The 72,089-nt window shown below is 33.8% G+C and overlaps 2 protein-coding genes and 1 non-coding gene across 3 annotated transcripts; 1 reads left to right on the forward strand and 2 right to left on the reverse strand.

Annotated features, from left to right (window-relative positions):
- Positions 1 to 15,770: 15,770 nt before the first annotated feature.
- LOC115695261 (uncharacterized) lies at positions 15,771 to 16,811 on the reverse strand. The gene has a single exon (XM_030622339.1). The coding sequence runs from the start codon at positions 16,809 to 16,811 to the stop codon at positions 15,771 to 15,773; it is 1,041 nt and encodes a 346-aa protein (XP_030478199.1).
- Positions 16,812 to 25,781: 8,970 nt separating this feature from the next.
- On the reverse strand, positions 25,782 to 25,888 carry LOC115696043 (small nucleolar RNA R71). Its single transcript, XR_004007644.1, has one exon. It is a non-coding gene; the product is annotated as a small nucleolar RNA R71 (small nucleolar RNA).
- A 2,974-nt stretch (positions 25,889 to 28,862) lies between these two features.
- LOC115695260 (uncharacterized) lies at positions 28,863 to 30,122 on the forward strand. The gene has a single exon (XM_030622338.1). The coding sequence runs from the start codon at positions 28,863 to 28,865 to the stop codon at positions 30,120 to 30,122; it is 1,260 nt and encodes a 419-aa protein (XP_030478198.1).
- Positions 30,123 to 72,089: the final 41,967 nt, after the last annotated feature.

The following is a 72,089-nucleotide window of genomic DNA, read 5'->3' on the forward strand; positions in this document are numbered from 1 at the left end:
TTCAATTCTCAAAGCTAATTCATCCTAATTGTGATCCCTTGTTGTGGTATGTGCTTCCTTGTTCATTTCTCTTTAAATTTCTTGGAAAAAAATGATGAAAAGTGTTGAAAATGCATGTGATTGTGAAGTGTTCTTGCTGCTGTAATTTTGTTGTTAGTTTATGGATTCAAGCTTGATTTTTGATGATAAATGAGTTATTTGAAGCATGAGTAGCTAGGTTGTTCAAGCTTTTAATTTATATGTGAAAATTGATGATTTTTGTGAGAAAATGCCATGTTTTGCTTCTGTATATTTGCTGGATGTTATTGTTGGTTTGCAGAGGTGTTTTAATGCTTAGTTAAGTAGAATTAACTAGGCTAGGGTGCATGCTAGTGGGTTTAACCAAGTTTGAGTTCTTGAACTCAAAGCTTGGTCTTCAATGGTGAAATTTGTTTGTGAGGTTTCTGGGTAGGTTTGAGGCCTTGGAATGGTCATTTGGGACCTATGTAGGAGGTCTGGAAAGTTTGGGACCATTTGGGTTCGAAATGGTCAAGATATGGGAATTTTTGGTTGCTGCCTGCGAGGAACCGAATTCGGTTGAGCATCCGGAATTCGGATGGGGGTTCGAATTTTCAGAACCGGAATTCCGGTTGGGCAACCGGACTTCCGGATGGGGGATTTTTCAGAACCCTAGTTTTCCTCGTTTTTGGGTTTTTAGGGGTATTGCCATGCTTTTTATCGATAGGGAAACTTTTAGTTTCGAGTTTTAGTCCCCGGGAAGTGATTTAGCGTGTCACTTATAGCGTTGTGGTTTTTATGGTTTAGGAGCCGCAATCCGCCGTTCGGCTTCGGTTCCGGTCGGAGTTGACCTAAGCACACCCGAAATCGAATCCGTAAGATTAGTATAACAAGATGCATATGTAGTTTACATGTTTAGCGTGCATGTAGGAAGCCTGTTAGTTTACATTAGATATGTATTTAGGCTTCGAACCACCCAACCCCGTCACGTCGGTACGAGTGCCGGAGTATGACCAACGGCGGAGTATGACCGGCTCGACCGATCAGCCGACACCGGTTGGTGGTTCGGTGCTATTGACCTATCCCGTCGGTACAGCTGGAGTATGACCGGCGGCGAGTATGACCGGTTCGACCGATCGGAGGATACTTGTCAATAGTGCCGTCCCCCGAACGTTCAAAACTCCGCACCATGTTGGACATGGCAAGAGTGCTCGGCACCATGTTGGACATGGCGATGGCGGGACTCGGCATCGTGTTGGACACGGCAGTCAGTTTTATGTATGATATTATTATGCTTTTCTTACTGAGTCTGTCGACTCACAATTTACGTTGCATGTGTAGGTAAAGGCAAGGCAGTTGCTGATGGACCGTGAGCGAGCTTATGGGATTGTACATGTCGGGGCGGTTAGGCCTGGAGCGTACGATCCTCGGGACAAAGACGGCCGAGATTTTGTAATTGTCGTTAGACGACTTTATTTTGATGTAAAAGTTGAACAGTGAAAACGTTTGTAAATATTTTTTATAAATCGGGATCCCGAGACTTTTTGCAAAATGGTTTATAAGTTTAATGAAAAAGCAAAATTTTAATTAATCACGTTTTTCCATAAACCTCGTTGATTAGCAACGAGCTGCACAGTATGTTTAAAAAACACGTAATACGCCTAAGTTAGTTAGGGTGTTACAATTTGGTATCGTAGCCGCTGTGTTGTCTTCCGAAGATCGTCACGACATGTACAATCATCATCGGCGAGCTAGCTCGGTTCACGGTTCAGTAAGCCTTTATTGCTTTAGTAGTTTATTTTATTCAGTTATGAAAAAAAAAAAAAGAAAAGCCTGTTAGGAAGCATGTTAGTAGCACGATAGTAGAATAGGCGCATGTTTCATTTCTAATTTCCAAATTAAGCGGCATTAGTAAGCTCGCCTTGAATACGACCCGATATGCCAACTCTTGGTTTCGCAGCGGTTCTAACTAGATGGACGCCGGGCGGACTACCGGGAGTCGAGGCAACTCGGTGGGGTCGAATCGGGGAGAGGGAGCTCGGTTTCCCCCACCTCGCTGTGGGCCGAGGTAGAGGTCCCCGAGGCGGGGCTCGTGGTCGGGGTGATGAGAACCCGCCACAGGCTGCCTGTGCTCCCCACCCGATCGGGGAGCCCCGACTGGGAGTTACGGTTTGCGGAGATGCAAGCCCGGATCGAAGAGCACGACCTCGAGATTCGCAGGTTGAGACAGCAGGTGCTTCTGCGGTTCCGGTCTTAGGTAGTTCCGGCGGCACCGCCCCTGCCGCCCGGTGCCGAGATGGTAGTGGCGGCCCACGGATTGGAACCTTTATATGAGCGGTTCCGAAGCAAGCACCTCCGGTATTCCTGGGAGGTCCAGATGTGTCGAAAGCCGAGCAGTGGCTTACGGTGATCACCAGAATCTTGAACTTTATGGGTGTCACCGGCAACGACAGAGTGGTGTGCGCCACATTTCAGTTCCAGGAGGATGCCCTGGTGTGGTGGGACATGGTGTCTCAGATTCACGATGTCACCACCATGACTTGGGAGAGGTTCCAGGAACTCTTCAATGCGAAGTACTACAACGAGGCGGTTAGAAGCGCCAAGAGAAAGGAATTCGTTCACCTGACCCAGCGGGAGAACATGAGTGTCACTGAGTATACTACTCGCCTTGACCGGTTGGCGAGGTTAGCCTCGGGAATTGTGCCGACCGACTTCAGCAGAAAGGAGAAGTATCTGGACGGATTGCATCCCAAGATCAGGCATGACCTGATGATTACCACAGACGACAGCACCACCTACGCTCAGATGGTGGAGAAGGCACTGCGAGCTGAGGGCGCAGTGGGGTGCATGTCAGAGTCAGCTAGTACTCCGGTTGGTGGCGGAGCTCCTACCCCTCCCCGCATCGGGCTTCGGCGGGGGAGTAGTGGTTCGGCCATTGATCAGAGGAAGAGGGCACCCACTGCTTCCGGCGGCTCGAGTCAGAACAAGAGGTTCCGGGGGAACCAGAACAGAGGGAGTCGTCCTGGTGGTAATGAGACTCGCTTCTCCTATCCCGAGTGCCCTATCTGCAAGAGGCATCATCGGGGAGAGTGCAAGGGGCAGGGATGCTTCCATTGTGGCATGCCCGGGCACTTCAAGAGGGAATGTCCCCAGCTCCGGCCAGAGGCACCGAGAGCTCCAGCGATGCCCACTCCGGCCCGTGGTATTCGCGATCACGCAGCCGATGCAGATGCCAGCCCATCAGTTGTTACAGGTCAGATTCTTATTAACGACTCGTTTTATTCAGTGCTGTTTGATTCTGGGGCTACACGTTCTTATGTGGCGGCCAGAGTCTTTAGTAAGTTGGGTAGACCCTTTGATAGATATGAGTCAGGGTTTGGAACCCCGTTACAGCGGAGAATTGGTTATCTCCAATAGGTGGATTAGGTCTATGCCGATCAGGATAGATGGTAGAGAGTTGAGCGCTGATCTGATAGAGATGAGCTTAGTCGAATTTGATATTATTTTAGGAATGGATTTCCTATCTAAATATTCGGCGAGCATTGATTGCAAGAGGAAGATGGTGGTCTTCCAACCAGAAAGTGAAGAACCGTTCGTATTTGTGGGTTCGGTTCAGGGATCTCGGATCCCGGTGATCTCGGCTATGTCAGCGAGAGAATTATTGCACGGTGGGTGCTTAGGGTTTCTGGCCGTGGTGGTGGACACCACTCGGCCAGACACCATTCGGCCAGAGGACATCAGTGTGGTTCGGGAATTTTTGGACGTTTTTCCCGAAGAACTTCCAGGGTTACCACCTCATCGGGAGATTGACTTTGTGATTGACTTGGCACCAGGGGTGGATCCGGTTTCTAAAGCCCCGTATAGGATGGCTCCAGCTGAACTTAAGGAATTGAAGATTCAGCTCCAAGGGTTGCTCGACATAGGGTTCATTCGGCCCAGTGTATCACCCTGGGGAGCCCCGGTTTTGTTCGTGAAGAAGAAGGATGGATCTATGAGGATGTGTATCGACTACAGAGAGTTGAACAAGCTGACGGTGAAGAATAAATATCCATTACCTAGGATCGATGACTTGTTCGATCAGCTTCAGGGGAAGACGGTCTTTTCTAAGATTGATCTCCGTTCGGGTTATCATCAGTTGAGGATCCGAGAGGAGGACATTCCAAAGACGGCTTTCCGCACTAGGTATGGACACTACGAGTTCCTGGTTATGTCATTCGGACTAACCAACGCTCCTGCAGCATTCATGGACCTGATGAATAGGGTATTCAAGGATTTCCTCGATATCTGTGTGATTGTGTTTATCGACGACATCCTCGTGTACTCTCAGTCAGAAGAGGAGCATGAGTTACATCTTCAGATGGTACTGCAACGACTTCGAGAACATAGACTCTACGCCAAGTTCAAGAAATGTGAGTTCTGGTTGTCTCAGGTGTCCTTCCTAGGGCACATAGTGAGTAAAGATGGGATCAAGGTGGATCCCGGGAAGATTGAATCCGTCAGGGATTGGCCGAGACCGAAGACAGTGACAGAGATCAGAAGCTTTTTGGGATTAGCTGGGTACTACCGTAGGTTCGTGGAGGGGTTCTCCAAAATTTCAATGCCCCTAACCGAGCTTACAAAGAAGAATCAGCGATTTATCTGGTCAGATAAATGCGAAGCTAGTTTCCAGGAGCTGAAACAGAGGTTGATTACTGCTCCGGTACTAGCTTTGCCTTCGGACAAGGAGAAGTTCGTGGTCTATTGTGACGCATCCAAACAGGGTTTGGGGTGCGTATTGATGCAAGCCGATCGGGTTATCGCTTATGCCTCCCGTCAGTTAAAGGATTATGAACAGCGATACCCGACTCATGATTTAGAATTGGCCGCAGTGGTTTTTGCACTGAAGATTTGGCGGCATTACTTGTATGGCGAGAAGTGCGAGATCTACACCGACCATAAGAGTCTCAAGTATTTCTTTACTCAGAAAGATTTGAACATGAGACAGAGGCGTTGGTTGGAACTAGTGAAGGATTATGATTGCGAGATCCTCTACCATCCCGGGAAAGCCAATGTGGTGGCCGATGCCCTGAGCAGAAAGGGTCCCGGGCAAGTGGCTAGCATGGTTCAGATCTCACCTCAGCTAGCAGAGGATATGGTTAGATCCAGCATTGAGTTTGTGGTAGGTCAGCTACACAACTTAACGCTGCAATCTGATCTGCTAGAAAGAATAAAGGTTGCTCAGACAACAGATCCGGAGTTAGTGAAGATCCGAGATGAGGTATTGGCTGGTCAAGCCAAAGACTTTTCAGTGTCAGATAGTGGAGTGCTTTTGTATAAAGCCAGGGTTTGTGTCCCGAACAGTGTGGACTTGAGGAACGAGATCTTTGAGGAGGCTCATTCTACTCCATATTCTCTACATCCCGGCACCACCAAGATGTACCAAGATTTGAAACCGTACTTCTGGTGGAGCGGTATGAAGAAGAATTTGGTAGAATTCGTTTCGAGATGCCTCACGTGTCAGCAGATCAAGGCTGAACATCAGAGACCCGGCGGGGTTGTTGCAGCCTCTAACCCTACCAGAATGGAAATGGGAGGATATTACGATGGATTTTGTGGTCGGGTTACCTAGGACCACGGGTATGTATGACTCCATCTGGGTAGTGGTGGATCGATTTACGAAATCTGCTCATTTTCTGCCGGTCAGGACAACGTTTACAGTGGATCAGTTGGCAGAGTTATATGTCAGGGAGATAGTGAGACTTCACGGGGTACCGAAGTCTATAGTTTCGGACAGGGATCCGAAATTCACCTCCAAATTTTGGCAGAGTTTGCAACGGGCAATGGGTACAAAGCTAAAATTCAGTACAGCATTTCATCCTCAGACAGATGGTCAGTCCGAAAGGACAATTCAGATATTGGAGGATATGCTGAGAGCCTGTGTTATGGACTTTGAGGGTTCATGGAGTAAATACCTACCGTTAATAGAGTTCTCTTACAACAACAGTTATCAGAGTACGATAGGGATGGCACCCTATGAACTGTTATACGGTAGGAAGTGCAGATCCCCTATCCACTGGGATGAGACAGGGGAGAGGAAATACCTAGGTGCGGAGTCAGTTCAGCGGACCAATGAGGCAATAGAGAAGATTAAAGCTAGAATGCTTGCCTCCCAGAGCAGACAGAAGAGTTACGCAGATCCGAAACGTCGAGATGTTGAGTTCCGAGTAGGGGACCATGTGTTTTTACGAGTATCTCCGATGAAGGGGATTAAACGTTTCGGGAAAAGAGGCAAGTTATGCCCTAGATTTACAGGACCTTTCGAGATTCTCGAGAAGATAGGTCAAGTGGCATATCGGTTAGCATTGCCTCCAGCTTTATCAGCAGTGCACAACGTATTTCATGTCTCAATGTTGAGAAAATACGTTTCAGACCCCTCTCATATAATCAGTTATGAGAGCCTTCAGCTTCAGTCAGATATGTCCTATGAGGAACAGCCAGTGCAGATCCTGGATAGAAAGGATAAAGTCCTTCGGAATAAGACCATAGCGTTGGTCAAGGTTCTCTGGAGAAACAGTAAGGTGGAAGAAGCCACCTGGGAGCTAGAAATCCAGAGTTATTCAGGTTAGATTTCGGGGACGAAATCCTTTTAAGGGGGGGATAGTTGTAAAGCCCGCTTAGTTAATTTGGAAATTAGCAGTTATTTATGTTAATCAGGAAATTATTTATAGCCATTTAAATAATTTATTATGGAATTCAGATATGCATGAGTATGTTATCAGCAGTTATTATATTTCGCATTTCCGGTGTCCGGTATTTGGAACGCGGCGTTTGGCTCAGTAGAAATCACAACCTAGTATGTTAGTATTTTGGGGACGGGTTTTAGACATTGGGAATGTCGGGAATGGCCGGGAATTTAGAATGTCCCAAAAATACCCCCTTTAGTGTTTTGTATGTGGTTTTAGTATGGAGGGGCAAAATGGTCTTTTTGCCCCAATGATATTTTGTCTTATATGATTTAATAAATGAAATAAATGTTTAAATTATGCATGTTATTTGGCTGAATGATTTAGTGTGTAAAGGCTCCTTTTTACTCATTTCTCATTTAACTTAGAAAAAAATAGAAAATTCAAGCAAAACTCTCTCTCTTTTTCTCTCTTTTCGGCTGGGAATTTGGGGTGCTAAAGCTGGGTTTTTTCCTTCAATTCTCAAAGCTAATTCATCCTAATTGTGATCCCTTGTTGTGGTATGTGCTTCCTTGTTCATTTCTCTTTAAATTTCTTTGAAAAAAATGATGAAAAGTGTTGAAAATGCATGTGATTGTGAAGTGTTCTTGCTGCTGTAATTTTGTTGTTAGTTTATGGATTCAAGCTTGATTTTTGATGATAAATGAGTTATTTGAAGCATGAGTAGCTAGGTTGTTCAAGCTTTTAATTTATATGTGAAAATTGATGATTTTTGTGAGAAAATGCCATGTTTTGCTTCTGTATATTTGCTGGATGTTATTGTTGGTTTGCAGAGGTGTTTTAATGCTTAGTTAAGTAGAATTAACTAGGCTAGGGTGCATGCTAGTGGGTTTAACCAAGTTTGAGTTCTTGAACTCAAAGCTTGGTCTTCAATGGTGAAATTTGTTTGTGAGGTTTCTGGGTAGGTTTGAGGCCTTGGAATGGTCATTTGGGACCTATGTAGGAGGTCTGGAAAGTTTGGGACCATTTGGGTTCGAAATGGTCAAGATATGGGAATTTTTGGTTGCTGCCTGCGAGGAACCGGAATTCCGGTTGAGCATCCGGAATTCCGGATGGGGGTTCAGATTTTCCCAGAACCGGAATTCCGGTTGGGCAACCGGACTTCCGGATGGGGGATTTTTCAGAACCCTAGTTTTCCTCGTTTTTGGGTTTTTAGGGGTATTGCCATGCTTTTTATCGATAGGGAAACTTTTAGTTTCGAGTTTTAGTCCCCGGGAAGTGATTTAGCGTGTCACTTATAGCGTTGTGGTTTTTATGGTTTAGGAGCCGATCCGCCGTTCGGCTTCGGTTCCGGTCGGGTTGACCGCACACACGAAATCGGAATCCAGGTAAGATTAGTATAACAGTATGCATATGTAGTTTACATGTTTAGCGTGCATGTAGGAAGCCTGTTAGTTTACATTAGATATGTATTTAGGCTTCGAACCACCCAACCCTGTCACGTCGGTACGAGCCGGAGTATGACCAAGCGGCGGAGTATGACCGCTTCGACCGATCAGGCTGACACTGGTTGGTGGTTCAGTGCTATTGACCTATCCCGTCGGTACAGGCTGGAGTATGACCAGCAGCCGGAGTATGACCGGTTCGACCGATCAGGAGGATACTTGTCAATAGTGCCGTCCCCTGAACGTTCAAAACTCAGTACCATGTTGGACATGGCAGTAGTGCTCAGTACCATGTTGGACATGGCAGTAGCGGGACTCAGTATCGTGTTGGACACGGCAGTCAGTTTTATGTATGATATTATTATGCTTTTCTTACTGAGTCTGTCGACTCACAGTTTACGTTGCATGTGTAGGTAAAGGCAAGGCAGTTGCTGATGGACCGTGAGCGAGCTTATGGGATTGTACATGTCGGGGCGGTTAGGCCTGGAGCGTACGATCCTCGGGACAGCACGGCTGAGATTTTGTAATTGTCGTTAGACGACTTTATTTTGATGTAAAAGTTGAACAGTGAAAACGTTTGTAAATATTTTTTATAAATCGGGATCCCGAGACTTTTTGCAAAATGGTTTATAAGTTTAATGAAAAAGCAAAATTTTAATTAATCACGTTTTTCCATAAACCTCGTTGATTAGCAACGAGCTGCACAGTATGTTTAAAAATCACGTAATACGCCTAAGTTAGTTAGGGTGTTACACAGTTTGTACATTGATTCCTTGCCTAAGACCTTACAGCCAGCGGGTTATAAATATACTCTGATACTTACGTAATTAATGAGTTATTCCATAAAAAGCGATTGCATCGATTCACATTCCCTTTATCTTAACACGTGTCCTCCATTGAGATGGCAGCTGAATTTTGGGTATAACAATTGCCCCTTAAAAAGTTCTTTTTTGGTAAAAAGAGCTTTTGGATAATTACAGAGGGCATTTTTGTCAAGATCCCTTCTTGGAAAAAACACATCCTTTGATTCTGGCAGTTGTGCGATTTTGAGGGTCATTATGAATCGTCATTTCATATTCTGTCCGACTCCCAACCGTTAGATTTCCCATTCTTTAGCTTTCTTGTCACTGGACTTTGTGTATAAAAGGGCAGCTTAAGCTTGTCATTTTTCTCATACCTCTGGCTATTAGTGAGATCCATTTTCAGAATGGATCATCTCTTTCTTGATAGAATGTCCCTTCTGAGTTCAGAAGTTCACTCTCCCAAACTCATAATACCAGGATGCACCAACCATTTTCCATTCGTTCCCAAGAACTTTAAGTCTCAATTGGAACCGGAAACGATAGATTCCAAAGCTGAGGAGCTTCCGACCAATCCAAACTAGGGGAACCCCGTAGCTTGCTATGGGTAATCCTCACAAGTGATCTTTGGAGGCCCACCTCTGGTTGACAAGGAATCCTGGAAGAAGGTTGGCATGGTTTCAGATGAATCCAGGAGAGAAGTTGGTGTCCAAAGATCAAAGAATCCAGCCAACCCATGGTCTGCACCAGAGGACTTTTGCGCCAGCCTCTTTCTGGTATAGAGGAGTTTCTTGAGGCTGGGAAAGATATATCTGCTTCAGGAAATGGGATCAATTGATGATGAGGAGAATGAGGTCTGTACAGAGATCAAGGCTCTCTACGTGCAGACGGTCTTTCTCGAGCTACATATAGCCGGTCTTTCTCCAAGCTATGTGTAGTCGGTCTTTCTCGAGTTATATGAAGACGGTCTTTCTCGAGTTTATCGACTTCTCCTCTCATCTTTTATTTAGGAAGATGACTTAATGGTTTGCCCCTAGTGGTATTTTTGTAAAGACAAGTTTGTAACCCAACATGGATTTTTTCCTTATCTTAATGCTTTGTACTATTTTCATTTGAGCTTACTACAATTGTGTTTGCTTGCATATTTATTCACAATATAAACAACTATATTTTGATCAAATGTACAGTACTTTTGGATTTTTTGATTGCTCGTAATCTTCCTGTTTAAGTAGTTAGTAATCTACTAAATTTTTTGATTTTCGAGCAGTTGTCAATTCTGCCTCGCTATAGCAGTTATAATCTGCCTTAAGAAAACTTAAATATACTTTAATGATTCTATCACTTTGTATATTTTTAATTTGCTCGTATGAATAGTTATATTATCTATCCATATTCTAGGTTTAAGTACTTTTATCAAGGCATTGTGATGCCTCGTTTAGTACTTTCTTAGGTCACGAGAACTGTTGTTATTCAGTTTTATACGCGAGTTATAACTTTTGATTTTTCTTTCCCGTCAAATAGGTTTTAAATAAAAAATTATAGTTGTTTGATTCATTCTTCGTCAAAAAGGTTTGATCAAGATGTTATAACGATTCGACCCCTCTCTCGTCAAAAAGGTTTAGTCAGGGAGTTATAACAGTTCGAATCCACTTTCATGAAAGAGGTTTAGTCGAAAACCTTTGAATTTCAAAAACAAAATTGAAATGGCGGGTTTGCATTATATAATGTATTTCTAGATGAATTGCAGTTAATCATACATAAATGCCCCTTAAGTAATTTTTAAAGAATAACACTTTGTAATTACTTAATATAAATGATTCTCTTTATTCATAATTGAAGTTGAATTTTACATCAGTAATGTGAGTTACATCATTTATTTATTAGTAGTAAGGTCGTAAATGTTCCACGTTCCAGTAGTAGTTTATTAGCGAGTCGTTGAGTCGAGCCAATTTATAAACTCCAACTCCAACTACTGCTTCGATGACATATGGACCCTCCCAAATCGGGTTGAACACTCCTATAGATGCATCTCTCGTCTTAAAACCAAGTCTCTGACATTGAATAGTCTTGTCTTGTCTTTTTTGTTGAAGTATCTTGTAACTTGGTGTTAGTATGCTGCGTTGGTGATTTGCGACTCACTTCATTTTTCCTCAAGTAGATCCAAGGACAATTTCAAAAGTTCTTGGTTTTCTTCTTGATTATAAAACTCTCTTCTGTGAGTCGATCTGTTCACTTCAACAGACAGCATTGCTTTTGAGCCAAATGCTAATGAGAAAGGAGTGTGTCCCGTCGCTGTCTTCTCGGTAGTTCAGTGGGCGTAGAGTACTTGAGATAGCTCGTCAATCCATCTCCCTTTTGCAGTGTCTAACTTCTTCTTGATAGTATCCTTTAAGGTTTTATTTACAGCTTCTACGTGTCCATTTGTCTAAGGCCTGGATACTGACGAGAAGCTTTTGGTAATTTTGTTCCTTTCGCAGAATTCAGTGACCAAGTTGCCATCAAATTGGGTTCCATCAAGTTGCCATCAAGTTGCCATCATTCCAAACCTACAGATAATGTTTTTGACGACAAAGTCAAGAACTTTCTTGCTGGTTATAGAAACGAGGGGCTCAGCCTCCGTCCATTTAGTGAAGAAGTCGACCGCTACTACCGCATACTTAGCTCCTCCTCGCCCAGTGGGTAATGCCCCAATTAGGTCAATTTCCCATATAGTAAATGGATAGGGCGAGGTCATCATTCTAAGTTCTATTGGCAGTACGCGAGGTATATGTGAAAACCTTTGACACTTATCACATTTCTTGACAAACTCGTGTGTGTCCTTATTGATCGTTGGCCAATAATATCCTTGTCTAATGATCTTTTTAGACAGACATTGCCAATACGCATGATCCCCACAGAAGCCTTCATGAATCTCTTTGATGATTTCATTTACTTTTGCAGGGAGCACACCGAAGTAGGGGCATCGAGTGCCCTCTTCTATACAGTTTGCCTTCAATCATTGTGTAGCGAGGCACTAAATACAATAGTTTTTGTGCCTCATTTTATCATTTGAAAGTTGTCCGTCGAGTAACTAATTGATAATAGGGGCCATCCATGTAGGAGAGCTGTCTATCATCTCGACGTCTTCAGTTTCACATATACTTGGCTCGCTCAGCATCTCTACCGGAACTAAGTTCAGTTCATCCAAGTCATTCTGGGAGGCCAGTTTTGCTAGGGCGTCGGCATTGGAGTTTTATTCTCTGAGAATTTGTTCAGTTTTAAAATAATCGAATCTTTCCAAGTTCTTCTGAACTTTCTCTAAATACCTCGCCATTTTAAGCCTTTAGCCTGGTATTCCCCGAGGACATGGTTCACAATCAGCTGCAAATCACTAAGACGGATGAGGGTTTTGACTTTCAACGCCTCAGCTATCTTTAAGATGGCGATCAAGGCTTCGTACTTAGCCTCGTTATTTGATGCGTCAAATTGGAACCTCAAAGCATAGTGAAACTTTACGCCTTCTGGCGATATGAATATTACCCCTGCACCTGAACCCTGTTCATTAGATGCACCATCCACGATAACTTCTAGGTTTCCGCATCTCGCTGAATAGGTAGAATTTCCTCTAGAATTATTCCTTCTATCAAGAAGTCAGCCAAAGCTTGACCATTGATGGATGTTTGAGGATGGTATGTTATGTCGAACTGCCCCAGTTCAATCGACCATTTTATCAATCTTTCAAAAGCATCTGGTTTTGATAAAACTTGTCTCAAGGGCTGATCGGTTAACACCTTTATCGGGTGAGCCTGGAAGTATGGCTGTAGTTTACGAGACGCATGGACTAGGCACAACGTCAGTTTTTCTAGAGGGGTTTATTTGGATTCTGCCCTTAGTAACCTTTTACATACATAGTAAATAGGTTGCTAGTGTTTGCCCTCTTCTCGCACTATAGCGGCACTAATCGCATCTTCCAAGATGGCTAAATAGAGAAACAATGTCTCTCCAGTTATTGGTTTCGCCGAAACTGGAGGCGTTGCTAGATGCCTTTTTATGTTCTTAAAGGCTTGTTCGCACTCTTTTTTCCACTCAAACTTTTTTGTTGCCTCATAATATGTTGAAGAACAGCACACACTTATCAGTTGACTTCGAAATGAATCTGTTAAGTGCAGCCATTCTTCCTATCAGGGCTTGTACTTCCTTAGGCTTTGTCGGTGATGGCATGTCTATTAATGCCTTAATTTTTTCAGGATTTGCTTCAATACCCCTCGAGTTAACTATGAATCCCAAAAACTTTCATGAGGAAACTCCAAAGGAACATTTTTTCGGGTTTAGCTTCATGTTATACTTCTTTAATATCTTAAAGCATTCCTCGAGGTCTGTGATATGTGTTGGGTTTTATGCCCTAAATAAAACTCATTTCAATATAATCAGATTTACTTATTAATATAGATCAGAAATAACATTTAATGTTGCATGGTTCACATGATTTATTTCATGATTATATGTATGAATTCATCTAAAACCCTTTTCACATACTTGATCCTGTTTATTGTGTCGTCAACACATTGGAAAGTAAACATGACTATGTGAATAAAGTTTCCTAGATTTATCAGACACAAGGTTTTACTGATATGATATTCTACAATAGAGTTTACTTGCATTTGGAGAAGTAATATGTTCTTTCCACAGCATTGGTTAAAGTAAAGCTCAGGTTGGATGCATGGAGTATGCATCGGAAGGGATCGATATTGAACTTTGACTTAATTTATTAAACTTACCGTCATATCTATTCAAGTCAATATCGCCTAGTTGATCCTAGATCAAATGTTCTTAATCCTGTTATGATTATGCTGAATCTTGAAAGGCTATTCGTGTTCTTTGATTTGTTAGTTAAGCCTGCTTTTAGGTCAGGGTGATACGTACATTTTGGGAAAACGGTAGTGCAATTGAGTGGGAGCGCTAGCATAAACATGGAATCTATAGCTTCTATCTGGCGAATAGTAAGCAAAGGATGATCTCCTTCGAGCTTGACCAAACGAACATAAATGGTGGAGTACTCATTTCACATAAGCTGAAATATCATTTATACGGGGTCAAGTGTTTTAAGGATAAAATACATAGTAGGGTTTTACGGTAATCTAATCCCTTTACAGTGTAGATCATTCATATAGAGGATCATTGATCACATTAGGATTATAACGATGGATAACTAATGATGCATCTATATGGTGGAACATATAGAGCATTCTATATACTGAGAGTGCAAATCTAAGTTCTATGCGTAGATTCAACGAAGAATTAATAAGTTAGTGAATTTTAGTAATAAATTCTTGATCTGCTTATTGGAAGCTTAGTTATATAGACCCATGATCCCCGCACTAGTTGAGATAATATTTCTTGTAAGACTCATGTAATTGGTTTTGATTAATTAATTATAATTCTCAATTTAGACTATGTCTATTTGTGAAATTTTCACTAAGTAAGGGCGAAATTGTAAAGAAAGAGTTTTAGGGGCATATTTGTTAATTATGATACTTTATATGGTTCAATTAATAAATATGATAAATGACAATATTATTTAATAATTATTTATAGTTATTAAATAGTTAGAATTTGTATTTAAATGGTTGAATTAGAAAATTGGCGTTTTTGAGAAAATCAGATGCAGAAAAGGTAAAACGGCAAAATTGCAAAAAGTGAGGCCCAAATCCACTAAGCATGGCCGGCCACTTTTGTAGGCACTTTAAACTGATATTTTCATTATTTTAATGCCAAATAATTCAAACCTAACCCTAGTGGAATGCTATAAATAGATAGTGAAGGCTTCAGGAAAAACACACTTTTCTTCTGACACTTCTGAATCAGAAAAACCTGAGCCTTCTCTCTCATCCTTGGCCGCCACCCTCTCTCTTCTTCCTCTGAATTTCAAAATTACCTTAGTGATTAGAGTAGTGCCCACACACAGCAAGCAATACCTCAATCATAGTGCGGAAGATCGTGAAGAAAGATCATTAACAGAGGAGTTTCAGCATCAAGGATTCAGAGAAAGAGATCCAGGTTCTGATCTTGATAATACTCTGCGACAGAAAGGATACAACGGTTAGAGATCTGAACGGAAGGAGTCATTTAATTCCGCTGCACCCAATGTAAGGTTTCTTAACTTTATATGTGTTTAATTTCATCGTTTTAGAAAGTTCTTATTTAGGATGTTAATAAACATACTTGTGAGTAGATCTAAGATCCTGGTAAAATAATTTCCAACAATATGATCCTTACTTTTTATTGATTTTACCAACATATCATCGACGTAAACCTCAATGTTTCGCCCTATTTGGTTTGCAAACATCTCGTTTACCAATCGCTGATACATTGCCTCAGCGTTCTTCAGTCCGAACGACATGAATTTATAACAATAGAGTCCCATGTTGGTTACGAAGCTTGTGGGTTCTTGATCTGGGACATACATTTTTTATCTAGTTATATCAAGAATATGCGTCCATAAATGACATAAGCTCGTGCCCAGCAGTTGCATCCACTAATTGATCGATCTTGGGAAGTGAGAAACAGTCTTTTGGGCACACCTTATATAGATCAGAGAAATCAATATAAGTTCTCCAAGTTCCGTTAGGCTTTGGGACGAGAACATGATTGGCTATCCACGAGGGATAAAACACCTTGCTTGTAAAATCGTTAACTAACAACTTGTCAACTTCCTGTTTTAGTGCCCCTTGCCTCTCGGAATCCAAGGGCCTCCTTTTCTGTCTTTTCGCTGGGTAGTTTGGATCAACATTTAGATGATGGAAGATAATATTAGGGTCGATCCCTATCATATCTCCATGACTCCAGGAGAACTGATCCTGGTTCGCCTTCAAAAAACTTAGTAGTTGCTATTTGAGATGCTCATCCAGGTTCTTCCCAATGTATACACACTTTATGGGACTTCTTGGGTCTAGAATAACCTCTTCCAATTCCTCAATTGATTTCAATAGGTTTTTCTCATCTTGAACTCGGGGGTCGAGATCTTCATTTTTCTTTTCATTTTCTTTTGCCAAGATCGCCATCAACTGATGACCGGCTTTCCTATGCTGCAACTCTATGCGAAAACAATCGTGAGCCAACATCTGGTGGCCACGCACCACTCCCACACCTTCTAGTGTTTGGAATTTCATGGATAGGTGTTTGATCGAACTGACTGCCCCTAGTCTGATCAGTGCTGGACGACCCAACAATATGTTATAAGCTAATGGCTGGTTGACAACTAAGAAGTCTTGCATAACTGTAGCAGATAGGGGTGCCTCGCCTAAGGTTAATGCGAACTTGATTATGCCAAGATTGGAAATGCTGTCTCCGATGAATCCGCAAAGATTCAACATACAAGGCCTTAATTTGGCCTTTTTGAGCCCCATTTTCCATAGAGTCTCCTTATAAAGAATATTTACCGAGCTCCCATTGTCTGTTAACACCCTCTTGATCCTTTTATTGGAGAGTGGAACGGTAATCACTAATGGATCGACATGGGGATACCTCACGTTTTTCTCGTCTTCCATCGTGAAAATAATGGGAGGTTCTTCGGTTTTCACCTTCTTGAAAGGTTCTAGGGAAAATGTCAACTGCTCGTTCTTTATCTCTTTCACATATCTTTTCTGGGCGTTATTTCTTTCCCTTGCGATATGTGGCCCTCCCAAAATAACCAAGATGTCCTCTCCTTCAACAGGAAGAGGTTGTAACCCTTGGTTGTTTGGGTTATTGGGCATACTGGGCTGGTTGTATCCATGGCCCTGTCTTTTCACGTATTGTTTAAAATGGCCTCGAGTGATGAGACTTTCTATCTCATCATTCAATTGGCGACATTCATCGGTCGTATGCCTAATATCCTTATGGAATTTCCAATACTTGTTAGGATCTCTTTTGCTCCTCGAATTCCTCATGGGCTCGGGGTTGCCGAAGGCAACCTTCTTCTCATGTGCAAGGTAAATATTCTCCCGAGTTTCATTAAGCTCGGTATAAATAGTATACACTGGCACGTACTTCTCATGCTTCTTCTGTTTCTTTTTATCCTTCGACAGATCCTTAGTACCGTCCTTCTTTTCGAACTAGAAGCCCCCAAGTTATAATTTCTCTTGGAAATAGTGCTTGCTGAAACATTGCTGAGTTTGCTTCCTGAGCTTGTTTTTAACAAGTTCATTTTTTTATGGGCTTCTTCATTTCGAACGAATACCTAAGACGTTTCGTTGAACTCAATGATGCTTCTTACTTGATGACCTTGTAAGTCATCCCACAACTCACCCCCTATGGTCAATAGATCAGTAGAGATCCCCGCCTGAAGGGCTGTAAGTTGTATGCTGTCATCCAATTTCCTAACCCTAGCCGCAGCCGTGCTAAAAAGACTTAAGTACGTCTTAAGTGTCTCACCGTGCTACTGCTTTATATTGGTTAGCGAGGCCGCTTCGGGTCATTGATCAAGGCTCAAATTGATACATTTTAAGCCTTTATTTGTGTACATATAATTAATATAAATTAAATATTCTTTATTTTTAAAGGTCATATTTAATTTAATTTAATTTTGTGTTATTTTTCAGATTTTAGTAAAGTGTTACAAATAAAAATTGGATTTCAAAGCCAATTGAAAGTTGAATGGCCAACGTATTACATATATATGTATATATTAGAAATTACGTGCAGTTTGACTTTTTTAAATGTTTTATGATAAATATGGCATAGTTTAGTTTGGACACTCTTTATGGCTTTTTTAAACTTTGGGCATGTTTTATGGGTTTTTAAAGCACATACATTTGGAATGTATGTTTAAAGAGCCCATATTTTATTGTGTGTAGTTTCTGTAGGTTATTTTAGTCATTTTATGTTTTCAAATTTTTGTATCAGTTTTTTTTTTTTTTACATAATCGTTTTTTTTTTGGGTTTTGCATGTAATCATTACGATTTGATAGTTGCTTCCCCCTCTACACTTACATTTTCAGTTTTCATTTCATACTAAACCATCTAATATACTTCTCTCTCCCTCTTTATTTTCATTTCATTGTTTTTTCTTTTTTTCCCTTTCTTCCTCCATTCTTTGTTCTTGCTCTGTTTTTTGTTCTACTCTCGGTTTTTGGACGACAATGGTGGCATTGTGCTTCGAGTAAGAGTGAGCATTTCTCTTGTGTTCTTCAAGGTATTTATGCTTTCTTTATATTCACTGATTTTAGGGTTTTATTTTTCATCTTCATTTTTTTGTTTGTTGAAGTTTTCATTGTTGTTATACAAGTTTTCCTAGTTCATTTTTGTATGTCTTTTAAGTGATTAGCATTTCCATGTGTTTAGTTTGTTGTTGTTGTTTTTTTTTAAATCCGAAGTGAGTTATGTGTTGTTGTATTTGTTCATAATGGATTTTTTGAGTACTTTTGTTTTGTGTTTGGTTTTATGTTTTAGTATTTTGTTGTTTAGTTTTAATTTTTTAATTTTTGTTAAGCATCGGGTTGTTGTCGTTGTCGTCTTTTTTTAACTTTTTTTTTTTGTTTTGGGTATGATTTGTGTTGGTATTAGATATAAACTTTAAGTAAGTACTAGAAACTGGTTTTAAATTTGTGTTTTATTTGTTGATTTAGGTAGTTTCGATTTTTAGAATTTTTATGTGTTCATTGTTTGTTTATTTTTGGGCAATTTCATTATGTGTTGTTATTTGAATTTTTCATTCAAGTTTCATTTGTAGACTTTATTATTAGTATCCCTCTTTAGCCCATATTTACGATTTTAATTTTTTAGGTTGTTTTTTAAATTGGTTTTAATGTTTGTTATTTTATTATTTTGTTTTTTGCCCAAATCATGTGTTATTTTCGGTTTTGTTGGTTTGATTTGTTTCGGTTTTTTGTGAAACTGGTTTTTCTGTTTATTATCATGATTGATAAGTTCTTTGTGTCTAATAATTTTTTTGTACTTTGATTCTTTATCAAATGGAAAGTAAATCAGAATCCAAAGTTTCCTTTGTACTTCTATCAAGGCTAAAGGTCGATCAAGAAAATCTTCAAGGCAAGCTAAAGTATGTTTTATGTTTTTAATAAAATTGGTTTTTAATCTTAAGTTTTATTTTGATTTCTTTTTATTGATTTTCATGAAACCTGGTTTTATTTTTTTTTTATTAGGATGCTTCTGATGAAGAAGAAAACACTGTTAAAGTTCAAACGAGGAAATCTCCCTGTAAATCTAAAGTATGTTCTATGTTTTTATTGAATCTAGTTTTTGTTGTTTATTCATTTTTTCCTTTATGAATTTTTTTGGATGAAACTGATTTTTTCTTGTTTTGTTTAAGGGTGCTACTGTTGAAGAAGAAATTTCCATTAAAGCAGCAACAAATAATTCTCCATGGAAACTTAATGTATGTTTTAAATTTTTACTGAAACCGGTTTTGCATTTTTTTTTTATGTTTCATTATTGTTTCCTAATTGTATTTTGTTTAAATTTTCCAAGTCTTTGTTCCACCAAAATTGGTTTTTATCTTTTATATGTTAGTTCCTGTTTTTGAGTATGTTATGTGAAACCAGTTTTTTGTGTTTTGTAATTTGTTATTCTTTTTCTTTGTGTTTGTTTATGATTTATTAATTTGTTTTATTTTGTTTTTGTTTATTTTTTCAGGATGATAAACAAGAAGTTAAAATTGATGATCCAGATTTTGTTACTGAGAAACACCATAGTAAGAAGGCTTCTAATGTCCATCAAGCGGACGGTGATGATAATTTTTAAACTGAGAAGGTAGTCTCGGAAGTTGTTGCAACCAAATAAGGAAGTCTGTTAGAGATGATGCTAGTGCGTCAAAGAAGAGTAAAACTAAGGTCGTTGTGAATGATTCTAATTCGGTATGTCTTATTGTTTTCTTATATTTTTTAGTTGATATGTGTATTGTATTGTTTAAATAAATTTTATTTTTTAGTTGTATGAATTTTGATCTCATTGTTTGTTTTAATAGTTTTTTTTTTTTTTTTTTGCATTTTCCTTTAATTGAATTGTGTTTTATATTTGTTAGGAAAAAGTGTGTGAATCTAATGTTGCTGATGATGAGAAACTGGTTAATGTCATTAAGAAAGATAAAAAAATTCCAGTTTCTAAATCTCATGGCAAGAAGAAGAGTGAGACTGATGTTGACGCTGCTCCCTTGGTAATTTTTCTTAGGGGAATTTACATCTACAAACGTAAATTGCATCTTATTACTAAGAATAACGTAGCAATCTTATTTTATATGTTTTATACCCTTATTAATATTATTGTACCGTTTTTTATTGACAAATTTACGGTTACTTTCTATTTCTTTTGTTTTTTCTTTTCCATTTGAAGGTGGGTCTTATAATTATATTAAACAATTATATAGAGATAGTTAAAATAAAATAAAATATTTTTTTCTCTCTCTTATTTCTAATTTTAAAATAAAATTTTAACCACACTGCTAGTTGTTTGGCTTCAAAAATAATATCATTGTGACCTACTTTTCAATGTGATCATTTCAAGATATGGGAAGCACATATTTTTTCACCTTTTCAAAATCAAAGTAATTATTTAGTTATTTACCATATTAATTATATACTTATTAGTTACATTTCAACCATATATAATTATTAAAATATAAATATTTTAAACAATTAACTCATTGGTATTGCTTTAGTTTACTAATTATAAGATCACTAATCGCCACAAAAAATCCAACATTACAACGCTTTTTATTGGCATCGTAAACAATTATGATTATTTTTTTTCCTGATAAAGAAGTGCATATTTATAAATAAATGAATCATTTTTGTGTTGTGTGTGAAAAAGTAACTTCCTAGTTACTTTACATTTTAAGTATCATAATTAACTAAATAGTTACTTTTTACTATGTAACAATAGAAAAATTTCTATAATTACGTATTCAAATAATAACCACAATAAAAAAATAGTTTCTTTTTCTATTTAATTAACCAAATTTTATAAATAAACAAAATTTAATATGCAAACTAAATTCGTAGGTTACTAAAATATACTTTGTTATTCATATTTAAAATTATTATATGATAACTAATTAGTTTCTACAATAAATTAAAGTTATCAAAATATATTTTGAATAATATTAGGATACCATGACATAACCTTAAAATAACTAATTAGTTATTAATTTAGATGTCTAAACATTTTACTAATAAATTATGTGATTTATTTTACTTTATTTTAACGCGTTAGTTCAATATGATTATAGGTAACATAAATGTTACAAAAAAAAAATAATATATATCTTAAATAATATAATATAAACTAATAATAACACATAGTTTTAAAAGTAACTAATCTAAAAATCAAAAGTTATCCATATGAGATATTTTTATTTTAAAATAAATCATTTTATAAAAAGTAACCAATTGGTATCTTATCGAAATAATAACTAATTGGTCCAAAAAATGTGTCTCGTTTTGTAATATTTTAAAAATTATGTGTAACTTCATTCTTTAATTAATTAATTAATCAAAATGCATATATAATTTACATTTAAAAAATATGGGTGGCTTAAACATGTATGGTATATTTTTTTTAAAATACAGTTTACTAAAATGGTAGCTTACTGCATGACAACTCATTATTTTCGAAACTAAACTTGAAGGTTACTCAAATATATTAATATAACCTAATTAATTAATTAATTAATTATTAAGGTGTATACATATACGTTTTAGAGCTAGCTAAAATGTATCTCAAATTATATAATCTAAAAGTAATATTTTTTTTATGAAAAAGTAATTTATTGGTTTCTTATCAACATCATAAGTAACCAAAAGGTTACTTTTTAAATGCAGGAAAACAAAAAAATAGAATTTCGGGATTAGTTTCATTTCAGGTATATTAGTTTGGAATTAAGGTATTTTTTTATGATGTAGCAAGGCATTATTGTAATTGAGATTTGTTAAGTTATTTTTGTAATTAGATTACATTTTATGTATATTTTTGAAAAAAATCCCTTTTTCTTATCAAAAGAAACTGGTTTCTTCCTTTATGATTTTTCTTGTTTTTAGGTTTTCTGTTTATAGTTTTATCGTTTGTAAGTTTTTTTTTGTTTTGTGTAATCATTTTGAGCTTCTGTATTTTCTATTGTTTATTTGTTTTATTAGCGTATTTTTAAGTAACTGGTTTCTATATTTAATTTTGATTTTAGTTATTTAGGTAATTGGTTTATGTGAATTAATTTTTAATTTAATTATTTTACGTAACCGGTTTCTCTATATTAGATTTTTGCTAACTTATTTATTGTAACAGATTTTTGTTATTTAGTTTATAAGTTTCGTTAAAAATTATTTTATGGTATGTATTTTTTCTTTTTTAAGTAATTGATTTTTATAATTGATATATTTTTTTTATTACTTTAGGCTTCATATATTTGTTCACTTTTTATTTAATTGCAATATGAAATTGGTTTCTGTATTAAATTATTATTTTTGTTATAATACATAACTGGTTCTAAGGTTTAGTTTTTAATTTGGTTAGTCTACATAACTAGTTTTTCGGTGTCATATTTTTAATTAGCTGATAAATATTACTGATTTTTCATTGTCAAATTCAAAGGTCCAACTCCGATGACAACTCAAACGTCCAACATTGGTGACAACTTCGATGTCTAACTACCATGACTTTTTGGTAGCGATGACTTTTCCGTTGATGATAGCAATTTTGTCGAATGTTCTCATTTTATTTTCTACTTTTATTGTGGCAGATATTTTGTTTTAGTAGACAGTGATGGTGTTGTGTAGTGGGTTGATGGTCGAGTCTTAGAGTTTCTCGAAAACTTGTAATTGGTTTTAAATTTGGTCTTGTATTGATTTTAGTTTTGGTAGTGGCTTGGAGGTCAAGTCTTAGAGCTTCTAAGAAACATGTAAAATTTATATATGACTTTTGGTATTTGTAACTAGTTTTTTTCGTTCAAAAATTAATTTTTAATTATATAGAATTAATTAGTTAATTAATTTAATGTCTTAATAAAATTATTTTAATATTATTTGAGTTTCTATAAAAAAAATTTCAAGTGAGATAATTTTTTTCTTTATTACAGTGTTTTATTTTATTTTTTGAAAGAAAAGAAAAAAAATAAATAAAAAAAAGAGTAACACAATTTAAAGTTTTTGTATGGCATTCCTCCTTGTTTTTTCCCCATATTTTAAAGTTTTATTTTAGAAGAATGCCATATTTAGTATAATTAAGTTTTTATGCCATATATATATCAAATTTGCATAGTATACTAACTTTTGCTAATTTTTTACAAAAATAGTGCCAGACGGTATTTTTTACTTTTTTACTGTATTTTTTATAAGTTTCATACTGCAGTATACTGTGTTAAGTTTTCACTGGTGTTCTACTGGTGTTGTACTGATGTTTTATTGTTGTTTTGAGTTGTTCTGCTTTGTATTTTACTGGTATTTTATAAAAACACAGTATATTTGAAAAGATTTCTCTGTAACAGTATTTTTGTAAAAAGTTAACCTAAATTCCAGTATTTTTGTAAGTTTATCTTTTTTTCCCATATTTTTTTAAATAGCCCATATATATATATGATATGTGTATGTTTATATGTTGGGTCATGGGTCTCCACCTAAATATTTTAAAAAGCCCATTAATTTAAAGCATTTGAAGATAGATGTTTTGAAGGCTCATTAAAAGAAATCCATCATTCAAGTACAAGCAAAGCCTACATTTCACATTGTTCTCCAACAACTACCCACTGTACGTGGAACCACACGCCTGCCAACAAACATGGACCGAGCCACTTGACAAGCAGAAGACATTATTCCACTTCAGCATTTGTTTAGCCATTTTCACCACTAAGTATAACACGAGAATATTAGTTTTGGAGTAATTTTGGCTCTATAAATATGACAATTTAAAATGCAAGAACATCAGTTTTTTATAATAGTGTTATTATACTAAAATTTTATCTTTTTCTTTCTTTCTTCTTTATTTTATTTTATTAGTTTTGGTGCAAAGACAATATATTTTCTAGGCTAATTTTTTTGGCAAGACTCAAGTGTAAGTTCATGCAATTTTTTTTTTCTAATATATTGATTCTCTTTGTTCTTCATTTTCAAATTTGTTATATTAAAATTCTCTTCTTCTAAATTACACTTTAAATTTAATAGTACCTTTTATATAGGTTCAGTCATACTTTTTTTTTATGTAAGTTAGGCTATTCATTATTAGCGTGTTTATTATATTATATGATTTTTATTACATTCTGTCAGTAGTATTTTTTTGATTTAAATTATATAATATGATAAGATTTTTAGAAGTAATATTAATTTAATTAGAGAACATATTTTTCTAGTGAGCTTAATTATACACATTTTCCAACTATAATTAATGGTGTAGAATTATAGTTGAGTTTAAAGAATCAATTTTATTAGGAAAATATAATTGCATGTACGAACCTTGTATCTTCCATAATCATATTATTATCACTTCTCATTTTAATTACTTGTTTAATTTTCAAAAATCATCTTTTTTAATATTATCATCACATTCAAGGTTCTTATTTTATTCTTGTAAAATTACTAACTGTCCTTTTGAGTGTAATTTTCCTCCCTGTGGATACGACATATAGTCCGTTTACTACTATGACCGCAGTGTAACTAATTGGACGACATCAATTTTTGACGCCGTTATTGGGGAGGTTTCTGCCCTACAAGAGGTTAGTATAGTAGTTTATTTATTTATTATTTTTTTTAGTATCTATTTTTTTTTGTCTCTCTTTATTTGTTTATATATATATATATAAAAAAAAAACTTTTTAGTTAATATAGTATAATTTAGTTTTTTTAGTTATGTATATAGATTCAAGAAAAATCACTATATATTATTATCATTATTATTATTTTTACTTTTCTTTTCTCTTTTAGAAAAAAAAAATTGGCAAGTATTTTAATTTTTTTTTTAGTTATATTTATTATTTTGCTACTGTATTAGGGTGTTAGTTTTTTTTTTTTTTTTACATTATTTTATGTTGTATACTTTTTTTTAGGATTAGCCATTTTTTATTTATTTATTTTAGGTTAGTTATAGACTTTTATCCTTTAGGCTAAAAAAAAGTTGTGCATAAAATATTTTTATAAACTTTTTAGTGTAAATCCAATTGTGTAATTGTAAAAGTGGTACAAACTGAGATTATTCTGTCTAAGAAAGATTGACTTTAAAAGTTTGTGGTAGAGTACCGTCTACATTTTCTAGCAATCCCGGGGAGTTCTAGAAAAAGTGTGGGACGAAGCGGTACCTTGGCAACCTTCCCAATCGACCTGGGAATATCTTGTGTGAATACCCTTGCATTATTACATAGTTGTCATTTACATTATTTAACAAGTGAAAATACCCAAAAAAAACTACAAAAAAAAAAGTGAATGTCACGAAATAGAGACAGATTAGGGAGATTTGTAAAACAACAAATTGAAATTTCAGAAAACTCTCCTAAATCGTCTTCTTCCACTCGTTCTCATTCACCACCATCACCCATACTTCCTACACTGCCAATGATGGCTCAACAATAGGAAGTCCAACCAAGAACGCTAGAGGATTATCTACATCCTACGGCCACACCTTCATGCATAATGTATCCCATGAATATGCCAAACTTTGATTTCAAACTTGGCATGATTCAACTTTTACCAACCTTTCATGGTATGGAAACCGAAAGTCCATATGTGCATATTCAGGCATTTGAAGAGGTGGTGGCCACATTTAACAACCGAGCTGACATCATTAACTTGGTGAGATTGAAGTTCTTTCCTTTCTCACTCAAGGACAAAGCCAAAAGCTGGTTGTATTCCTTAAGGCCTAGGTCTATTGGGACGTGGGATGAAATGACAAAAGTATTTTTCTCTAAAATTTTTCCACCCCATAAGACTAGTAGCCTTAAGAGGAAAATCTCTACCTTCACCTAAAAGGACCACGAAATGTTTTATCAGGTCTGGGAGAGGTTTAAAGATTTGATGGGTCAGTGCCCGCATCATGGATATGAAAGTTGGCATCTTGTCAGCTATTTCTACTACGATCTTACAGTCGACAAAAGACAATTCGTACAAATGATGTGCAATGGCGACTTCTTTCAGAAAGATCTCGAAGAAGCTTTGGAATATCTTGAAGAAATCTCTGAAAAATCCTACACATGGAGTGAGCGAAGTCTTACGGACAAGCCACAAACAGCCGGTGTCTACCAATTGAAGGAGGAGGACAGTGTGAAAGCTCAACTGAAAGCTTTCAAAAAACAATTTGAGGCTTTCAAAACTCAAGAAGGTAAAGCACTCCAGATGGCTGCAAAAGCAGAAAAGAGAGAACCAGACTTCATTTGTGGATGGACAGATCATCAACTACAAGAGTGCCCTACTCTTAGTATGTTGAGGGGAGGAGATGAGGAACAATGTAATGCCTTAAGGGATTACAAGAAGCCTTGTAATGCCTACTCCAACTGTAAAGACCGCTTAGTTTAATTTGGAAATTAGCAGTTAATCATGTTTAATTATGAAATTATTTATAGCTATTTAAATAATTATTTATACTGTTATTATTGAATTCTGAGATGCATTTTATGTCATTTAGTAGTTTTCATAATTTTGCATTTTCGGTGCCCGGTAACATGGAACTCGGTGTTTGGCTCAGTAAACGCACAACTTAGTATGTTAGTAGATTGAGACGGTTTATTAGACATTGGGAATATCGGGAATGGCTGGGAATTTAGAATTTCCCAAAATACCCCTTTAGTGTCATTTATGTGATTTTAGTGTGAAGGGGCAAAATGGTCATTTTGCCCCATTTATGTTTTGTCCTTTAGTGGACTTTATTTGGTAAAAATATGTGAGTAATGGCTTTTTCTTTGGCTGATATTAAGATTTAAATTAAACATTTCATTTTCCTCATTATTCAAAATTTCAAACTTAGAAAAAATAGAAATTTTCAAAGCTCTCTCTCTCTCTCTCTCTCTCTCTCTCTCTCTCTCTCTCTCTCTCTCTCTCTCTCTCTTTTCGGCCAAGCTTGGGAGCTGCTAGGGCTGGGTTTTCTTGTTTGATTCAAGTGGTTTTTAGCAAGATCAAAGTAATTCTAGTGGAGGTAAACCTTGCTCTAGCTCCTTTTCTTGTTTCTTGGAAATTTTGGAAGAATTTTATGATGATGCATGCTTGATTTTGATATGTTCTTGCTGCTGTGATTTGTTGTTATTTTTAGAGGATTAGTCTTGTTATTTTAAGTAGGTTAGAGCTAGTTAATGCATGGTATTTGCTTTGATTCAAGATTTGAAGTTTTTAGCTCAAAAATATGGTTTTTCAAAGAAATGTCTTGAATCTGTTGTTTACTTGCTGTAGATGTTTGCTGCTATTTTCAGAGGTTATTTTATGCATGATTAAGTAGATCTGGGATGAATTGAATGCATGTTAGTGGGGTTTGATCAAGTTTGAGTTTAGAACTCAAAGCTTCATGCTTTAATGGTGGTTTTGGTTTGGTTGCATGAAGCTTGGTTTTTATGCTTTAGAATTGTTCCTTAGGGTCTAAATAGCAGGTCTGGAAGTTTTGGTATTGTTTGGATTGGATTTGTGCAATATGTGAATTTTTGAAAAGTTCCTGCGAGGAACCGGAATTCCGGTTGTGCAACTGGAATTCCGGATGAGGGTTCAGGAATTCCAAGAACCGGAATTCCGGTTGCAGAACCGGTCTACCGGTTGGGGAATTTTCAAGAACCCTAGATTTCCTCGTTTTTATGTTTTTTGGGGTATTGCCATGCTTTTTATCGATAGGGAAACTTTTAGTTCCTAGTTTAAGTCCCCGGGAAGTGATTTAGTGTATCACTTATAGTGCTGTGATTTTTATGGTTTAGGAGCCTGTAATCCGACGCGCAGATAGTTCCAGTCAGGTTGACCGGCACACCTGAATTCGGAATTGAGGTAAGATTAGTATAACAGTATGCATATGTAGATTACATGTTTAGCGTGCATGTTAGGAAGCCTATTAGATTACATTAGATATGTATGTTGGCTTCAAACCATCCGACTGTGTCACATCGGTATAGGCTAGAGTATGACCAGCAGCTGGAGTATGATTAGTATGACCGAGTATAGGCTGACACTGTATCACATCGGCACAGGCTAGAGTATGACTAGCAGCTGGAGTATGACCAGTGTGCCGAGTATAGGCTGATACTTAGGTTGGTGGTTCCATACTATTTGACGTATCACATAGGTACAGGCTAGAGTATGACTAGCAGCTGGAGTATGACCAGTTCGACCGAGTATAGGTTGATACTGTAACACATCGGTACAGGCTAAAGTATGACCAGCAGCTGGAGTATGACCAGTTCGACCGAGTATAGGCTGTTACTTGTCAATAGTACCTTCCCTATGAACGTTCAGGACTCAGTATCGTGTTGGACACGACAGTTAGGGTTATGGTCAGGGGTATGGGCGTCTGATCATGACTGGGATTTATGTATGAGTATTATTATGCTTTTCTTACTGAGTCTATCGACTCACAGTGCTATGTTTATGTGTAGGTAAGGGCAAGGCTAGAGCTGATGGACCGTGAGCGAGCCGGTGAAGATTGTACATGTCGGGGCGGTTAGGCCTGGAGCGTACGATCATCGGGACAGCGAGGCTATTTTTTTGTAATTAGTCGCTAGGCGACAAGTATTTTGTATAGATAGTAAACTTTTGTAAATGGTTTTGTAATCGGGATCCCGAGTATTTTGTATAAATATTTTACAAGTTTAATTAAAAAGCAAAAATTTTAATTAATCACGTTTTCCATAAACCTCGTTGATTAGCAACGAGTTGCACAGTATGTTTAAAAATTACGTAATACGCCTATGCTAGTAAGGGTGTTACACCAACACATATAATCTTGGTTGGCGTAACCATCCCAATTTCAGTTGGAATGATACAAGTCAAAATCAAGCATCTGGGAGCCAATGGAAGCCTGATCAATAAAATAATTCTCTTGAAAACTCCATGAAAATTCTCGCAGACTCTCAACTAGAGTTCAGGACTTATTTTGCTCAGGTGATAGAGGAATTGAAGGACATAAAGATTCAATTAACAAAGTTAAATGATTCTTCAGCCATTCAAGAGCGTGGTAAGCTTCCCGCTCAACCTCTAATCACCCCTAAAGGGCAACATATGACTCAAACCTCCAATTCTTCAGAGTCTAATCTAAAGGGGGTTAATGCCATTACTACTCGAAGTTGTCAAAGTACAGTATCACCCTCACCTAAGACCACTAGTGTACCAATGCCCACTCCAGATGCTGATGTGCCACAAAACCTTCCAGTGAAGGTGCCCTTCCCTCAGGCTTTAAAATCTACTAGGAAGGTACTAGAAAATAAAGGTGAAATCCTAGAAAATTTAAAAGAAGTGAAGATCAACTTGCCTCTCTTGCATGTGATCAAACAAGTACCAGCATATACCGAGGTCATCAAGGATTTATGCTCCATGAAAAGGAAGAACCATGTTAAGAAAACTGCATTCTTGACAGAACAAGTAAGTGCGGTGATCGAACAAAAGATACCAATTAAATATAAAGATCCAGGTTGTCTTACAATCGCTTGTCGAATTAGGACACAAGAATTTGGTCAAGCCCTCCTAGACTTAGGTGCAAGTGTTAATCTTATGCCTTATTCAATTTACTTGCAACTAGGCCTAGGAGAAATCAAGCCCACATCTGTGGTGCTACAATTGGCTGACGGCTCAATCAGAAAGCCACGAGGAATAGTTGAAGATGTCTTGATTAAGGTTGGAAAATTCTATTTCCCTGCTGACTTTTTGATTTTGGACACTCAATTTGAGGTTAATACTGAGTCAAAAATTCCCATCATTCTTGGTAGACCTTTCCTTGCAACGGCCAATGCTCTCATTAACTGTAGGAATGGTCTTATGAAATTATCTTTCGGGAATATGACTATGGAGGTCAACGTTTTTCATGTTGTGAAACAACCACCAGACGAGGAGGAAGATTGCTATCATACTGACGTGATAGACACAATTGTTGAGGTAGAAGTTCTTATTCATGATGATTCTGATTCTTTAAATGATATCCTCTATGACTTTGATACTAAAAATATACTTTATCCATATGAGGAAGCCAATGTTTCTTCTATTCTTGAGATGTCCCAGGATGAAGCATCACCGTCACAATATGAGAATTTGCGATTTCTTACCCGATCTATGAAACACTTCTTCGGGTCCATGTGCAATATTGAGAAATTTTGGTAAGAGGGTAGGCTTACACGAGGAGATTGTTGGGTTTTGTGCCCTAAATAAAACCCATTTTAATATAATCAGATTTACTAATAAAGATCAGAAATAACATTTTATGTTGCATGGTTCACATGATTTATTTCATGATTATATTAAATGTATAAATTCTATTAAGTCCAGAGCATATGTATTTCTTAATGATTATAGTGTTGTCTGCACAATGGAATATAATCTTGATTATATGTTCGAAAGTTTATTCCCTGATTTATCAGTTCACTGGATTTAAACTGGGATGATAATCAACGATAGGTATTCTTACACCTTGGATAAGTGGTATGTCCTTTCCAGGGCATTGGCAAAGTTTACCAGTATCGGATGTATGGAGTATACATTGGAAGGGACCGATATTGAACTTTGATTAGATATGTGAAAATTTACCGTAATATCTATTCAATTCAATATCACCTAGTTGATCCTATATCAAATGATCTTAATCCTGATATGATTAGGTTTGATCTCAAGAGTATTATACATGTTCTTTGATTTGTTAGTTAAGTCTACTTTCGGGTCAGGGTGATACGTACATTTTGGGAACATGATAGTATAATTGAGTGGGAGCGCTAAACATAGATATGGAACCTATAACTTCTATAGGTATTTAGAAGTGAAACGATGGTTTCCTTCGAGCTTGGCTAAACAGAGATAAATAGTTGAGTACTCATTTCACTTCGCTGAAATATCATTTATACGGAGCTAAGTGTTTTAAGGATAAAATATATTGTAGGGTGTAACGGTAATTTAGTCCCTATACAATGTAAAATCATCTATTCGAGGATCATTGATCAAATTAGGATTATAACAATGGATAATTAATAGCGTATCTATATCGTGGAACATATAGAGCGTTCTATATGACTGAGAGTGCAATTCTAAGTTCTATTCTTGGATTCAATAAGGAATTAATAAGTTAGTGGATTTACTTGGTAAATTCTTGATTTGCTTATTGGAAGCTCTGTTATATAGGCCCATGGTCCCCATACTAGTTGAGACCATACTGCTTGTAAGACTCAGATAATTGATTTTAATTAATCAATTATAATTCTAAAGTTAGACTATGTCTAGTTTATGAATTTTCACTAAGCAAGGACAAAATTGTGAAGAAAAGAAATTCTAGGTTTTATTTGTTAATTAAGGGATTTTATATGTCTAATTAATAAATATATTAAATGACAATATTATTTAATAATTAAATTTTAGTTATTAAATAATTAGAATTGGCATCTAAATGGTTGAATTTGAAAATTGGCGTTTTTGAGAAAATGGGACGGAAAAATGACAAAATGGCAAAATTGCAAAGTGGGCCGAATAACTATCCTATGGCCGGCCACACTTGTAGAATTTTACTATTTATTTTAATGCCAAATAATTTTAACCTAAACCTAGGTGGTTACCTAGAAATTTGTAGTGATGGCTTCAGGAAAAAGATGATGCATCTCATTCCTTCAGAGAAAATTCTAAGCCTTCCTCCCTAGCCGCCACCTTCTCCCTCTCTTTTCTTCTTCAACAATTTCAAACCTTGAGTGAATGAGTGAGTTCCCACACACATCAAGTGGTATCTCAATCATAGTGTGAAAGATTGTGAAGAATCCAATCAACAAGAAGGAGAATCAACATCAAGGAAGGAGAGAAAGAGATCCAGGTTTAGATCTTGATAATTCTCTGCTACAGAAAGGAATCAGGGCTAGAGATCTGAACGGAAGGAGTCATTTTATTCCGCTGCACCCAATGTAAGATTTCCTAAACTTTATATCTGTTTATTTCATTGTTTTAGAATTCATATTAGGTTGTTAATGAAACATACTTGTTAATAAATCTACATCCTGGTAAAATATTTCCAACAACTCGCCTCAGAGCCATGGTAATGATTTACTTTCATGAAATATGAATTAAAACGATGTTATGTGTTGATTTGGATGGTTTCATGTGTGGTTTATGTGCTTATGTGATGAATGTATGTGTTGTATGAAATTTTTCCATGAAAAATATTTTTTCTGTTTTTGAAAATATTTTATTTGGATTCTTTATGAAAAATTAAGCAATTTTCTTTTTTACGGAACTCGATTTTGATAAAAATTGAGAAAGTTATGAATTTTGGAAGATTGGGTGTCATGGCTGTCAAGAGGGGTGCATCAATCGTACCAGGCACTTGGAAAACCAAGGGATCCGCGCGCGTGCACTCGGACACAACCCGTGTCTTCAGACACGGGACACTCCTTCGGACACGCCTAGGAGCCTGCACTTCCGCCCGAGGGACCCTGCACACGCTGAGTTTTCTCGGCGTCACTCTCTCCTGCGCGCGCTTCCTAGGCCATTTGCAGCCTCCGAAGGCTGCACTTTCAGCCTACCTGCCAGTCGCACCTCTTAATCCGAATTTTGTGGGATTTTTCCCCAAAATTCGATTTTTCCAATTTTCAAACCCAAACTTAAAATAAAATATTAATTTTAAATATATTTGAACTTAAATATCATATTTTAAGTTAATAATATTTATTTTTCAATAGAATATTATTAATTTTGATATTTTGAGGTTTAAATTTAAAAATTGATTATTTATTTTTTAAATTATGGTGATATTTAAAAATTTGTTAATTTCTTTAATATTTATATTTATTTAATTATAAGATTAGATATTTTGATATTTAACATATTTTAAATTAAAAGATATCTTTATCTTTTTTATTTGAATTATTATGTTTAAATTATCTTATATGACAAATTAAATAATTAATAAATTCGAAATTAACCTAGATATTTTTATAGATATTCTAACCATAATATTTTTAAATTCAAAAGTTTGTTATTTTGTTAAATATTTAATTATTTATAAATTATAAGTTTAAAAATAATATTTTACTATTTTATATCATTTTACTTATTGGCAATTTATAAATTATATTTTAAATATTTAAATAACTTAGATATTTTTTTGTAGAAATTTGAATATTGCTTAATTTGAGATATTTTGACATATGATTAGGATAATTATTATTTATTTATTATTTTATTCTTAAAATAATAATTATCTAACCATATCTATTTCAAAATTTGTTTATTTTGTTATTTTAATTTTATTAAATTATAAGATTTGAAAATGATATTGAAGAAATGTTTTTTTTTCAAATCATTGATCTTATTTGATATTTAATTTAATTTGATAAAAACAATTCAAATAAACCTAGATAATTTAAATTAGTTTTCCTTTTTGAATTTTAAATTTTGAGATTTTTAAGGTTGGTTTTGACAAACCTTAAATTTTTAAAATTTAGTTGGTTAGTTTAAGAATAATAATTTAATTATATTAATAACTTATTTAACATTTGTTACATGGACATTGTTTGTTTATTTATTTTTGTTTATTCAAAACTTTTTTTTAACAAACCTATTATTTATTTGATCTAAATTGCTATGATTAACTTGTTGACAGATCCAATGATTTGATTTTAATCATAGTCTAATTGTCAATAGATCTTATAAATAATTTGTAACAGGTAAATTTTGTACTTCTTTCATCTATGTAAACCTAGTAACATGATAGGGCGCATCCAAATCATTTGACATCTGTGAGCCTATATGTTTGCTATTGGGCTTAGATGCATATAGGAAGCCCATTTAAGTTTTACTAAGTAAATGGACTAGGTTGCTGACATAAATTTTGACATAAGTAAATTATTTACGCCCAATTAGATTTGGGCTTATTCAATGAATAACAATTTTTATTTAATGGTTAAATTTCTCTCTTTTGGGCCTTGTGTGAGAGTTAGGGGGCTAATAGCAGTGGGTATGACATACTGAACCCAGCTCTCCCTTACATGAACTACCCCAATTGTGAAGGCCCATTTGCCTTATTTAAATAATTGTATTAGGTTAATTATATTAGTCTAACTTAATTAAAATTAAATTAGCAACATAATTAGCTTTAAAATATATGAAATTTATTTTTCATTTAATATTTTAAAGTTAATTTTAGAAATACACTTAGTTAATGATATATATACTAGATAGTTATTTATTGTACTAGTTACATTTTCTAATAATTAATTAGGAAAAATTTTAAGTTGTAAATTAATTATTTATTTTAATTAATTTTGTACCAACTTAAATAAAGTTTTTTTTTGGTATTAAATTAAAATTAATAATTAAGTTTCTTTTATACTTGATTATTTAATTCTTGTATTTAATACATTTAATTAAATTGAAAATTAAATATTTAAGTTGATTTGATTCTTGATACTTATATATTATTATTTTCATGATATTTAATCAAATAGAAAATTATTTTAAGTTTGAAATGTTATTTAAAAATAACTTAAATTTGAATAATTTTCAAAATATATTTTATTTTATTTTATTAATCATTTTTTTTATTTCGAAATTGCATTTCTTAAATGCAGAAAAATTTCGAATTTTATTTGAAAAATAGATTAAAGTTGAAAATTATTTATTTTAATTTTGGACCAACTTAAATCAATGATTTTTTCATTTAATTATTAATTAAAATAAATGAACTAAAATGTATTATAATTAGAAAATAAATTAATTAGTCAATGAAAGTCTAGATAGATATTATCTGTTTTGCTTGAAGTATTTTTCTATTGATATTTAATTAAATAGAAAATTAATATTTAAGTTGATTTTCATCATGATACTCAAATATTTGAAATTTTTCTTAATATTTAATTAAATAGGAAAATTATATTTTTGTTGAAAATTAATTTTGTGCCAACATAAAATTAGAATAATTTTTTCAGGATTTATTTTTATTTTATTTTAAAGTTTTTTTTTTCGAAAATTGTATTCTTAAATACTTTAATTTTTCGAAAGGCAATATATATTTATAAAAAATTAAATTTGAGTTGTAAATTAATTTAAATTAATTTTTAAACAACTTAAATTAAATAATTTTCTTAATATTTATTGAAAAATTATTACTAAGATGAAAATAATTCATTTTATTTTCATATCCATCTAAGTATAATTTTATAAATATTAAATTAAATTTTATTTAGAATTTTATTCTAAATTAGAAGTTTTAATTAAATAGATATATATTTAAACTAAATAGATTAAAATAAATATTAGAAGAAAATACATTTTAAATAATGAGTTTTATTAGTATTAGGATATTCGATCTCCATTGTTGGTTCTACATAGTTCTTGTTTTAGTGAGTAATCCTCCTTAATGGAGTAACGTTCATTAGCAATTTAACGCTGTAGAATCTCGAAAGATAAGTACTATTTGTAAGTGTTTATTTTAGTAAATAGATCACCCTAATGGTGGTGACTTTAATAGACTTACAAAATTATGAAACAATGGTGGAAGCTCATAAGATAGAATGGCCTTGACTCTCGCCTAAACGGGACAACGCTGGTTCTGATCTTGATCGAATAAAAGGTTGCTAGAATGTTTATCATTTTAGATGAGCTGACAACTCTATTCAATGGACGGTATCTTTGACTCTCGCCTAAATGGGACACTGATATCAGTTTGTTGAAGACCTTGGAAATGATTAGGATTGTATCTTTTAGTATTTTCGCTTGTCATTCCTACTTGTTATATGTTTAATAATTTCTGAATTGTGTGTGAATTTATATTGAACCATGTTATTTTCTGTTATTAATGGTAGTTTAATTTCGAATCTTCATTGTTGGTCTAACTTGGCTTGTTGTTCTAATGAGAAAAATCCCTAATGGATTGTCATCCATTAGACAAACATAATAGTGTTAGATCTCGATTGATAAATATTGTAAATGCAACATCTAGCTGTTCATCAATTGATGACACCATAGACTAGTATTTACAATATGAAACAAGAAGATTATATAAATAAGAATAACTTTGACTCTCGCTAATCGGAGCATAGTTGGATTCTTATTTAAATTCGAAATTATCCTTATTCCTCTTAGCTTATTCTTTTTCGAATTAGCTTAAATAATATATCATTGGATGAATGGTTTATAAATCATACAATGTCATTCTATTTTCTCTTAAGAAATTGAATGGCGCATATAGTTATATTCCCGACATTTTATCCTAAAATGAAATAAATCCTCAATCTTAGAATCTCCTACTTGTATGGGCAAATCACACTTAGAGTTAAATTAGTAGTGGTGGTCCAAGAAAGAAGAATTACTCATTATATTTGGTATAAATTTAAGTTTTTGACTTTAAATTTCAGATTCCAAATAGAAATTTCTTATATTTCTATTTCCAGAATACAATACAGTTATACTTTCACAAGTGATTAATAACCATTTTCTATCAATGGATTCAAACTGTATGTTAGTATGGAATATGAGTTTAGTATTCTGTGACCAAGATCCACTTGTACTATTCTAAGAACTCTTTGATGTAACTAAACCTAAGTCATAAAAGACCATAACCACATATTTTATGTATATATGGCATTTGTATCTTGTTCATAGTGGTTTTGACAAGATCAATCTCTGCAAAGAGTCAATATGCCTATATCCATTGAAAGTAAGTTCATCTCATTCGCAGATGGATGTACATTCAGGGGTAGATATGAGTTTTTTGTTATATTCTTAAGACAATCACTCTAGATTTTACCTTAAGCACAGAAATTTGAAATGTTTGAAAAATTTCATGAATTTCTAGCAATGGTGAAAACCATTAAGGTAAGTGGTTAAAGATCTTGCGAACTGATAGGGGTGGAGAAATAGTTAATAGATATGCAGTTCAAAGATCATTAAGTTGATTTTTAAATTATATCCAAACTTACCTTCCCAGAAATTCGATTTTCATATTGATGATTAGTTACTAGTAGTTGCTTAATTTCTTCTAGGGATATACCCTAGTTTTAGGAAAAATTTATGAATGATGAAATGGTTGGGTACTTAGTGTAAACCATTACTAGATTCATGGATGACCTAATTGAAATCTTAAGAAAATCTAGAACTGTTAACCAAGGTTTGCATGTTTGTTAGCTATTCCAAGTGATTAGGGGTGGACCATCCCATAGTCATTAGATAAGAAAGTGTTTGTTTAAACAAATACAACTTTTCTAAGAAAATGGCTAAGTCTGAAAACAAAGTAGCAAATAGAGGAGATAATTTTCTTGATTCCAAAAGTGTTCTATCATCTTATTCTTTATAAGATGATCCCACTGCCTCTGTTGTCTTAACACAACCGAAGAGGTCAATACCGTTTAGTTTTCTTAGACATAATTCACGGTAACTTGTTGTAGTGGGAGGGTTTCAAGGAACTCACCCTATTATAACTTGGAAGACACTAGTGATTTAAATCCATTGTGAGTTTAAACAAGTAATGAATTGTCAAAATAAGAAACTCAGAAGTAAAGCCAAGAGAACTATGGTTAAAACCATTCATGTGGAATAACCAAAAGCTTTCTATTACAAGGACATGAAAGGAAATTTTCGTTAATAAGTCTATTCAGTGGACTTAACAAAACTTCCTATTCCTAGTATTATAGGTTTGAGTTTATCTAAACCTATGGCGTGTGGTATACCTGGTAATTTACTTACTCTAGTGCAAGCAACTTCCTTTAGTAAGATGCTGAAGCATTTTATTTTCTAATGGCAATCTATAGAAGCTTCTCGACTTCTAGACATAGATTTTATTTATCTAAGGAAAAGTCTCAACTATTCCAGAAAAAGATAAAGCCATGAAAGAATTCCTTAAATCAACAGTAAGAGGTCTCAGATATGCTTTAGTATGCCTTAGACAAGACACCTACTGTTGAGTGGGAGTAATGAGTAGGTATCAGATTAATCCAGGAAAAGGAATATTGGAAGACAATCAAGTATATACTAAGATCAAGAAGAGGAACTATATGTTAGTCGATAAGGGTGTATTTAATACTCTTAGACTAGACCAAATCAGATTTTTAGACTTGCCTTAGTGCTAGAAGGTCTGCTGATGAGATGGTGATTACTCTAGGGGTGGAGTAGTGATTTTGGAGAAGTGTAAAAACCTATCTGAAGTCTCTAAGTCTACCAGAGAGAGACTGAATGTTAAAGTTGCAGGAAAGGTACTTATTCAGTTTAAGGAAAGTTCTATACATTTTTGGCACTGTTCCAACATTTCTTAATTACTAGTGTTACTTCCTGACTAACACAAAAAGTAATTGCCAATAGTAAAGAATCCAGTATCCCAAGAGAATAGACATATAGAGAGGAATTTCACAATATCAAAGTTTTTGTGATTAAGGAAATGTAATGGTGGAGGAAATGTTGTGCTGAGTACACTTGGTTTGTATATCAAGGTGTTGAGATTATTTGAAATGCACTTTTTGTTTTATATTAGTGCAAGTGGGAGTTTGTTGGGTTTTGTGCCCTAAATAAAACCCATTTCAATATAATCAGATTTACTAATAAAGATCAGAAATAACATTTTATGTTGCATGGTTCACATGATTATAGTGTTGTCAGCACAGTGGAATATAATCTTGATTATATGTTCGAAAGTTTATTCCTTGATTTGTCAGTTCACTGGATTTAGACTGGCATGATAATCAACGAAAGGTATTCTTACAACTTGGATAAGTGGTATGTCCTTTCCAGGGTATTGGCAAAGTTTACCAGTATCGGATGTATGGAGTATACATTAGAAGGGACCGATATTGAACTTTCATTAGATATGCTAAAATTTACCGTAATATCTATTCAATTCAATATCACCTAGTTGATCCTAGATCAAATGATCTTAATCCTAATATGATTAGGTTCGATCTCAAGAGTATTATACATGTTCTTTGATTTGTTAGTTAAGCCTACTTTTGGGTTAGGGTGATACGTACATTTTGGGAACATGATAGTATAATTGAGTGGGAGCGCTAAACATAGATATGGAATCTATAACTTCTATAGGTATTTAGAAGTGAAATGATGGTTTCCTTCGAGCTTGGCTAAACAGAGATAAATGGTTGAGTACTCATTTCACTTCGCTGGAATATCATTTATACGGAGCTAAGTGTTTTAAGGATAAAATATATTGTAGGGTGTAACTGTAATTTAGTCCCTATACAATGTAAAATCATCTATTCGAGGATCATTAGTCAAATTAGGATTATAACAATGGATAATTAATAGCGTATCTATATCGTCGAATATATAGAGCGTTCTATATGACTGAGAGTGCAATTCTAAGTTCTATGCGTGGATTCAACAAGGAATTAATAAGTTAGTGGAATTACTTGGTAAATTCTTGATCTGCTTATTGGAAGCTCGGTTATATAGGCCCATGGTCCCCATACTAGTTGAGACCATACTGCTTGTAAGACTCAGATAATTGATTTAAATTAATCAATTATAATTCTAAAGTTAGACTATGTCTAGTTTATGAATTTTCACTAAGGAAGGGCAAAATTGTGAAGAAAAGAGATTCTAGGTTTTATTTGTTAATTAAGAGATTTTATATGTCTAATTAATAAATATATTAAATTAAAATATTATTTAATAATTAATTTTTAGTTATTAAATAATTAGAATTGGCATTGAAATGGTTGAATTTGAAAATTGGCGTTTTTGAGAAAATGGGATGGAAAAATGACAAAATGGCAAAATTACAAAGTGGGCCCAATATCTATCTTATGGCCGGCCACACTTGTAGAATTTTACTATTTATTTTTTATTATTTTAATGCCAAATAATTCTAACCTAAACCTATGTGGTTACCTATAAATAGGTAGCGATGGCGTCAGGAAAAAGATGATGCATCTCATTCCTTCAGAGAAAATTCTAAGCCTTCTTCCCTAGCCGACACCTTCTCCCTCTCTTTTCTTCTTCAACAATTTCAAGCCTTAAGTGAATGAGTGAGTGCCTACACATATCAAGTGTTATCTCAATCATAGTGTGGAAGATTGTGAAGAATCCAATCAATAAGAAGGAGAATCAACATCAAGGAAGTAAAGAAAGAGATCCAGGTTCAGAGCTTGATAATGCTCTGCTACAGAAAGGAATCAAGGGCTAGAGATCTGAACGGAATTAGTCATTATATTCTGCTGCACCCAATGTAAGGTTTCCTAAACTTTATATGTGTTTGTTTCATTGTTTTAGAATCATATTAGGATGTTAATGAAACATACTTGTCAGTAAATCTAGATCCTGGTAAAATATTTTCAACAGAGATCACCTTTGTGACTCTGGCCTACCCAAAATGATCAGGTTATTTCTATTTCTGTTTATGTTTATATTTTCTTCGCTATTTATTTCCTTTGTTATCATTTTTTTTTGTTTTTATGTTTTTAGAGGGTCAATATCGCTGCTATCCATGGTTGCTTGCTCTGTAGGTGTTCTTTTTCCATATTCTGTTAATTTTAATGTGTTTAGACATTGAGGACACTATCTGATTTTAGTTGGAGGTGGTGAGCATATTCAAGCATGTTTCTTAATTTTTGTCATATTAATATTTTCATGGTCAAATTTTTCAAAAATTACTCATTTATTCTTGTAAAATGTTATTTTTAAGCCAATTTTTGCTATCTTTGTTACTTGGAATTTTTTTAGAGGTATAAAATGCACATGCCAAACTTTATGGTAAGATGGTTGTTAGCACAAACTTGCTTAGAAAATTTGTCAAGTTTAAGTATTCATGTTTTTGTGAGTGGCGAGATTTGAGAAAATAACTTTTGAATTTTTATTGATTCTTAGAAATGGTTATAATTATTTTTGACATGGAACTAAGGTTTGACAAGAGAAATATTTCCATCATTATATGTTGCCTCTTAATCAAAAAAAAAAAAAAAAAAAAGAATTGCAAGAGCAACATTTGTATCAATTTGTCTAATATATGGCCTCTTGTTCAAAAAAAAAAAAAATTGTAGTATTTATTTATTTATTTTTGTGGCTCCTAGAATAAATGTAAAAGATTGTCAATTTTCTTTCAAAAATCCCGAAAAGCTAGTTTGTGGTACTCTTATGGTGGTTTGTCCAAATAATTTACAACCTATCTTCGTTTCAATATTTATTCAAATGTTTGTCCTAAATTGATCTATCCATTTCGAGTGCTCACTTTTTAATTTCCAACTCCATGAGTAAAATTCTTAGCCGTGAATAAATATTTTCAAACATCTCTGAGGCTAGTGGTGTTGAGACTGCTACTTGGTACATTTTTTAAAAGCATTTATGTGCTATGGTTTGTGGTAAGAAGGTTTAAGTTTGGAGAACACACTCACAACTTTAGATTTATTAAAAGTAATATTGTATAGTTCTTATTGGCTTGTTAGTAACGTTTATTTGAATATTTGTGTCATTTTTAAAAATATTGACGTGAAAATATCATCTTCACATTCTTTTCGTTTGCTTGAATTGCTAGAGACTAGCAATAAGCTAGTTGGGGGTTAAATGCTCTAATTAATACATTTTAAGCCTTTATTTGTGCACATAAAATTAATATAAATTAAATATTCCTTATTTTTAATGGTGAATTTATTTTAATTGGAAATATTTAATTTAATTTAATTTTGTGTTATTTTTTCAGATTTGAGTAAAGTGTTACAAATAAAAATTGGGTTTCAAAGCCAATTGAAAGTTGAATGGCCAGCGTATTACATATATATATATATGATATGTGTATTGTAATACCCTAAAGTTATTAATGGATTAGCAAAACCCTAACTAGTTAATTATGTAGTATTGTGGAATTATATTATTATATAATTTAATATATGAGAATTTATATGATTTATGACATGTTAAGACCGCGTTGGTGAGCTAGGGGTGTTTTAGTAGTTTTGACACGAGAAGGGTAATATCGTGAAATTAAATTATTTACGTGCTTATAGAACTATATTATTATATAGTATGCCTGTGTTGTCTTTTTCAGGTGTGTTCTAACAAGTTGGCGCGGTATAGTCACAACCGGGTATTCTGGGCCGAATTAGATTCGGGCCCGAAATGCAATTTTGGATTGAATTATTGGCATTATATTTATGTGTGATAATATAATTTTATTTGAGTGTATTGGTGTTATGTGGAATTGACCTTTTTACCCTTGAATGTGTATGAGTGTGCTTTATGGCCCTACGGGCAAATTAATCATTTTGACCTTTAGATTATATTTAATAAAAGAAAGGAATTTTAAGGAAATGGAATTTATTTTCTGGTTTCTTCCCCCTCAAACCCGACCCTCTCTCTCTCTCTCTCTTAGCCTCATTGTTTTCAATTTCTTATTTTGGAAGAATTGCTTTGGAAGCTTCAATTTTTGGTACATTCTTGGTGCTTGTGTGTGCAAGGGATTTGAGGTAGTTCTTTTACCATTTCTAATGTTTAATTTGTTACTGAAATTGAAGTGATTCAAGTAGGTTATATGTGTTTATGTTCTTGAGATGCATGTTGGCGTTTGTTGGGATGTTCTTATTAATTTGAGCATGATTGATCTTGGATCCTTTGAGTTTGTGTTGGGTTAGGTTTGGACAGATTTTTAAAAGGATTTCACTAGTGTTTTTGAGCTCTAGAATTAGTTGTTTGAGGCTTGAGTTTAAGTTCTTGTAAAAATTGATTTTTGATGAGTTATGCTCAAGTTTTGAGCTCTTCTTGAATCTGAGTTTTGAGAGTGTTATAGCTGGATTTTAATGCATGAAATAGTATTCTAAACTCTCTGTATAATTAGTAGAAAATCTATTTGCTGGTTTTAGGTTTTGGTTGTAAATTGGGTTTAATTGGATGAGTTTAGGGGCTGAAATTTGAAGTTCTTGCTGCTATTTTTTGGATTTTGAACCAAGGTGCCGTGGCACTAATTTTGCATGCTGCGACCCGCCCCCATTTTGAAACCTGGAAATTGGCCCCAGGTACCACATAATAGCTTTTGAGTGCCGCGACCCGCCCTCGTGTTTCTGGGCAGATTCGAATGCAAACTTAGAAAATGCATAAATTTATGATTCGAACTTCGTTTTGGGAGTTCTACATATCATTGGAAAGCTCGTTCCGAGCTCTATGTGATTATCTATATTTTGTATGCCATGTCTATACTTTATAAATGTGGAATCAAGGGTTAATCCTATTTGTGTAAATCCCAAAATTGTGACTAGGATTACCGACATTTGGTCAGGAGCACCTGGGGATTTGGAATCTCTATAATTGCGGGACATCAAGTAAGACAGTAGTTAGCATGTAGAGTTATGTGCAGTGGCGCTTATACTGGAAATGATATATGTGAGTAATTGGTAACCGAGATTAGGGTTATTACACTAACATGAGTGGTTTGATAGACTAGGGTTATTACCCTAGTGATATATGTCGTGTAAATGTTATTCCATGTTAGATATATGAGTATATTGAGATTCAGGGTTATGTGTTCAATGCATAACCAGGTTGGACTCGGTAACCAGAACCGAGATGAGCCGTTTTATGGCCTTATTGTATTTAGACGTGTGAGCGCAACACGTAGGTCTATGTTACATAAACATAAATAGGCATGTGAGCGTAACATGCAGGTCTGTGTCACACAAGCATATGAGAACGACATTAATGTTTATATAGTGTGATAATTATGTTTATTGATATTTTATACTGTCTTGCTGGGCTTGGCTCACGGGTGCTCTACTGTGCAGGAAAGGGTAAATCTATTTCTGATCAGCCATGAGTATGGGAGCTAGACGCTGCATGTACATGTTCGGGCCACACTAGACCAAGCAGGTTGGGGTCTACCAATGATGAATTTTGTGACTCTATTTTATCACTTAAGTCGGCTAGTGGAAACAGACTTGTAATAGAATTTTGTAAAATATTTTTAATATCCCAATGCATGTAACTTTTGGTTTGTAAAGTTAAAATTATTACAAGTTGATTTTCATTCAGATTGTATTTAAAGTTTAATTTCCGCACTAATTTTATTAGTAATCTCGTTTAGGGGATTAGGGTTTCTTAATTATCTTGGGTAACGTGCCTAATAGTTAGGGCATTACAATTTGGTATCAGAGCGCCAAGGTTTTTAAACTTCCTGTAGACCAGCCGAACATGTACATTCATCGTCAGAGACAAGCTTGACTCATGTTGCAGTAAGTGTTGAGAGTAAATACTTTACTGCTTATGTGATCATTTATTTACCGCTTTTTATTTTAGACAATACGTGAGCATCTAGAGTATTTATGTCTTATGTGATGCCATGCTTAAAATGCTATATGATTAAGTGTTTATTTATATGGAGTAAATAGTTGAGTTAGGGTTTAAGGCAATAAGTGCTTAAGTGTGGTATTAATGATTAACTCGCTGGGGTTGTTAATTACAGGGTTACTAGTAAATGGACCCATCGCAATCATCTAGACCATAGGGCGAGCAAGTAGAGCCTGTGGTTGACCAAACCAATCCACCAGCACCGCTTGCACCTCCGTAGAATCCGGGGGATAATGCGGGGGTTGGTAATGCTAATCCTCATGCTGATTGGCAGCAGATGTTCAAAGAAATGCGAGGTATTATACTTTGTGAAGAAGAAGAGTTGTGTCGATTAAGGCAACCGGCATCGGTTGCCCATGTTGAACAAGTGTTACCATTAGCACCTGTGCCAGTGGTGGGTAACCAGGGGTTTATAATGCCGCATAGAGACTCTATGTTAGAGCGGTTTGTGAAGCTCCAACCTTTGAATTTTCTGGGAGGTACTGATATAATCAAGGCCGAGCAGTGGATGAGCACAATCACCCGTATCCTTGATAATATGGGGGTGACAGAAACTGAGAGAGTGAATTGTGCAGCTTTTATGTTGCAAGATCATGCCCACATTTGGTGGGATTTGTGGGGCAGACTCGAGACATTAGTATAATGACCTGGGAGGAATTCAAGAGTCTGTTTGAGGAAAAATTTTATAACATCGCTGTGAGGACTTCACACATGGAAGACTTTGTGAATATGACTTAGGGGAAAATGTCTGTGACCGAATACACTATAGAGTTTGATCGACTGTCTAAGTTTGCTGGTGATCTAGTGCCCACAAATTTCACCAAGAAACAGAAATATGTGAGAGGACTGAATGCCATGATCAGTCGGGACTTGAAAATTACCACTTCACATGACACTTTGTACAAGAAAGTGGTAGAGCTAGCCTTAATTGTTGAGGAGGAGGAACCTAAGAAGAATATCGCTCAGAACCCAGGACGAATTTTTACCATGACTCAGGCTGACGCTGATTCTAGTCCGTCAGTGGTGACAGGTTCGTTGTCTATAAATGGTTGTTCTTATACTGTATTGTTTGGCTCGGGAGCTACTCATTCCTATGTGCTGAGTAGAGTAATTGAAAGTTTTCATAAACCATGTGATATTTATGCTTCGGGGTTCGATACCCTACTATCTTCGGGAGACCTTATAGTATCCATTAAGTGGATTTGGTCCTTGTCTTTCTGGATTGATGGTTGTGAATTAACTGCCAATCTAATAGAATTGCAACTGTCTGATTTTGATATAATCCTGGGAATGGATTTTTTTTTATCTAAGTATGGGGCAACGATCGACTGCAAGCAAAAGATGGTGGTGTTTGAGCCTGATAGTGCTAACCTAACGGTGTTCGTGGGTAAAGTTCAGGGGGCACGCATACCAAGGATATCACTTTTGAAAGCTAAGGACCTGATGAGCAGAGGTTGTCAGGGTTTCATAGTCACAACAACGGATACCAGCCTACCTGTGACATCTGGACCTGGGAGTACAAGATTGGTGTGCGAGTTCCTTGACGTCTTTCCTGAAGATTTACCGGGATTGCCTCCTACACGGGAGATTGAATTTGTTATTGAATTCATTCCGGGAGTGGACCCAGTATCAAAAGCACCGTATCGAATGGCTCCAACGGAATTGAAAGAATTAAAGATACAATTGCAAGAGTTATTGAATCTGGGATTCATTAGACTGAGCTACTCACCTTGGGGTGCTCCGATATTTTTTGTGAAAAAGAAAAACGGGTCCTTGCAAATGTGTATTGATTACTGGGAGTTGAACAAGCTTACCATTGAGAACAAGTATCCTTTACCTCGAATTGATAATCTGTTTGATCAACTGAAGGGGAAGACGGTCTTTTCCAAGATCGATCATCGCTCAAGCTATCATCATCTGAGAATTCGAGAAGAAGATATCCCAAAAACTTGTTCCGTACTCGGTATGGACATTATGAATTCCTTGTAATGTCTTTTGGACTCACCAATGCCTCGACGACATTTATGGATCTTATGAATTGAGTGTTCAAGGACTACTTGGATAGATGTGTGATCGTGATTATCGATGACATCTTGGTGTATTCTGAATCGAATGAGGAGCATGAGTTTCATCTTAGATTAGTTTTGCAATAGCTACGAGATCATTAGCTATATGCTAAATTCAAAAAGTGTGAATTCTGGTTATCTCGTGTCTCTTTCTTAGGGCACATAGGAGATGAAGATGGAATTATTGTTGGGTTTTGTGCCCTAAATAAAACCCATTTCAATATAATTATATTTACTTAATAATAAAGATCAGAAGTAACATTTTTTTTATGTTGCATGGTTCACATGATTTATTTCCTGATTATATGCATATAATGTATGACTTCTATTTAAATCTAGAACATATGAATTTGTTAATGATTATAGTGTTGTCAGCACAATCGAATATAATCTTAATTATATGTTCGAAAGTTTATTCCCTGATTTGTCAGTTCACTGGATTTAGACTGACATGATAATCAGCGATATGTATTCTTACACCTTGGATAAGTGTTATGTCATTTCCAGGGCATTGGCAAAGTTTACCAGTATCGGATGTATGGAGTATACATCGGAAGGGACTGATATTGAACTTTGATTAGATATTAAAAATTACCGTAATATCTATTCAATTCAATATCACCTATTGATCCTATATCAAATGATCTTAATCCTGATATGATTATGTTCGATCTCAAGAGTATTATACATGTTCTTTGATTTATTAGCTAAGCCTACTTTTGGGTCAGGGTGATACGTACATTTTGGGAACATGATAGTATAATTGAGTGGGATCGCTAACATAAATATGGAGTCTATAACTTCTATAGGAATTTAAAAGTGAAACGATGATATCCTTGGAGCTTGGCTAAATAGAGATAAATGGTGGAGATCTCATTTCACTTCGCTGAAATAACATTTATACGGAGCTAAGTGTTTTAAGGATAAAATACATTGAAGGTGTAATAGTAATTTAGTTCATATTCAATGTAGATCATCTATTAGAGGGTCATTGATCAAATTAGGATTATAACAATGGCTGAATAATAGCGTATCTATATCGTGGAACATATAGAGCGTTCTATATGACTGAGAGTGCAATTCCAAGTTCTAAGTGTGGATTCAATAAGGAGTTAATAAGTTAGGGAATTTACTTGGTAAATTCGGTTCGACTTATTGGAAGCTCGGTTATATAGGCCCATGGTCCCCATACTAGTTGAGACCATACTGCTTGTAAGACTCAGTTAATTGATTTTAATTAATCAATTATAATTCTAAAGTTAGACTATGTCTACTTTAGGAGTTTTCACTAAGTAAGGGCGAAATTGTAAAGAATAGAGATTCTAGGTTTTATTTATTAATTAAGAGACTTTATATGTCTAATTAATAAATATATTAATTGACAATATTATTTAATAATTAATTTTTAGTTATTAAATAATTGGAATTGACATTTAAATGGTTAAATTGGAAAATTTGCATTTTTGAGAAAATGGGATTGAAAAATGACAAAATGGGAAAGTTGCAAAGTGAGGCCTATTTCCCTTATATGGTCGGCCACCATGCAAAGGGTTTACCATTTATATTTTTTATTATTTTAATGCCAAGTAATTCAACCCTAACCCTAGGTGGTATTCTATAAATAGAAAGTGATGGCTTCAGGAAACTATGACTTGTACATTGTTTCTTTCAGAGAAAAACCTAGCCTTCTATTCTATTCATTGCCGCCCCTCTCTTCTTCTTTTTCTCTTGAATTTCGAAATACCTTGCGTGATAGAGTAGTGCCCAAACACATCAAGTGGTATCTCAATCATAGTGTGTAAGACTATGAAGAATCCAAACAACAAAAAAGAGAATCCGCATCAAAGGAAGGAGAGAAAGAAATCCAGATTCAGAGCTTGATAATGCTCTGCTACAGAAAGGAATCAAGGGCTAGAGATCTGAATGGAAGGAGTCATTATATTCCGCTGCACCCAATGTAAGGTTTAGTAAACTTTATATGTGTTTATTTCATAGTTTTAAAATTCATATTAGGTTGTTAATGAAACATACATGGTAGCAAATCTAGATCCTGGTAAAATATTTCCAACAACTAGTATCAGAGCCATGGTAATTATTTACTTTCATGAAATTTTAATTAAAACGAGGTTTTGTGTTGATTTGGATAGTTTCATGTGGTTTATGTGTTATTTGATGAATGTATGTATTGTACAGAATTTTTTTTCCATGAAAATTATTTTTTCTATTTTTAAAAAATTTTATTTGGATTCCTTGTAAAAAAATTAAGCAATTTTTGTTTTTACGGAACTTAATTCCGAAAAAAAACGAAGGAGTTATGAATTTTGGAAAATTGGACTTCATGGCTGTCGAGTGGGTGCATCGTTGTGCACCAGGCACTCGGACCACCTGGGATCCACGCCCGTGCGTCTCGCCCAGGACCCTGCAGCACGCCCATGGGAACCCTGCAGCCCGCCGAGATTTCTCAGCAGATAGGGCTGCAATCTCCCCTGTCTGCGCGCGTGCTTGAGCCATTACAACCTGTTTTGGGCTGCACGTGCAGCCTTGATGCCAGCAGTCCCAAAACCCGATTTTTGTGTGATTTTTCCCCAAAAATCCGATTTTTTGGGATTTTTTCCCAAAATTCGATTTTTTCCAATTTTAAATATTTCTAATTATGGTCAGATTTCAAAATTTGTTAATTTCTTTAATATTTATATATTATTTTATTATAAGATTAGATATTTCGATATTTAACATATTTTAAATTAAAAGATAACTTTATCTTTTTATTTGAAATATGATATTAAAATTATCTTATATGACAAATTAAATAATTAATAAATTTAAAATTAACCTAGATATTTTTATAGATATTTTAACCATAATATTTTCAAATTCAAAAGTTTGTTATTTTGTTAAATATTTAATTATTAATAAATTATAAGTTTTAAAAATGGTATCTTACTATTTATATCATTTTTTTAATTATTTTATTATTTTAATTTTATTAAATTATAAGATTTGAAAGTGATATTGAAGATTCTTTCATTCAAATCATTGATCTTATTTGATATTTAATTTAATTTGATAAAAATAATTCAAATAAACCTAGATATTTTAAATTTTAATTTTGAGATTTTTAAGGTTTGTTTTAACAATCCTAAATTTTCAAAATTTAGTTGGTTAGTTTAAAAATAATAATTTAATTATATTAATATCTTATTTCACATTTGTTACATGAACAATGTTTATTTAATTAATTTAATATTGTTTATTCAATTTTTTTTTTAACAAACCTATTATTTATTTGATCTAAATTGCTATGATTAACTTGTTGACAGATCCAATGATCTGATTTTAATCATAGTCTAATTGTCAATAGATCTTATAAATAATTTGTAACAGGAAAATTTTGTATTTCTTTCATCTATGTAAACCTAGTAACATGATAGGGCCCATCCAAATCATTTGACCTGTGTGAGCCTATATGTTTGCTATTGGGCTTAGATGCATAGAGGAAGCCCATTTAAGTTTTACTAAGTAAATGGACTAGGTTGCTAAAATAAAATTTGACATAAGTAATTAAATTTAGGCCCAATTAGATTTGGGCTTATTCAATGAATAACAATTGTTTATTTAAAGGTTAAATTCCTGTCTTTTCGGCCTTGTGTGAGAGCTGGGGGCCAATAGAAATGGGTACGACATACTGAACCCAACTCCCTCTCACATGAACTACACCAATTGTGAAGGCCCATTTGCCTTATTTAAATAATTGTATTAGGTTAATTATATTCGTCTAACCTAATTAAAATTGAATTAGCAACATAATTAACTTTAAAAATATATGATTTTTTTTCCATTTAATATTTTAAAGTTAATTTTAGAAAATCACTTAGTTAATGATATATATTCTAGATAGTTATTTCTAGTACTAATTATATTTTCTAATATTTAATTAGGAAAATATCATAGATTGTGAAATTTATTGTTTAATAATTAATTTTGGTACAATCTAAGTTAAGTATATTTTACCTAGGATTAAAATAGAATTAATAATTAAGTCTCCTCTATATTTAATTATTTATTTCTTGAATTTAATATATTTAATTAAATTGAAATTTAAATATTTAAGTTGATTTTCATCATGATACTTAAATATTATTATTTTCATGTTATTTAATTTAAAAAAAAATTGAAAATTATTTTAAGTTTGGAATCTTATTTCAGAGTAACTTAAATTTTGAATAATTTTCTAAATATATTTTATTAACCTTTTTCCGACTATTTCGAAATTGCGTCATTTTGATGCAGAAATTTCGAATTTTATTTGAAAATAGATTAAAGTTGATTTTTTTTTTTTTAAATTTTGGACCAACTTAAATCAATGATTTTTTCATTTAATGATTAATTCAAATAAATGAACTAAAATATATTATAATTAGAAAATGAATTAATTAGTGAATGAAAGTCTAGATAGATATTATCTGTTTTGCTTGAAGTTTTTTTTAGTGATATTTAATTAAATAGAAAATTAATATTTAAGTTGATTGTTAATCATGATACTTAAATATTTGAAATTTTTCTTAAATATTTAATTAAATAGGAAAATTATATTTTTGTTGAAAATTAATTTTTATTAATTAATTTTGGGCCAACATAAAATTAGAATAATTTTTCCAGGATTTATTTTTATTTTATTTTAAAGCATTTTTCGAAAATTGTATTCTTAAATACTTCAATTTTCGAAATGCAATATATATTTATAGAAAATTAAATTTGAGTTGTAAGTTAATTTAAATTAATTTTGAAACAACTTAAATTGAATATTTTTCTAAATATTTATTGGAAATTATGACAAAGATGGAAATAATTAATCTTATTTTCATATCCATCTAAGTATAATATTATAAATATTAAATTAAAATTTATATTTAGAATTTTTCATTCTAAATTGGAAATTTTAATTAAATAAATATATATTTAAAATAAATTGATTAAAATAAATATTAGAAGAAAATACACTTTAAATAATGAGCTTTATTATTAATTCGATCTCCATTGTAGGTCTTACAATAGTTAAATGTTTTCAATATAACCTCGAGACGCTAGATGTAACGCCCTAATGCTAAGGCACGCTACAGTGCTTTTTCAATTACGGTGCAATCTTTGGTAATCAAAGAATTTTCTTAGAAAACGTGTCAAATTAAAACTTTTGTATTAATTAATAAACTTTATATTATAATAAAATATTTACAAGCGTCGAGCTTCCGTTTTCAAACTTTTTAAACTTAATATCCCAAAATACATAATTTACAGGTCGCTCAGCGACTACAAAATATAACTCCCAGATGTCCCGAGACCGAACACTCCAGGTCTCGCCGCTTTGACATGTACAATCTCACCCTAGCTCAGGTTCACTCCTGTTCAGCCTTCGCCTTTCCTTTACCTACACATGAAAGTAGAATTGTGAGTCAACAGACTCAGTAAGAAAAGCATATAACATATCATATAATTTCTGACTTGTACTTAGGCGCCCATACACCTATTTACAAGGTTTAACAGATGCGTACGAACGTTCCATACTAGGGTATAGCCACTATACCACATACACTACGTACCTCAATGTACGAGTGTCGGTAGGGTTTATTCATACCCTGAGTACCCCTGAGTGATATACCAGGCACTCCCGATACCTCTCCATATTGATGCTAGTATCACGGTACTCTCAGATAACATTCGCTATACCAATACACTCTATAGTATAAGTGTTGGTAGCGCAAATAACATTTTTAGCATGCATATACACATAACATATTCATACACTCAGATATTCATATCACACATTATATACAGTTCTTACCTTCTTTCCGAATTCAAGTGTGCTAGCCGACCTGAACGGAAATTCTCATGCTAGATTGATGCCCTAATCACATGAATTATAACATAGATAAGTGACTTGCTAAAGCACTTTCCGGGGACTTAAACTTGAAACTAAAAGTTTCCCTATCGATAAATAACATGGCAATACCCTAAATATCTCAAAAATGGGAAAAACTAGGGTTCAAAAAATTCCCCCAACCGGCAGACCGGTTCCCAACCGGAAGTCCGGTTCTGGGTCACTAACCGGTCGATCGGTTTGTTGGGTTTTATGCCCTAAATAAAACTCATTTCAATATAATCAGATTTACTTATTAATATAGATCAGAAATAACATTTAATGTTGCATGGTTCACATGATTATATGTACATAATGTATAAATTCATCTGAAACCCTTTTCACATACTTGATCCTGTTTATTATGCCGTCAACACATTGGAAAGTAAACATGACTATGTGAATAAAGTTTCCTAGATTTATTAGACATAGGGTTTTACTGATATGATAATCTACAACAGAGTTTACTTGCATTTGGAGAAGTGCTATGTTCTTTCCAGAGCATTGGTTAAAGTAAAGCTCAGGTTGGATGCATGGAGTATGCATCGGAAGGGACCGATATTGAACTTTGACTTAGATTTATTAAACTTACCGTAATATCTATTCAAGTCAATATCGCCTAGTTGATCCTAGATCAGATGATCTTAATCCTGTTATGATTAGGCTCAATCTCGAGAGGCTATTCGTGTTCTTTGATTTGTTAGTTAAGCCTACTTTTAGGTCAGGGTGATACGTACATTTTGGGAACACGGTAGTGCAATTGAGTGGGAGCGCTATCATAAACATGGAATCTATAGCTTCTATCTGGCGAATAGTAAGCAAAGGATGATCTCCTTCGAGCTTGACCAAACGAACATAAATGGTGGAGTCCTCATTTCACATAAGCTGAAATATCATTTATACGAGGTCAACTGTTTTAAGGAATAAATACATTGTAGGGTGTAACGGTAATTTAATCCCTTTACAGTGTAGATCATTCATATAGAGGATCAGTGATCAAATTAGGATTATAACAATGGATAACTAATGATGTGTCTATATGGTGGAACATATAGAGCATTTTATATAACTGAGAGTGCAATTCTAAGTTCTATGCGTGGATTCAACGAATAATTAATAAGTTAGTGAATTTTAGTGCTAAATTCTTGATCTACTTATTGGAAGCTCGGTTATATAGACCCATGGTCCCCCCACTAGTTGAGATAATATTGCTTGTAAGACTCATGTAATTGGTTTTGATTAATCAATTATAATTCTCAAATTAGACTATGTCTATTTGTGAATTTTTCACTAAGTAAGGGCGAAATTGTAAAGAAAGAGTTTTAGGGGCATATTTGTTAATTATGATACTTTGTATGGTTCAATTAATAAATATGATAAATGAAAATATTATTTAATAATTATTTATAGTTATTAAATAGTTAGAATTGGCATTTAAATTGTTGAATTTGAAAATTGGCGTTTTTGAGAAAATCAGATGCAGAAAAGATAAAACTGCAAAATTGCAAAAAGTGAGGCCCAAATCCACTATGTGGGGCCGGCCACTTTTGTAGGGTTTTTCCCTCTGATATTTTCATTATTTTAATGCCAAATAATTCAAACCTAACCCTAGTGGAATGCTATAAATAGATAGTGAAGGCTTCAGGAAATTTACACTAAATTTCTACACTTTTCTTCTGACACTTCTGATTCAGAAAAAACTGAGCCTTCTCTCTCCCTATCTTTGGCCGAACCCACTCTCTCTTTCTTCTTCCTTAAATTTCGAAATTACCTTAGTGTATGAATAGTGCCCACACACAGCAAGTGATACCTCAATCATAGTGAGGAAGATCGTGAAGAAAGACTTTCAGCAAGAAGGAGTTTCAGCGTCAAAGATTCAGAGAAAGAGATCCAGGTTCAGATATTGATAATGCTCTGCTACAGAAAGGAATCAAGGGCTAGATATCTGAACGGAAGGAGTCATATTATTCTGCTGCACCCAATGTAAGGTTTCCTAAACTTTTGTAACGCCCCAATATTTTGCCTTATTTTACAAAAATACTATTTTCATGCATAATTTGAAAAGATAAAAAAAATAATTTAAATACAACAGTGGATTTTAAAAAAATCAAAATGCAACAGAGAAGGATCCTCATTTGTAAAACAAGATACAGTAAGTAAATAATTTTAAATAATGCATTTCCACTGTGTTAGATTTATCAACTGCTTAAAATAAAACTAAGGCACCACCAGCGTTCTAGATCGTTTGTCCGCCCGTAGCCGCTCACAGTATACGTACCAGAACTGACCGTGCTCACTATACATACTTCCCTGTCTAATACCTGTAGGGAGAAAGTAAGGGGGGTGAGCTAAAAGCTCAGTAAGGAAATGCTTATCAAACAATACCATATAATATCACACATACCATTAATGTATTTATTAAGTTTTAGCAATATCATACATGCTCTTTTATAACTATAACCAAATAACTGTACATATGGAAACCTTTATCATACAAGTCTATACTATTTGTTCACACCGTACACATATACAGAGATCATAACTCCAATATCATACTCATAACATAATCATATCAATACTATAAATAATAATAACATTATCACAACATTGGCATATCATAGCCATTACTTACATAACCCGGGCCTAGCCTGACCCTACAATATCCTGGGCCTAATCTGCCCATATAATAACATGGGCCTATGCAGCCCTACCATTGTCATAGGATAGGGTATCTCTATATTCAACAGTAACATCACTGTATCATACCCACCATAACAATCTCATACACGACTCAGTAAAATGCAGGGTAGGGTATCTCTACATTCAACGGCCTTATCCCGTATCATACCCCACCATGGTCCCCCACTTTACCTGAGACGTTAGCATACAACATACAACATACAACATGCAACATACAAATATATCATACAACATACAACCTGAAACATACAAATACAACATACAACATATACAAGACATACAACCATAATCTATGTATCAATTCACAAACTCATATTGTGTCCATACCACACATTCTCAGTACCATATACATATTCATAATAACAAATCATAAATCATATTTCAATATATAAAGAATTTAAATTTATGCAGATAAACACATAGAAAACTATCTAATTTTCTTACCTCAAATCCCGCTGCTTAAGAGTTGTTATCTCGTCACTACTACCTCTTGATGACTCTTCTTAATCAGTGCTAGATCTTGAAATCTCAAATTATTAGAATGGTGATGATGATCTCAATGTTATGTTGATGAAAATCATGAGTGTTGTTTGGCGAAGAGAATGAAACAAGAAGGAAAATTATAAATTTTTGATAGGTAGCGAGATGGATAACTTGTAGGATATAGGATTTTATGAGTGTCCTCTCTAAAAATTGTATTCAGGCTGAAAGAAAGAGATTGAGATTGAGTTTTTATTTTTCTTAGGGTTAGAGACTCTGCATATTACGTATCAAGAATGTGATAGATTTAGGTTTTATAATCTAATTAAATCTATAAAAGAAAATAATAAAATAACCCCTATAATCTGATGCTAATTTAACTCTAAATAGAATAATTAAATAAAAATCTTGTTTGTTAGATATAAGTTTTAAATTTAAATTTTAAAACTTAGGGTTTCTATACTAAACTTAACAGGTCGTCACTTTGTAACCTAATTTTGACCCCAATAAAGTTAAAATTACGATAAATCTATTTCTACATAATTGATAGATCTTTGAATTATCTTTCCAACGCCACTGAAATCACCTCAATCCGAGCTCTAGAACTCCAGATATGATCGTTTTAGTAAAACAGTTTTTAATCCCGTTGAATTTATCCAAACCTACGAATTTTTAACATTAATTAATTAAACTCACTAAATATATTATAAAACCCTAATGGACCTTCATATTGGGCTTTAATTAAACGATTACTTACTCTGTAAAAATACCATAATATTTTACTTTCGTAGTTAATACAACTTTAACTCTCTCTAGAAAATTGGTACAACTAATCTAAGCAGTAATATCAACTCACTAACAACACAAAGAAACAAGATAATTATCCTCGCTCAATTAATATCCAAAAAAAAAAAAATTAAATACTATTTTAATCTGGATATTACATAGTAACGTCCCCGCTTCAAGCCTCCATTGGGTCCTTACACCCACGGAATAATGGCTCTTATACACGAGTACGTCACTTTGGCTGCTTCCTGGATTGATGACTGACCCTACAGACCAACACAAGTGTTTCCAGCGTGCTTTGTCCTCACTCACACGCATCCTGGGAAAACTTCCCAGGAGGTCACCCATCCTTAAAATTGCTCCAGGCCAAGCACGCTTAACTGTGGAGTGCTTTCGAGATGGGCTACCGAAAAACAAGATGCACCTTGTTGATATAGGTAGTACCAATCAATCCATTTAAGCTCTCTTCAACTGTGTAGCCCCATACCTACACAGTCTCAGAATCATCCCACTTGACCTTCCCCAGGTGGTGTGGGATTGCACAGCTTACCCGGTGTTTCCCCTTACGGATCACGGGACTACTGACTGTCACAATCACCCCCCCTTACGGGGTCCGACGTCCTCGTCGACCACACTTCCGGCTGGGTCAAGGCTTTGATACCATCTGTAACGTCCCCGCTTCAAGCCTCCATTGGGTCCTTACACCCACGGAATAATGGCTCTTATACACGAGTACGTCACTCTGGCTGCTTCCTGGATTGATGACTGACCCTACAGACCAACACGAGTGTTTCCAGCGTGCTTTGTCCTCACTCACACGCATCCTGGGAAAACTTCCCAGGAGGTCACCCATCCTTAAAATTGCTCCAGGCCAAGCACGCTTAACTGTGGAGTTCTTTCGAGATGGGCTACCGAAAAACAAGATGCACCTTGTTGATATAGGTAGTACCAATCAATCCATTTAAGCTCTCTTCAACTGTGTAGCCCCATACCTACACAGTCTCAGAATCATCCCACTTGACCTTCCCCAGGCGGTGTGGGATTGCACAGCTTACCCGGTGTTTCCCCTTACGGATCACGGGACTACTGACTGTCACAACTTTATATGTGTTTATTTCATCGTTTTAGAAAGTTCATATTTAGGGTGTTAATAAACATACTTGTGAGTAGATCTAAGATCCTGGTAAAATAATTTCCAACAGGGTTGCCACAGGTCCCTTAGAACCAGAATTCTGGTTCTGTGCTGGGAACCCGAAAAATTTGCCCCATGACTTCAAAATCCAACCAAACTCTACCAAACTCTCCAATACACCTGCACAATGCATTTACAACCTAATTCAACCAGAAAATCACAGAACAAACCAATGAATTCCAACTTGCCATTAAAGACCTAAACTTGAGTTTCAAAGCTCAAGCTTACCCAATTCCATCTCCACCTTTCAAAACTAATAACAAGAGCTTAAAAACAACTCAAAACTAACATAGAAATCAGATTACACAAGCTTTAAACCTCAACAGCCCCTATTCTCAAAAATCACATGCTCAACTAAAGAAAAAGCTTCAAAACACATAACCAAGAGTTATAGGGTTTACCTCCACTTCAAGAACACTTAATCCTTAGCTTAATTCCAGAAAATTGAGGAGGAGAAGTTGGTTTTCCTCTAGTTTTTGCCTCAACCGAGAGAGTGAGAGAGAACTTCAAGGGAAAATGCTATTTCCTTCTAATTTTCTTTTTGATTTCTTTAATTGGAAAAAGGATTTTAATTAATCCTTTGCTGCCCAAATAATTGCTAGATGTCAACCTCAAAATCAGCCACCTTTCCCACCATATAAAATTACTAAAATACCCCTTGAACATAAAACTAGGATATTTCTAAAGCTAGGGGTAAAATGGTCAAATCCCATAACCCCGCTCAATCCCGATAATTTATTTTCTCAAAAATATTTTCCACTAGGAAATAAGGTTCTAAACTTACCCATGTGATCAAACTAGCCATCCATCGCATTTTCTGCTGTCGCCGAGCAAAAATTACAAAAATTGCATATTTCACATATAAGCTAAATAATACCCCTAGAGTTTAATAAAATCTCCGGAATTGAGAAATTATAACTCTAATATTTATTTCTAAATATTGGGGTCCACAATTAAATAAATTCATAAATAATAATAAAATAACAGAAATTAGTGCTAATTGCCTTTTACTAATCCAAATTACTAAAGCGGTCATTACAATTATCCCCCCGTTAAAAGAATTTCGTCCTCAAAATCTAACCTTAATAGCTCTGGATGTTGAGTCCTCATATCAGACTCCAATTCTCAGGTGGCTTCTTCCAGCTTACTGTTCCTCCAGAGCACCTTAACAAGAGCAATAGTCTTGTTTTGAAGAACCTTTTCTTTTCTATCAAGAATCTGCACAGGTTGCTCTTCATAGGATAAGTCTGATTGCAGTTCAAGGGCTTCATAACTCAAGATATGAGTCGGGTCTGATACGAATTTCCTCAACATAGAGATGCGAAATACGTCATGAACAGCCGACAATGCTGGTGGTTAGGCTAGCGGATACACTACCTGTCCGACCTTCTCAAGTATCTGTAATGGCCCAATGAACCTAGTGCTCAACTTACCCTTCTTCCTGAAGCGCCTAATACCCTTCATGGGTGAAAACCGCAGGAAAATGTTGGGTTTTATGCCCTAAATAAAACTCTATTTCAATGTAATTCAGATTATTCAATATCAATAAAATAACAGAAGTATTTTTCATTCATTTGTGTATGTTTTGGTTCATCTTATCAATTGTCTGTCTATTTGATTTATAAATTCATTCAAACCCTTTTGACATACTTAATCATGTTTATTGTGTTGTCAACACAGTGGAAAGTAAACATGACTATGTGATTAAAGATTCTTAGATTTATCAGAACACTAGGGTTTTACTGATATGAAAATCTACAACAGAGTTTACTTGCATTTAGTGAAATGCTATGTTCTTTCCAGAGCATTGGTCAAAGTAAAGCTTGGGTTGGATGCATGGAGTATGCATTGGAAAGGACCGATATTGATTTTGATATAGATTTATTAAACTTACCGTAATCTATTCAATTCAATATCACTTAGTTGATCCTAGATCAAATGATCTTAATCTTGACATGATTAGGATCAATCTCAAGAGTGTTATTCGTGTTCTTTGATTTGTTAGTTAAGCCTACTTTTGGGTCAAGGTGATACGTACATTTTGGGAATACGGTAGTGCAATTGAGTGGGAGCGCTAACATAAATATAGAATCTATAGCTTCTATCTGGTGAATAGAAAGTAAAGGATGATTTCATTCGAGCTTAACCAAACGAAAACTAGGGTTTCTGAAATTTCCCCAACCGGTAGACCGGTTGCCCAATCGGAATTCCGGTTCTGGGAATTTTTGAAACCCATCCGGAATTCCGGATGCAGAAATGGAATTCCGGTTCCTCGCTGGCAGATTTCAAAATTCCATAACTCATTCAAATCCAACCCAAAACACACAAGATCTTCCAGACCTGTTCTATATGTCCCAAATAACCATTCTAAAGCAACAAACTCACCCAGATTGCACAGAAACAAAAAGTGCCATTAAAGCCCAAGCTTTGAGTTTTAAACTCAAACTTGATCAAACACTACCAACATGCAATCAAACCATGATTCAAACTCATAATCAAGCATATAAAAACTGCAGAAACTAAAACCTAACTCATGCAACAACTACAGCAACAATTCACCCAATTTCTTTGAAAACTCAAGCTTTTTAACAAGAAAAACCATAACTCAAGCAACCTAACTATTATGCATCACTAATAGCTCAAATATCCTTAATTTAACATGCTTAGATCTCTGAAAATATCAACAAAAAATAGCAGCAACAACATCCATTTATCATGCATGCAATACACCATTTTCATCAAAAATTCAACAAACTTAAAGAGGAATTGCTTAGAAGCTAACCTAGCTTGAATTGAACACAAAAGAGGGATGAAATCACAAGGAAAAATCCCAAGTCCCTTGCTGCACCAAGAGGCCGAAAAGAGAGAGGAAAAGAAAGAGAGTTTTTAAAATTTTTTATTTTTCTTTTCTAACTTTGATTTTTGAAATGAAAATGAAATTAAATGTCAGTTACTCCTATTTTACTTCAGCCAAAACATAATAAAATAAACATATAATTCAACTATTAAAATCACTAGAAGACAAAATAATAATGGGGCAAAATGACCAATTTGCCCCTCCACACTAAAATCACCTAAATAACACTAAAGGGGGTAATTTTGGGAAATTCTAAAGTCCCGGCCATTCCCGACATTCCCAATGTCTAATAATCCGTCCCAAAGTACTAACATGCTAAGTTGTGATTTTACTGAGCCAAACACCGAGTTCCATGTTACCGGGCACCGGAAATGCAAAATTATGAAAACTACTGAATGACATAAAAATGCATCTCTGAATTCAATAATAACAGTATAATAATTATTTAAATAGCTATAAATAATTTCATAATTAAACGTGATTAACTGCTAATTTCCAAATAAAACTAAGCGGTCTTTACAATTATGTATGTCTAATGGTGAAAATCCATTAGGGATTTATCTCATTAGATAAACAAACCAAGTTAGACCAACAATGAAGATTCGAAATTAAACTACAACTTAATAACAGAAAATAACATGGTTCAATATAAATTCATACACAATTCAAAAATTATTAAACATATAGGAAGTAGGAATGACAAGTGAAAATACCAAAACATACAATCCTAAATAATTTCTAAGGTTTCCAACAAACTGATACAGTGTCCCGGTAGGCGAGAGTCAAAGTATCATTCATTGAATAGAGTTGTCAGCTCATCTAAAATGCAAACCATTCTAGCAACCTTTTATTCGATCAAAATAAGAATCCAACGTTGTCCCGGTAGGGGAGAGTCAAGGTTATTCTCATTTTATGAGCTTCCACCATTGTTTGATGTTTTATAAGTTTATCTCTAAGTGGTCATCGCAGGGGAGAGTCTAATAGAGACGAAAAGTTACAAAACACTTATCAAATGAGATCTTACTGTGTTAAATGCGCAACTCAAAATAAATTTTCATGAGAATATATTTATTGTATTTTGAAAAAGAAAGTATAAAAACTTTATATTTTCGAAATACTTAAATAATAATTACTTAGAAAAATACTTTGAGGAAAAATATCACCTATTTAGATTTTCCTTTGACTAATTAATTCAATTTTTAATAATATACTTTAATTCATTTATTTTAAATTAATCAATGAATGAAAAAATTATTGATTTAAGTTGGTTCAAGAATTAATTAAAATAAATAATTAATTTACAACTTAATCTATTTTTCAAGATAAATTCAAAATCATCTTGCATTATGAAATGGAATTTCGAAAATTGATTAATAAAATAAAGAAAAAAATATATATTTTGAAAATTCTTTAAATTTAGTTGAAAAAATAAATTTCAACTAAAAATAATTTTCTATTTAATTAAATGTCATGGAAAAGAAATATTTAAGTATCATGATGAAAATCAACTTAGATATTTAATTTTCAATTTAATTAAATGTATTAAATTCAAGAAATAAATAATTAACTGTAGAGAAGGTTTAATTATTAATCTCTAGTTTAATACTAGGAAAAAATATACTTAAAATAAATTGTACCAAAATTAATTATTTAAATAATTAATTTGACAATGTATAATATTTTCCTATTTAATATTAGAAATAATAAGTAGTCTAGAAATAACTATCTAGAAAATATCTTATTTGACTAAGTATCTTTTCCACAACATTTGAAAAATTATCTAATTTAAGTTGTATTAGAAGAATCTAAAAAATCAACTTAAATATCTTTCCAATTAGATTTAATTAAATTTAAAATTAAGTTATAACCACTTAATTTGAAAATATTCCATTTTAAGATAATATTTGAAAAAAAAAATCAACTTAAAAAAATATCTAAAGAATCTTAATAACCAATTCCTAAAATTCCTCAACTTAATTTTGTAATTTTAAATCCAAAAGATATTCAGATTTAAGTTGATTAGTTAGAGATAACTAAATATCAACTTAAATAGGAATATTTAATGAAAAAATTTAAATTAAGCTTCAGAAAGAATCTAGATGGTTATAATTCTATATTTAATTAAATACAAGAAAATACATATAGTTTAGCTTAGAATAAAAATTCTTTAAACTATGGTTTTCTTAAATTAATTTCAAAATAAATGAAATTAATTATGTTGCTAATCAATTTTATTAGGTTAAACTAATTTAATTAACCTAGTACAGTTATTCAAATCAGGCAAATGGGCCTTCACAATTGGGGTGGTTCATGTGAGGGGGTGCTGGGTTCAGTATGTCGTACCCAATTCTATGGCTCCCAACTCTCACACAAGGCCCAAAAGAGAGGAATTTAACCTTAAAATGAATAACTGTTATTAATTGAATAGGCCCAAAAACTAAATGGGCCTAAATAAAATCTATCAAAAACTATGATATTTTATTTAGCAACAACAACCTATATGCATCTATAACAAAATTAAACATATAGGCTCACACAGGCACACAATTTGGATGGATCCTATCATGTTGCTAGGTAATACACAGATGAAAGAAGATTGTGAAAATTACCTGTTACAAATTATTTACTTGACCAAGGGAGCCATGAGTTAAAATCAGATGATTGGATCTGTCAACAAGTTAACCATGGCTATTTGCAATCAAGCAATAATAGGTTTTAAGAACTTCCAAACAAGCTAAAACACATACTCCTACAACAAGGTTAGCTGGATAGTTAGATGTAGGATTTATTTAATTTTAAATAATTAAATTTTGAAAAATGATTAAATAAAATAAAAAAAAAATTATTTTCGAAAAAATAATAATAAAATAATATATATATATATATATTTTTGAAATTTATAAAATAATATTTAAAATTAAACCTACAATTTTGAAAAATTAGGTTTCAACTAACCTAAATATCATTTCAAAATTTGCTAACTACTTTTAAAAATTTAATGTTATTTTATAAATTAAATATTCAATAAAAATAAAAAAGATAAATAAATATCTTTTTCAGATTTTATGATTTAATTTAAATAAATAAAATAACAAAATTTAAAAATTAGCAAAATATCTTACTTCTATTTAAAATTATATGATTATAGTTATATTATTTTTAAATTTAAATAAGGTCAAATTATTTAAAAAAAATATTTAATTTAAAATTTAAAATCTGACCTTAAATTTAAAAATAAGATAAGATATAATCAAATTTAAAAATAAGATAGATAATTAAGCAAAAAAAAAAATAGATATTTACTATTTTCAAATTTAACCTAAATATCATTTCAAAATTTGCTAACTACTTTTAAAAATTTAATGTTATTTTATAAATTAAATATTCAATAAAAATAAAAAAGATAAATAAATATCTTTTTCAGATTTTATGATTTAATTTAAATAAATAAAATAACAAAATTTAAAAGTTAGCAAAATATCTTACTTCTATTTAAAATTACATGATTATAGTTATCTTATTTTTAAATTTAAATAAGGTCAAATTATTTTAAAAAAATATTTAATTTAAAATTTAAAATCTGACCTTAAATTTAAAAATAAGATAAGATATAATCAAATTTAAAAATAAGATAGATAATTAAGCAAAAAAAAAATAGATATTTACTATTTTCAAATTCAAATTACACTAATATCATGAATTAATTTGAAAAAAAATTAATTAATTTAAATATGATATTTAGAATTGAATTAGGAATAGTAAATGTCTAAATACAAAACTACACAAAAAATCGGAAGTTAAATCCATGACAGTATGCATTGCATACTGTCCGCGCGCGCATGACAGGGTGCACGACCGAGGATCCTCGGCGCACGAGGCTGCATGAAACCTCTCCGCGCGCGCAAGGCTCAGTTTCAGACAAGAAACTGTGTCTGAACGCGTGCTGTCCGAAGGTTGCCCTTCGTCCCCGCGCGCGTGTGGTGATGCACGATTCCTGATTTTTTTTCGAAACTTAAAAAAATCATAACTAATTTAAATTAAATCGAAATTGAGTTCTGTAAAAAAGTAAATTGCTTAATTTTTCCCATACTATCCAATAAAAATAATTTCAGAAACAGATATTCAATTACTTTTCACGAAAATTCACAAACATCAATCAATCATCAAACAACACTCAAAACAACATGATACCATCCAAAACACAAACAAATCGTTTTAAGTCCAAATTTCTTGCAAGAAAATCAATTACCATGGCTCTGATACTAGTTGTTGGAAATTATTTTACCAGGATCTTAGATCTACTCACAAGTATGTTGATTAACACCCTAAATATGACCTTCTAAAACGATTATGAAATAAACACATACAAAGTATTAGAAACCTTACATTGGGTGCTGCAGAATTAAATGTCTCCTTCCATTCAGATCTCTAACCCTTGTATCCTTTCTGTCACAGAGTATTATCAAGATCTGAACCTGGATCTCTTTCTCTCCTTCTTTAGTGCTGAAACTCCTTCTTGTTGAATGTCTTTCTTCACGATCTTCCTCACTATGATTGAGGTATCACTTGCTGTGTGTGGGCACTACTCTAATCACTAAGTATTTCGAAATTTCAAGGAAGAAAATAGAGAGAGAAGTGGTGGCTAGGTATAGAGAGAGAAGGCTCAGGTTTTTCTCTGAAGGAAAAAAGTAGAAAGTTAAGTGTAAATTTCCTGAAGCCTTCACTATCTATTTATAGCATTCTACTAGGGTTAGGTTTGAATTATTTGGCATTAAAATAATGAAAATATCAGATGATAAAGCCTATAAAAGTGGTCGGCCCTAGGCAATGTGGATTTGGGCCTCACTTTTGCAATTCTGCAGTTTTATCATTTCTGCATCTCATTTTCTCAAAAACACTAATTTTCTAATTCAACCATTTAAATGCCAATTCTAACTATTTAATAACTCTAAATAATTATTAAATAATATTTTCATTTATAATATTTATTAATTGAACCATACAAAGTATCATAATTAACAAATATGCCCCTAAAACTCTTTCTTTACAATTTTGCCCTTACTTAGTGAAAAATTCACAAATAGACATAGTCTAATTTGAGAATTATAATTGATTAATCAAAACCAATTATATGAGTCTTACAAGCAATATTATCTCAACTAGTGGGGGGACCATGGGTCTATATAACTGAGCTTCCAATAAGCAGATCAAGAATTTATAACCTAAATTCACTGACTCATTAATTCTTCGTTGAATCCACGCATAGAACTTAGAATTGCACTCTCGGTATATAGAATGCTCTATATGTTCCACCATATAGACACATCATTAGTTATCCATTGTTATAATCCTAATTTGATCAATGATCCTCTATATGAATGATCTACACTGTAAAGGGATTAGATTACCGTTACATCCTACAATGTATTTTATCCTTAAAACACTTAACCCTGTATAAATGATATTTCAGCTTATGTGAAATGAGTACTCCACCATTTATTTTCGTTTGGTCAAGCTCGAAGGAGATCATCCTTTCCTTACTATTCGCCAGATAGAAGCTATAGATTCCATGTTTATGTTAGCGCTCCCACTCAATTGAACTACCGTGTTCCCAAAATGTACGTATCACCCTGACCCAAAAGTAGGCTTAACTAACAAATAAAAGAACGCGAATAGCCTCTTGAGATTGAGCCTAATCATAACAGGATTAAGATCATTTGATCTAGGATTAACTAGGCGATATTGACTTGAATACATATTACGGTAAGTTTAATAAATCTAAGTCAAAGTTCAATATCGGTCCCTTCCGATGCATACTCCATGCATCCAACTTGAGCTTTACTTTAACCAATGCTCTGGAAAGAACATAGCATTTCTTCAAATGCAAGTAAACTCTGTTGTAGATTATCATATCAGGAAAACCCTGTGTCTGATAAATCTAGGAAACTTTATTCGCATAGTCATATTTACTTTCCAAAGTGTTGACAACACGATAAACAGGATCAAGTATGTGAAAAGGGTTTTAGATGAATTCATACATTATGTACATATAATCATGAAATAAATCATGTGAACCATGCAACATTAAATGTTATTTCTGATCTATATTAATAAGTAAATCTGATTATATTGAAATGAGTTTTATTTAGGGCATAAAACCCAACATTTGGACACGTAGTCCCCCTTATGGACGGTTATTCGTTGAACGCATTTAACACCGTAAGATCTTAAATGATAAGTGTTTTGTAAGTTTTCGTCTCTATTAGACTCTCCCCTACGGTGACTACTTAATTAGAGACAAACTTATAAAACATGAAACAATGGTGGAAGCTCATAAAATGAGAATAACCTTGACTCTCGCCTACCGGGACAACGTTGGATTCTTATTTTGATCGAATAAAAGGTTGCTAGAATGGTTTGCATTTTAGATGAGCTGACAACTCTATTTAATGAATGATACTTTGACTCTCGCCTACCGGGACACTGTATGAGTTTGTTGGAAACCTTAGAAATTATTTAAGATGTGCCTATTTTGTATTTTCACATGTCTTTGTTATTTGCTAAATGCTTGATAATTTCTGAATTGTGTATGAATTTTCATGAACCATGTTATTTTCTGTTATTAAATTGTAGTTTAATTTCGAATCTTCATTGTTGGTCTAACTTGGTTTGTTATTCTAAAGAGATAAATCCCTAATGGATTGTAAAAATTAGACAAACATAATAGTGTTAGATCTCAGAAGATAAATATTGTAAATGCAACATCTAGCTATTCATCAATTGATGACACCTTAGACTAGTATTTACAATATGAAACAAGAAGATTGTATAAATAAGATTACTTTGACTCTCGCTAATCGAAGCATCGTTGGATTCTTATTTAAAATGAAATTATCCTAATTCCTCTTAGCTTATTTCGAATTAGCTCAATAATATATCATTGGATGAATGGTCTATAAATCATTTCATGTCATTCTAATTTTTTCTCTTAAGAAATTAAATGACGCATATGATTATATTCCCGAAATTCTATTCCAAAATGATATAAATCCTCAATCTTAAAAAATCTCCTACTTGTATGGGCAAATCAGACTTAGAGTTAAATTAGTAGTAGTGGTACAAGAAAGAATTACTCATTATATAGTTACACTTTCACAAGTGTTTAATAACCATTTTCTATCAATGGATTCAAACTGTATGTTAGTAAGAAATATGAGTTTAGTATTCTGTGACCAGAATCCACTTGCACTATTATAAGAACTCTTTGATGTAACTCAACCTAAGTCATCAAAAGACTACAATCACATTTTTTAAATCTATGGCATTTGTATCTTGTTCATAGTGGTTTTGACAAGATCATTCTCTGCAAAGACTTAATATGCCTATATCGGCTGAAAGTAGTTCATCTCATTTGCAGATGGATGTATATTCAGGGGTGGTTATGATTTTTCGTTGTATTCTTAAAACGATCACCCTAGATTTTACCTTATGCAAAAGAAATTTGAAATGTTTGAAAAATTTCATGAATTTCTAGCAATGCTGATAAACCATTAAGGTAAGTGGTTAAAGATCTTGCGAACTGATAGGGGTGGAAAAATAGTTGGTGGATATGCAGTTCAAAGATCATTAAGTTATTTTTTGAATTATATCCAAACTTACCTCCCCAGAAATTCGAGTTTCATATTGATGATTAGTTACTAGTCGTTGCCTAAGTCCTTCTATGGTAATACAATTTCAGAATGATGCAATGGTTGGGTACTTAGTGTAAACCATTACCAGATTCATGGATGCCCTAATCGAAATCTTAAGAAAAGCTAGAACTTTTAACAATGGTTTGTATGTTTGTTAGCTATTCTAAGTGATTAGGGGTGGACCATCCCATGGTCATTATATAAGAAAGTGTTTGTTTAAACAAATACTATTTTTCTAAGAAAATGACTAAGTCTGAAAAATAATGTAGCAAATAAATGAGATATTTTTTTCTTGATTCCAAAAGTGTTCTATCATCTTATTCTTCATATGATGATCCCACTGCCTCTGTTGTCTTTACACAACCAAAGAGGTCAATACCATTTAGTTTTCGTAGACATAATTCACGGTACCTTGTCGTAGTGGGAGGGTTTCTAGGAACTCACCTTCTTATGACTTGGAAGACACTAGTGATTAAAATCCATTGTGAGTTTAAACAAGTAATGGATTGTGAAAAATAAGAAACTAAGAAGAAAAGCCAAGAGAACTATGGTTTGATCCATTCACATGGAGTAACCAAAAGTTTTCTATTACAAGGACATGAAAAGGAAATTTTCGTTAATAAGTCTATTCAATGGACTTATCAAAACTTCATGTTCCTAGTATTATAGGTTTGAGTTTGTCTAAACCTATGGCTTGTGGTATACCTGGTAATTACTTACTCTAATGTAAGCAACTTACTTTAGTAAGATGCTGAAGCATTTTCTTTTTAATGGCAATCTATAGAAGCTTCTCGACTTCTAGGCATAGATTTATTTATCTAAGGAAAAGTCTCAACTATTCCAGAAAAGATAAAGTCATGAAAGAATTTCGTAAATCAATAGTGAGAGGTCTCAGATATGCTTTATTATGCCTTAGAGCAGACACCTGCTGTTGAGTGGGAGTAATGAGTAGGTATCAGATTAATCCAGGAGAGGAACATTGGAAGACAATCAAGTAAATCTTAAGATTAAGAAGAGGAACTATATGTTAGTCGATAAGGGTGTGTTTAAGACTCTTAGACTACACCACATCAGATTTCGAGACTTGCCTTTGTGCTAGAAAGTTTGCTGATAAGATGGCGATTACTCTGGGGGTGGAGTAGTGATTTTAGAGAAGTGTAAAAACCTATCTGAAGTCTCTAGGTCTACCAGAGAGAGACTGAATGTTAAAGATGCAGGAAAGGTACTTATTCAGTCTAAGGAAAGTTCTATACATTTGTGGCACCGTTCCAACTTGTCTTAACTACTAGTGTTATTTCCTGATTAACCAAAAAGTAGTTGCCAAAAGTATAGAATCTAGTATCCCAAGAGAGTAGACATATAGAGAGAGGAATTTCACATTATCAAGGATTTTGTGATTAAGGAAGAGTAATGGTGGAGAAAAGGTTGTGGTTAATTCAACCTGTCAGATCCTATTACGAGGAGTATACTACTACTACACTTGATTTGTATATCAAGGTGTTGAGATTATTTGAAATGCACATTTTGTTTTATATTAGTGCAAGTGGGAGTTTGTTGGGTTTTGTGCCCTAAATAAAACCAATTTCAATATAATCAAATTTACTTAATAATAAAGATCAGAAATAACATTTTTTTTTTGTTGCATGGTTCACATGATTTATTTCATGATTATATGCATATAATGTATGAATTCTATTTAAATCCAAAACATATGAATTTGTTCATGATTATAGTATTGTCAACACAGTAGAATATAATCTTAATTATATGTTCGAAAGTTTATTCCCTGATTTGTCAGTTCACTGGATTTAGACTGACATGATAATCAGCGATAGGTATTCTTACACCTTGGATAAGTATTACGTCCTTTCCAAGGCATTGGCAAAGTTTACCAGTATCAGATGTATGGAGTATACATCGGAAGGGACCGATATTGAACTTTGATTAGATATATTAAAATTTACCGTAATATCTATTCAATTCAATATCACATGTTGATCCTAGATCAAATGATCTTAATCCTGATATGATTAGGTTCGATCTCAAGAGTATTATACATGTTCTTTGATTTGTTAGTTAAGCCTACTTTTGGGTCAGGGTGATACGTACATTTTGGAAACATGATAGTATAATTGAGTGGAAGCGCTAACATAAATATGGAGTCTATAACTTCTATAGGAATTTAGAAGTGAAACGATGATATCCTTCGAGCTTTGCGAAACAGTGATAAATGGTGGAGATCTCATTTCACTTCGCTGAAATATCATTTATACGGAGCTAAGTGTTTTAAGGATAAAAAAAGTTGAAGGTGTAATAGTAATTTACTTCCTATTCAATGTAGATCATCTATTAGAGGGTCATTGATCAAATTAGGATTATAACAATGGATAACTAATACCGTATCTATATCGTGGAACATATAGAGCGTTCTATATGACTGAGAGTGCAATTCCAAGTTCTAAGTGTGGATTCAATAATGAATTAGTAAGTTAGGGAATTTACTTGGTAAATTTGGTTCGACTTATTGGAAGCTCGTTTATATAGGCCCATGGTCCCCATACTAGTTGAGACCATACTGCTTGTAAGACTCAGTTAATTGATTTTAATTTATCAATTATAATTCTAAAATTAGATTATGTCTACTTTATGAATTTTCACTAAGCAAGGGCAAAATTGTAAAGAAAAGAGATTCTAGGTTTTATTTATTAATTAAGAGACTTTATATGTCTAATTAATAAATATATTAAATGACAATATTATTTAATAATTAATGTTTAGTTATTAAATAATTGGAATTGACATTTAAATGGTTAAATTGGAAAATTGGCATTTTTGAGAAAATGGGATTGAAAAATGAGAAAATGGGAAAGTTGCAAAATGAGGCCCATTTCCCTTATATGGCCGGCCACTATGCAAAGGGTTTACCATTTATATTTTTCATTATTTTAATGCCAAGTAATTCAACCCTAACCCTAGGTGGTATTCTATAAATAGAAAGTGATGGCTTCAGGAAACTATGACTTGTACATTGTTTCTTTTAGAGAAAAGCCTATTCTATTCTATTCATTGTTGTCCCTCTCTTCTTCTTCTTCTCTTGAATTTCGAAATACCTTGAGTGATGGAGTAGGGCCCACACACATCAAGTGGTATCTCAATCATAGTGTGTAAGACTGTGAAGAATCCAAACAAAAAGAAGGAGAATCAGCATCAAAGGAAGGAGAGAAAGAGATCCAGATTCAGATCTTGATAATGCTCTGCTACAGAAAGGAATCAAGGGCTAGAAATCTGAATGGAAGGAGTGATTATATTCCGCTGCACCCAATGTAAGGTTTACTAAACTTTATATGTGTTTATTTCATTGTTTTAGAATTCATATTAGGTTGTTAATGAAACATACATGGTAGTATATCTAGATCCTGGTAAAATATTTCCAAAAATTATGGTGGATCCTGTCAAGATTGAAGCTGTTCGGGATTGGCCAACACCAAAATCGGCTACTGAAGTTAGAAGCTTTCTGGGCTTAGCTGGGTATTATCGTCGGTTTGTAGAGGGTTTCTCAAAAATTGTTGTACCCTTGACAGAGCTAACCCGAAAGAACTTGAAGTTGGTTTGGACTGATTGGTGTGAGAAACATTTTCTGGAGTTACAGCAGCGCTTGATTACTGCTCCAATATTAACTCTTCCTTTAGATAAGGAAAACTTTGTTGTTTATTGTGATGCCTCGAGACAAGGTCTCGGCTGTGTTCTTATGCAAGCTGGAAAGGTAATAGCCTATGCTTCTCGGCAGTTAAAGGAGTACGAGCAGAGGTACCCTACTGACGACCTAGAACTCGCAACAGCTGTATTTGCACTAAAGATTTGGCGGCATTACCTATATGGCGAGAAATGTGAGACATATAATAATCATAAAAGTTTGAAATACTTCTTCACCCAGAGAGACCTGAACATGAGACAGAGACGTTGGCTAGAGTTTGTGAAGGATTATGATTGTGAGATCCTTTATCACCCTAGTAAGGCCAACGTGGTTGCCGATTCCTTGATTAGAAAGGGATAGAGTTAGATAAATACTGTGAAACAAATCTCCCAGTAATTAGCAAATGAAAAGACCCGAGCTAATATCGAGTTGGCTGTAGGGCAATTGGCTA

This window comes from Cannabis sativa, chromosome 6 (assembly GCF_029168945.1).
Source record: "Cannabis sativa cultivar Pink pepper isolate KNU-18-1 chromosome 6, ASM2916894v1, whole genome shotgun sequence".
Lineage (NCBI taxonomy): Eukaryota > Viridiplantae > Streptophyta > Magnoliopsida > Rosales > Cannabaceae > Cannabis > Cannabis sativa.

Excerpts from the sequence above, each read along its gene's own strand:
- LOC115695261 (XM_030622339.1), bottom strand. The coding sequence starts at position 16,811 with ATGAGGAATTCGAGGAGCAAAAGAGATCCTAACAAGTATTGGAAATTC.
- LOC115695260 (XM_030622338.1), top strand. The coding sequence starts at position 28,863 with ATGAAAATTCTCGCAGACTCTCAACTAGAGTTCAGGACTTATTTTGCT.